The following is a 72,089-nucleotide window of genomic DNA, read 5'->3' as shown; positions in this document are numbered from 1 at the left end:
TGCCAATTCTAGTTAACCCTAGCTCGTAAGTCTGTAGATTGCCAACCAGCTTTGTCAAAGGAATCTTGTCAATATCCTTTGATTCCTCGATCGTTGTGATCTTTGCATGGAATCTCTCGGGTAGAGATCTGAACAGTTTCCTCATAATCTTGGGTTCAGGAATGGTTTCCCTAAGATTGAAGGCCGAGTTCACTATGTCCTTAAGCTTGGCATAGAACTCATTGAAAGATTCATCCTCCTCCACCTTGATTTCTTCGAAGCTTGTAGTGAGCCTCTGAAGTTTCGAATCCTTGACAGCCTTAGTTCCTTCATAGATTGCCTGGAGGATGGTCCATGCCTCCTTTGTAGTTTCAATGGAGGATATCTTTTTGAATTCCTCATTAGTGACTGCGCTGAACAAAGCATACAATGCCCTGCTGTTGAAGTTTGCAGCCTTGATCTTGGCATCATCCCAATCGGCCGACGCTTCCTTTGGCTTAGTCCAGCCAATCTTTACAGCTTGCTACACCTTATCTAGAGACTACAAGAAAGCTCTCATGCGTACTTTCCAGTATGCATAGTTAGTGCCATAAAATAAAGGAGGTATAATTAATGATTGTTCTCTATCCATGACAAACAGGGGTCAAAGGATCAACACAGCAAAGATTAACCCTAACCAGAGTGTGCCTGTTCTGATACCACTTGATAGGCCAAAAAACGAATTGTCCCCTTGTGATAAATTAACCAATTAATTTAGCCAAGTGAATTAATTAAGTTAATTAACATGCAAAGCGTTGTAGCATAAACAAATCACCAATTAAACTAAGTATGCAGCAGAAAATAAATTGGCACGGTGATTTGTTTACGAATGGGGAAAACCTATACGGCAAAAACCCTACTGGGTGATTTTAAGGTTACCACTCTTGAAATTCCACTATTATCCCAACAAGCGGTTACAAGTAAAGGAATCGCAGTACCTTATACCAACCTATAGTTGAACCTTTACTCCAATACCCAATTGGACTTGTTCTGTAGTGAGAATTTCTCCTTTCAATGCACAGCTCCCAGTACGTGACTAACCAATTGCGCGGATCCCAGTACGTGACTTCAATCACCAATTAGAGAAGGTTGTTAACTGCAAAGTTCTTCAGTTCATCCCAATGATGAAGATCAAGAAGATGCTTGGTCACAAAATCCTACAGTGCACAAACACAACAACTTCTTCACAAGAATGATGAATTAGGGTAAAACTGTGTCTCCAGTCACAAATTGCTTGAACAAACTTTGCTCAACACTTGTGCAACTTGTGAACTCTTTGACAGTCCTTAAAATATACTTTTATATGTCTAGGGTTGTGAGAAAGGAAATCCCAAACAATCACAGATTATAGTCAAAACAGAACTGAAATTCTGTTTTTCATAAACCTCAACAGATACCCTATCTGTCGAGCTGCTGTTGAGCCACGGGATTGAACAGCTCTTTAAGCTCGATAGATGGCTAGCTGTCGAGCTTTGATGACAGGAACTTTTCAACTTGAATCTTGGACAGACTTGTATGGCTTCAACACTTGATCTTGAAACAAAGTTTTTTGAAGTATTAAATACATCCTAGATCTGCCCAAATACAAGAAAAGTGCGTTTTGTCAAAAGATTAGCCAATTACATAAAATAGTGACTAAGACGTGAATCACATATGTCCTAACACAACTAAACAAAACAAAACCAAAAGATAGAAATCTATATACATCCCCCCCAAACCTAAACCAAACATTGTCCTCAATGTTAAAAATGATACTCTCAAATATATGTCTTGAATAAAAAGAGAGCAATATATTAATATGCAACATGAGAACCAAGTAGAAACAAGTAAGGTAAGGAGAAGGAGGAGACGTACCTTGATCAAGCTGATTGTTATAAATTTTAATTTCTATAAAATATTAGCTAGAACAAAAGAAAATAAAGCTAAACATGAAAATAAACACAAAGTCTAATCTAGAAGCAGAAAATAAACAAGAGAAAAAGAAAAGAAAAGAAAAAAAATGCAAACCTGATAATCACAACTGGGATCAATCCTGATAAACAGGATCATCCAAGAGGACTTCTTCAACTTCTGGAGGCTTAAGTTCTAAAAATGGTTTCAAACGTTGGCCATTAACTTTAAACATATCACCATTTTTAGGATTCTCAATCTCAACAGCACCATAGGGATAAATAGTGTGAACTATGAATGGACCTATCCATCGAGATCGTAACTTACCTTGGAAGAGATGCAAACGAGAATTATAAAGAACTTTCTGACTAGGTTCAAATGATTTTCTCAAGATGTTTTTATCATGAACCCTTTTCTTTCGATCCTTATATGATTTGGCACAATTGTATGCATCATTGTGAATTTCCTCTAACTCATTGAATTGGAGTTTCCTTTCAACACCTGCTTTGTCAAGATCAAAATTTAATTGCTTAATAGCCCAATAAACTCTATGGTCTAACTTAGCAGGGAGGTGACAAGCCTTTCCATACACAATTCGATAGGGAGACATTCCAATGGGAGTCTTAAATGCTGTACGGTATGCCTACAATGCATCATTAAGTCTTAAAGACCAATCTTTTCGAGTAGGGTTAACTGTTTTCTCCAATATTCTCTTGATTTTCCTATTAGATATCTCTACTGGACCACTTATCTGTGGGTGATAAGGTGTTGCAACCTTATGAGTGGTGCCATATTTCTTCATTAGTTGCTCAAAACCTTTATTGCAAAAGTGCTTTCCTCCATCACTAATAATGGCACGTGGTGTACCAAACCGTGCAAACACATTCTCTCTCAAAAACTTGACTACAACCTTGTGATCATTAGTTCTACATGCAATGGCCTCAACCCACTTAGAAACATAATCAACAACAACAAGGATGTATAAGTTACCAAAAGAATTAGGAAAAGGACCCATGAAATCAATACCCTAAACATCGAATACCTCAACAATCAAAATAGGGTTCAATGGCATCATATTTCTTTTTCCAATACTCCCCAACTTTTGGCATCTCTCACAGGCTGAACAATATGCATGGGAATCATGAAAAATGGAAGGCCAATAAAATCCACATTGCAAAATCTTGGCAGCAGTCTTTCTTAAACTAAAGTGGCCTCCACAAGCATGATCATGACAGAAGGATATAGCATTTTTTTGGTCACTCTCAGATATGCATCTCCTAATTATTTGATCAAAACAGTACTTAAACAAGTATGGATCATCCCAAAAGAAATACTTAACCTCAGCCAGAAATTTAGACCTATCTTTTTTAGTCCAATGCGAAGGCATTTGATTAGTGACAAGATAGTTTTCAATATTTGCATACCAAGGTCTTTGGGATACATGCAACAACTGTTCATCAGGGAAAGATTCAAGAATAGGTAAATTTTCATTAGTGTGCTCAGTGATTAATATAGACAAATGGTTAGCTACTACATTTTTGGTTCCCTTCTTGTCTCGAATCTCAAGATCAAATTCTTGTAACAATAAAATCCATCGGATAAGTCGAGCTTTAGCATCTTTTTTGGAGAAAAGATACTTCAGTGAAGCATGATTTGAATAAATTAAGACCTTAGACCCTAACAAATAGGACCTAAATTTGTCCAAGGCAAAAACAATTGCTAACAACTCCTTTTCTGCTGTAGAGTAGTTCATTTGAGCATCATTTAGAGTCTTACTAGCATAATAAATCACATGAGGAACCTTTCCAACCTGCTTTCCTAAAACAGTACCAATTGCATAATCAGAGGCATCACACATAATCTCAAAAGGCAATTTCCAATCAGGTGGTTGAATGACAGGTGCAGAAGTCAACTCAGTTTTTAGTCTCTTAAGTGCATGGAGACACTCATCATCAAAAACAAATGGGGCATCTTTGGCAAGTAAGTTGCATAAGGGCCTTGAGATTTTACTAAAATCCTTGGTGAACCTTCGATAGAATCCTGCATGACCGAAAAATGATCTAATTTCCTTAACAGATTGAGGAGGTGGAAGGTTAGAAATCAAATATATTTTGGCCTTATCAACCTCAATACCACTTTCTGATATGACATGCCCAAGAACAATTCCCTTTCTCCCAATTAAGAACAAGATTCTTCTCCTTACACGCACTAACACTAAGGATAGGTGGTGCAAACATTCTTCAAAAGTGGATCCAAATACTGAAAAGTCATCCATAAATACCTCCAAAAATTGTCCCACCATATCAGAAAAAATACTAATCATGCACCTTTGAAATGTACCAGGAGCATTACATAAACCAAATGGCATGCGACGGTAGGCAAATGTCCCAAAGGGGCATGTGAAGGTAGTTTTTTCTTGATCTTTTGATGCAATGGGAATTTGATTATATCCAGAATATCCATCAAGAAAAAAATAATAAGCATGACCAGCTAACCTTTCCAACATTTGGTCTATAAAAGGAAGAAGAAAATGATCTTTTCTTGTCATGACACATGAGTTGGAACTAACTGATCATCCTCATTCTTGACAACTGTTATGTCAAATTTCTTTGGTACAACTTGAACTGGACTCACCCAATTACTATCAGAAATTGGGTAAATAATACCCACATCCAAAAGCTTCAAAACTTCAGCTCTCCCTACCTCTTGCACAATAGGGTTTAGACATCTCTAGGGTTCACGTGAAGTTTTAGCATTCTCTGACAAGTGAATTCTATGCATAACCACAGATGGACTAATACCTTTGATATCAGCAATTGACCAACCTATAACTTCCTTATGCTCTTGAAGTACACTTATCAATTGGCATTCCCTAAGGTCATCCAAATCTGAAGCTATAATGATGGGTAAGGTCTCAAAAGAACCTAAAAAGGCATACTTAAGTGTGTCAGGTAATGGTTTCAACTCCAACTTTGGTGGTTCCACAGTAGATGGGGGTGGGGATGAAGAAAGTGGAAAAGGGATCACTTTTGGTTGCCAACTATCAGTACTTAAGAGAGGAACAAAATCTAACACTGCATTGACCTCTTCGATTGAGTGTTCAATATCAAAATTGCAACCAAAAAGATTTAAGCAAGCCTCTAGAGGATCCTCATAACTCGATCATAGGAAAGTATCATGGACCAGACTCTCTATCATGTCAACCTCACAGATATCCTCATTGTCTAGCACTTGTTTACTTATATGGAAGATATTAAGCTCAATAGTTATATTTCCAAAAGAAATCTTCATTACACCACTCTAATAATTGATTAAAGCATTGGATATGGCTAAGAAAGGGCGACCCAAAATGACATGGATTTGTGTATTGGCAATTAGAGCAAGCTCAGTGTCTAACACAACAAAATCAACAGGAAAATAGAATGCGTCCACCTTAAACAGCACATCCTCAACAATATCTCTAGGGATTTTCATAGACCTATCAACTAATTGAAGTGTCATGGTTGTTGGTTTTAACTCTCCCAAACCTAGCTATAAGTATACTGAATATGGCAATAAGTTTACACTTGCCCCCAAATCTAGCAAAGCTCGCTCAATGAGATGATCCCTAATCTTGCATGAAATTGTAGGGGATCCTGGGTCCTTACATTTCACTGGATATTTATTCTAAATGAATGAATTGACTTGCTCAGTCAAAAATGCCTTTTTAGGGACATTTTTCTTTCTCTTCATTGTCACAAGATCTTTTAAAAACCTGGCATAAGTAGGAACTTGCTGAATTGCATCAAGAAATGGAATGTTTATTTGCACTTGCTTAAAACCCGCTAAAATGTCTCCTAATTATGCACTTTTCTATGGACTGATTAACCTTTGAGAAAATGGAGCTTTAGGAACAAACCTCTTATCAAGGGGGGAACTAAGATCCTGAATTGGAGTGAATGGTGGGTTGTCCTTCTTTTCTCCATGATCATCATGTGAACTATGAGTTCTTTTTTCCTTTAACACAATATTTTCATCATCCTCCACTTCTGTCATTTTCACTTGATTATCAACTTGCTTACCAGACCTAAGGGTAGTAATAGACTGAAGATGTTCTTGTCCATGAGTAGAACTAGAAGAACCATTGATGGCATACTGTCCTTTTGGGTTAGGTATAGGTTGACTAGGAAACTTTCCTTTTTCCCTCTCTCCAACTTGGGTTGCTAACTGGCCAACTTGATTTTCCAACTTTGAAATAGCTTGAGTATTCAAATGGGTGGAACTTTTCATCTCTTGAATGGCTTGGCTAGTTGAATGCATGAAAGTTTTGAGAGACTCCTCCAAAGATGGTTGTTGTCTTGGTGGTGCCACAAATCGAGGTGTTGATTGAGGAATGGGAGGATATGCTTGAGTAAGTGGACGAAATTGACTTTGTTGATGAACTTGTTGTCCACCGACATTTGTGGGAGGTTGATTTTGCCTCCATGAGAAATTAGGATGGTTCCTCCAATTTGGATTGTATGTCTCTGAAAATGGGCTAGCAAATGGTTTTACATAATTATTCAATGCATTTGCTTGCTCAGTATAAAAATCAGGGTACCCAACTACAAAAGGACACATTTTTGTTGTATGCATAGGACTTGCACAAATAGAACATGTTTCACTTTGAACTTGATTGACAGAATTCATCCCTTTACCTAAAGCTAAAGCCTCAACCTTACGAGTGAGATTGTCCAACCTAGCTTTTATGTCTAAATCTTCACTGACTTCATACAATCCTCCTTTCTTAATTGTAGGGGTAGATCTTTCTTTACGGTTGGAAAAATCCCATTGTTGTGAACTTTCAGAAAAATTCTCAAGAAATTTTTATGCCTCATCATCTACAAGACTTAAAAATCCACCACCATTCATAGACTCAATTATGTTATGATTTGTTTGAGTCAAACCATTATAAAAATATTGTACTAGTCTTCATGTTTCGAAACCATGATGAGGACACTTTAAGATCAAGTCCTTAAATCTCTCCCAACTCTCATAAAATTTCTCTTGTTCATCCTGATAAAAATCTACAATTTCTCTCCTCAAAGCATTAGTCTTGGCCATTGGAAAGAATTTAGAGAGGAATTTTGTGACTAACAGTTCCCATGAAGTGATAGATCTAGGTGACAGAGAATTAACCAATGCTTTTGCCTTATCCTTCAAGGAAAAAGGGAATAAACGTAAGCGAACAGAATCATCAATGAAATTCTGGAACTTACAAGTAGCATAAACCTCAAGAAAATCCTTTACATGCATATAAGGGTCTTCTCTATCCAATCCATAAAAAAGTAGGAAGAAGGTGGATTATCTGTGGCTTCAACTCAAAATGTGCAACAGTGGTTGCAGGCAATACTATGCAAGATGGAGGGTTGGTGGTTATGGGTGAGAACAACTCCCTAAGAGTTTTTGAATCATCTCCTATTTCTCCCATTGTGGATGAATAATCAAAACTAACAAGACGATTTTCTTTATCACGTATCCAATTACACCAAGCACAAAGAAATAAATATATTTTTTTTGTTTTTTTTTTTCTATTTAAAAAAATAAATTTAAACTGCAACCAGTAGAAGGAAAAATTCAATTAAGACCTAATTTATTTTCCTAACCAAGTCCCTGGCAATGGCGCCAAAAACTTGTTGTGAAATTTTAAAGTACTTGCAAGTGTACGAACTGTACCGAATTATAGCTTGACAAGAACAAGGTCGAACCCACAAGGACTTGAATGAATGTAGGAAAATTAATTAAACCTTAACCAAATTAATCCTAATCTAGTTTAATAAAAATTGGTTGTTTTGAAATTAAATAAAATAAGCAAATAATTAAACTAAGCAAAAGATATAAAGCAATAAAAAGATGTAAACAATCAAGAGAAAGGAATTAAGATTTTGGAATCCACCTTGTAAGTCATATTAGTAGATATTTATGATCATTAATTTTTCCCAACCACTACATGATAATCTAGGAATCAATCTTGCTGCCATGGAAAATATTATCATTAAAACTTCTATTTAAATATCTAAAGCATGTTCTTCTTCGCTTCTTAAGTATAAAATCAAATCATCAATTGTATCTGTAGCCAAACAAATCACAAGAGATATCCAATTTTATAATCAAGAAATAATAAACCAAGCATTCAATTAATTAAGATAAATCCTAAATCATGAGAAAAACATGATTGAACTCATATCTAGAATCTCATCTTAGTCAATTGATATGAAGCAAGAACAATTTAAATCATTAAAGAACAACTATTGTGGGAAAAATCAAATCATATAAATATTAGTAATAATCCTTAACAAAGTTTAATCCTCAACCCTAATTATAAATTTAGCTACTCATAGTAATTGAAATAAAACACAAGAATAAAATACTAAACATTAAACTAGACAAATAAAATAGAGAAAGAAATAGTCACAGTGCAAGAGAAAAGCCATAGAAAAAAAACATGTTCTGCTGCCTACACTCCAGTCCTAGCTGTCCCCTTAAACAATCTAACCTAGAGGCTTTATATATGAAAATAGCCGCCTTACACTATTCTATATTCATAATACAATCAGAATAAGGAATTCAAAAGCCATGCACATGCGAGGGACTCTGTGGCCTTGCTTTACGCCAAGACTTCAAGATTTCACATGCAATATTCGAATGGCCCAACAAGTGGAGGGTGAAGATGATCCAGAGGAGGATATATAAGGTAAAAGACTCTTCATGGAGAAGGGATCGGAAAAAGGAGAAAGAGAACACTGTAGTAATCAAAATTGTCTCTGTATTTAACTTTGATCAATATACATAATTATGGCCTCCTCGGATTGAAAGTCTATTGATATCAATACATTTTTTTGTGCCTGATTGTCATTTAATTCCATATTAGCCGTTGTTCAATTCATTAGGGCCTAGTTCTTTGACCCACTCTCTACAAATTTATTGTATTGGGCTTATTCGGCCGAGATCCCATATACTTTGGGTTTGGGCCACAAATCGGGACTCTACAATTGGCGCCGTCTGTGGGAAGAACTTGTGTGATAGTGAAAACAACAGTTAAATATGGCAAATTCAAGCTCACATCAAGTAGAATCCATGGCATCTCAACGTGAAAATCCTTTTGCCAATCTTGAACGTAGGAGAGATAGGGAGGGCAGCGCACACGTTACGCACACAAGCAAAAGCCACTCTTTAGTTGGGAGTCACGTCTCTCAAGAATAACACAATAAAGCCATGCAAAGGGAAATTGACCAGCTTAAGAAGAAGTTACGCCATGCACAACGAAAACGAACTCCCGCCCCGTTTGATTCCTCCTCTGATGATGAGAAGGATAGTAGTTATCGACATAGATCAAGGACTCCCCCTAGCAAATCCTTCTCATATGAAGAAGAGCATCATAGTGAATGCCGATGCAAAAGCCCTGTTAATAGAGGATTGGGAAATGTTGCTATGAGCAAAGCTTTGAACCAGATTGCCAAGTCGCCGTTCACTCGTAGAATCGAAAGAGTAGCTCCTCCTCGGCATTTTCATCAGCCAACATTCACCATTTATAATGGGTGAACAGACCCAGTAGAGCATGTGAGCCATTTTCATTAGAGAATGGCTGTCTATTCTAAGGACGAAGCCTTGATGTGCAAAGTGTTCCCATCTAGTTTGGGACTCGTGGCAATGAGATGGTTTGACAGCTTGAAGATGGGTTTTATAAATTCCTTCAAGGAGCTCACTCGGGCGTTTGGCTCCCGTTTTATCACATGTACTAGGGTCCTTCGGCCCTTAAACTCCCTACTGTCTTTGTCCATGCGAGAAGTGAAAACCTTGAAAGCATACTCGGACAAGTACTGGGAGATGTACAATAAGATAGAGGGTGACTTTGAAGATGTCGCCATCAGTACTTTCAAGAGCGGCCTCCCAGCCGAGCATGGTTTAAGGAAGTCCTTAATAGGAAAACCAATCACCAGCCTGGGCCAACTTATGGACCGTATTGATAAGTATAAAAGGTTTGAGGAAGATCAACAACTAGGTAAAGGAAAGGCTAAGGTTATCCCTCAAGAGAGGAGGGATTTCAGGTTGGACTGATTCAATAATAACCGGCCCCGGAGAGATTTTGCTAGACAATCAGGGTCTACCAACACTCAGACCTTTAATGCAGTATTTTGAGAACCGGTGCATAATGGTTCTAGAGAAGATTAAGAACGAGCCATTCTTCAAATGGCCAAACAAGATGGCCGAAAACCCCTTGAGACGCAATCAAAGCCTTTATTGCCAATATCATCAGGATCAGGGGCACACCACGGAAGACTGCAGGAATCTATGGGATCATTTGGACCAGCTGGTCCATTTTAGTGGCCAAGCGGGGCAAACAAGTTCGGATCCACGAAGAGATTCTTCTTCAAGACCTCCTCTGGGAACGATCACTGTCATCTTCGTTGCCCCCGGTAGGACCAGTTCCTGTCCCTTCAGAGTAATTTCGGTGGCTTGGTTATCAACCGAAGGCAGTAATTCAGAACCAAAAAGAGCTAGAATAGAGGCCCCGTTAGTCTTGGGCTTCTCAGCCGATGATAAGATCGAAACTATCCAACCCCATGACGATGTTTAGGTGGTCACACTCAGGATAGAGGGTACGATGTGAGAAGAGTGTTGGTAGATCAAGGAAGTGTTGTCGAGATAATGTACCCCGACCTGTACAAGGGGCTAAATTTGAAACCTCGGGACCTGACAGCGTACGATTCCCCACTAGTAAGTTCCGAGGGGAAGACAATTACTCCAAGAGGTCAGATTAGACTGCCAATACAAACCGATTCGGATGTAGTGGAAGTGGACTTCATTGTGGTGGATGCTTATTCATCTTATACAGCTATTGTAGCCATGCCTTGGCTTCATGCTTTAGAAGCCGTTTCTTCTACCCTCCACCAGAAGGTGAAATATCTGTCCAACGGCAAAGTTAAAGAAATTGTAGGGAATCAATCCATGGCTAAACAGTGCATGGTGGCTGCCATCTTGCATAGGCCCGATGCGGAGTCCTCGGCCTCTGCTGAAAGGAACTCATAACAATTAAGAACCCCGGTACTGTCCAACAATGAATCAACTGAGGAAGTGAAGTGCGAAGATCTAGAAAAGGTTACTGTTGGTGATGATCCGGAGAAGTTCTTTTAGGTTAGCTCCCAGCTACCTCCCCAAGAAAGACAAAAGCTAATCGAATTCCTGAGAAAAAACGTGGATGTATTTGCATGGAATGCTGATGAAGCCCCAGGTGTGGACCCAAGTTTCATTTGTCACCACCTGAATGTTAATCCATTTGTTACCCCCAAAAAACAACCTCCTCGGCGCTCATCCAGAGAACATTCTGATGCTGTCAAAGATAAGGTGATGAAGCTTAAGCAGGCGGCGGCTATCAAAGAGGTTTTCTATCCTAAATGGCTGGCCAATACTGTGGTAGTAAGGAAAAAGAATGGAAAATGGCGAGTCTGCGTGGATTTCACGGATTTAAATAGGGCTTGCCCGAAAGATCCCTTTCCTCTGCCTCGGATAGACCAGCTGGTAGATGCTACTGTAGGCCATTTTCAGATGAGCTTTTTAGATGCCTTTCAAGGATACCATCAAATACCGCTAGTATTAGAGGACCAGGAAAAGACAGCTTTTGTTACTCCCATTGGAAACTACCACTACAAGGTAATGCCCCTCGGCTTGAAAAATGTAGGATCCACCTATCAAAGGATGATGACTAAGATGTTTGAACCTCAGTTGGGCAAGAATATTGAAGTCTATATAGGCGACATGGTAGTAAAGAGCAAAGTGGTGTCCGAGCATGTGGGAGACCTCGGAAGCATTTTTGAAATACTGAGAGAACACAAGTTGCGCCTTAATGCCTCCAAATGTTCTTTTGGTGTGAGATCAAGAAAATTCCTAGGCTACATGGTAACCCATTGGGGAATTGAAGTTAATCCCGACCAAGTTAAGGCGATAAACGATCTACAGCCACCTCGGAATCCCAAAGAAGTTCAAAAACTAACTGGAATGACTGTTGCTTTAAACCGGTTTATTTCTCGATCCGCAGATAGATGCAGACCTTTCTTCCTATTGATGAATAAATGGAAAGGATTTGAATGGACTGAAGAATGTGCTTTGGCATTTTAGCACCTTAAAGAATACCTATCTCAGCCGCCTATTATGTCTAGTCCTGAGACGGACGAAGTCTTGTTTTCTTATATTGTAGTGGCCCCCACGTTGTGAGTTTGGTGTTGATACGGGTTGATAATGGAGTAAAACGGCTAGTCTATTATGTGAACAAATCAATACAAGAGGCCGAGATTCGCTATCTACCGTTGGAGAAGGCTATCCTAGTAGTGGTGCATGGTACAAGAAACCTTCCCCACTATTTCCAAGCACATACAATCGTCATCCTAACTCAACTTCCACTGAAGGCCATACTTCAAAGTGCTGATTACACGGGGAGGATTACAAAGTGGGGCATAGTTCTAGGGGCTTTTGACATCAAATACATGCAAGAAATATCAACAATACATAACATGGATGGAAAATCGATTGGCATAATATCCCTGCAAGAACCTTCATACTGGAAGGTATATGTTGATGGTGCGGTAAACTAAAGGGGCTCTGAAGTGGGGCTAGTTCTGATCTCGCCCGAGAAGCTCACCATAGAAAAGTCACTAAGATTGGGCTTCTCGACCACGAATAATGAAGCTGAATACGAAGCCTTGTTGGAGGGAATGTCTATGGTTCAATGAATGGGAGGAAAGGCGGTAAAGATGTTCTTAGACTTGAGGTTGATCGTCGGCTAGGTGAAGGGCGAGCTAGAAGCAAGAGATGAGAGGATGCAAGGGTATTTAAGTCAAGTTAGACATCTGTAATCAGGATTTGAATCCTTCACTCTTTTGCATGTCCCTAGGGGTGGAAACACACACGCCGATTCTCTATCCACACTGGCAACCTCCTTGGGTTATCCTTATAGAAGACTTGTGTAAACCCACGGAGGTCAAGGGACCAGTGGTTCATGTTCACCAAATCAGGGTAGGGCCCAATCTGAGATAAGACATCTTGCCAGAAGACAAATCAGAGGCTAAAAAGATAAGGAGAAAAGCGCCTCGTTTGGTTATCCAAGGACCAAAAATTGTACAAACGCTTTTTTTCTGAGCCATATCTACTCTGTGTTCACCCCGAAGCAATAGAGCTACTCCTTGAGGAGTTGCATGAAGGAATTTGTGGAAGCCACACAGGAGGCAGATCTTTGTCTCACAGAGCCATCACTCAAGACTACTAGTGGCCAAATATACAGAAAGAAGCACAAGAGTATGTGAAGAAGTGTGATCAGTGTCAGAGATTTGCACCAAACATACATCAGCCAGGAGGAGTTCTAAACCCCTTGTCTAGCCTCTGATTTGTCTAAACATACATCAGCCAGGGCCTTTTGCTCAATGGGGCGTAGATATAGTTGGCCTTTTCCCTAAAGCAGCAGGGGACAAAAGGTATTTGTTGGTCGGCACTGACTATTTTACTAAATAGGTTGAAGCTGAATCGCTAGCAAATATTAGAGATATGGATGCTAAAAAGTTTATTTGGAAAAATATTGTTACTCGATTTAGGGTCCCTCATTCCCTCATCTCGGATAATGGTCTTCAGTTTGGCAGTAAGTCTTTCAGGGACACTGCTGTGAATTGGGAATTACAAACAGATATTCTACTCCGGCTTATCCTCAGGGAAATGGGCAAGTCGAGGCTATTAATAAGGTCATAGTTAGTGGACTCAAGAAAAGGTTAGATGATGGGAAGGGAAAATGGGTAAAAGAATTGCCACATGTCTTGTGGACGTATTGAACTACGCCCTGCAGGTCAACAGGGGAGACCCCCTTTTCGATGACTTATGGAGCCGAGGTTGTTATTCCCTTAGGGACAGGCTTCCTAACACTAAAAACCAACTCATTCAATCCAAGTAGTAACAATAACTTGCTAGAAAGGAGCTTGGATCTTATCGAAGAAAGAAGAGAAAATGCGATGGTCCAATTGGCGTACTACCAACACAAACTCAAGCAAGGTTATGATGCCAAGGTAAAGCTAAGGCCACTAGTACCTGGTGATTTGGTATTGAGGAAAGTTCTGGGTATTGCAAAGAACCCAGCATGGGGAAAGCTAGGACCCAATTAGGAAGGACCATACCGCATCGCCTCTATGGCTGGTATAGGGGCCTATTTCCTTGAAGACTTAGATGAACGTGTAATACCACGCCCTTGGAATGTAAAGAACCTGAAAAGGTATTATTATTAATAAAATTTTCTTTTATCAAATAAATTCTCTTGTTGTGTAAAAGCATTGTGTTCCATATTACTCAATCAAGTATTAAACAGAACCTAAGTCCTGCATGGCTCCTCAGACCACAGGTTTAGGGGAAATTAATTACTTTTTGACATTTGTTCAAGTATTAAACAGAACCTAAGTCCCGCATGGCTCTTCGGACCATAAGTTTAGGGGAAATTAATTACTTTTTGACATTTGTTCAAGTATTAAATAGAACCTAAGTCCTGCATGGCTCCTCGGACCACAAACTTAGGGGAAATTAATTACTTTTGACATCTGCTCAAGTATTAAACAGAACCTAAGTCCCGCATGGCTCCTCGGACCACAGGCTTAGGGGAAATTAATTATTTTTGACATCTGTTCAAGTATTAAACAGAACCTAAGTTCTGCATGGCTCCTCGGACCACAGGCCTAGGAGAAATTAACTACTTTTGACAACTGTTCAAATATTAAACAAATCTTAAGATATGTCAAGTCTCTCGAACCATATATTGGGGTGAAATTAATACTCAAAGGCAGGTACATAAGTGTTTAAACAAAACCTAAAGCCAAAATAGATCCAAGGCAAATTTAAACTTATATTTATGAGCAATATACATATTGTCTGCCTCTTTTATTTTCTTTCACATGATATAAGTCTATGAATATCAACCTTCATTACCTAAGATTCAATTCATAATATACACACTTAATTCACAACTTTACTCTTGACACTTAATCAGATTATTAAGCAACGTATTATTATTGGCTTTAATTGAAGGAACAGTAACATCAATTCAATGCTATGTATAAAAATAATAAAATTCAAATTACATGAGGCAAAAGAACAAAGGATGAAATGAAGAACATTCTCATTAAGTGATAAAGAAAATACATTGAACACATTGACATAATGTCAATAAAAAAAAAATTAAACTACTACAAAAAGGAATCCTAAGGGCTAAGCTTTAACAAGAGGATCTTTCTTCTAGCTTGGCTGAGTAGCAGGAGCATCCTTGGCCTTGGGGTCAGCTTCTTGAGTCTCGGCTTCTGCTTCCTTTGCCTTAGCTGCATCTTTGGCCTTGGCAGAGGGCTTTTTCGCTTTGTCTTTGCCCTTGCCTTTCTCCCCTTCAACCCTCTGGCCTTGGTCACCAGCCTGGCTAATCCCTTTGAAATTTCATGAAGAGGGAGGGCATCTGGGATGGCCAATGGCTGCTTGGAAGATTCTGGGGCAAGGGCAGGAGGAGAGGAGTCAATCGGGACCTCGCGGATCTCTGGATGATAGTAGATATTTTCGGGCAGCCTCCAAACAGAGTCAGCAGGGACTCCTGCAACAGTCAAGGCCTTATCCCATGTTATGTTGTAGTAATCCCTGCACACCTGTGAAAGCTCCTCGGCAAGCCTTACTTGCGTCTCCTCTACACCAAGCTGATACGCAGCCTTCTTCTCAGCCTCAACTGCTTCCCTGGCCAGTTAAGCTTCTTCCTTGGCCTTCTACAACTCAGCCTTAAGATCTATGACCAATTGCTTTTGTGTGGCCAGATCTATTTCGGTCAAGTGCAGTTTTTGGCTCTGATCCTCAGCCTGCCTTTCAGCTGTTTTCAAGCCAGCCTCAGAACTTGAACGAGCTTGGTTCGCCACTTTGAGTTTCTTGGACAGCTCTATTTGCTCCTGCCTAGCAGCCCCCAACAATTTCTTAACATCGGCATGAGTGAGGGCCTCAGCAACGGCTTGTTTACGAGCGTCACGGTACCACTTCTCGGCCACAAAAAACTTGTTGAGTAATCTGCCCAAAGACCACAAAAATAATATGAGTTAAAAACTAAAATACAATTTAGCGTCTAAGTTCATAAATGGATAAATTGTTTACCATAGCAAGGTCCCTCTTTAGGGACAGAAAGAGATCATTTTGTGAAAAGCGCCTGTAAGCATCCATATCCTTGGGAAGGAGTAGAGGCTGCTCCAGGGCTTCAACTATATATCCAGCTCGACCCCTTTGAAACTCCCGAACCAAGGCATTCTAAGGAATGGGAGCCCCGTCCACTTCTAGCCGAGGACTCCATGTGCGTGGTGTTATATGCACATCAACCCTGTTTTGTTCTTCTCGGCTTTCCACAGGCTGTGGGATCTCCTATCCCGGGCATCTGGGATCACCTTCTATTGCTTTGTCCCCTTGCAAGGACCCACCTCACCTTTTTCAAGCGTCTTGAGTGGCCTTTTCTTCTTAAGATCAGGATTAGGCTTTAGGTCGAGATCGGTGGGGATCTGTGGAAGAGGAGGGGGAAGATTGGAGGGAACTTGAGACTTAGAGGTTACCTTCGATGTTGACTCCTTGCCCCTGGAAGCCAGGAGCTCCTTTAAACTCTTATTGCCCTTGTTTATCACCATGCTATCTTCCTCTTCTTTAGAGGAATTGTTTGGGCTGGCAATTACTAGAATTGGGGTGAGAACACCAGAATTCTTGTCTAACTCACCCTCGGCGTCCAAGATGTTGATTAGAGGAGCCCTCGGATTATTTTCTTCTTTAAAATGGAATTTTCCTGTCTCCTCCTCTAACGATAAACAAGATGAGGCAATCTCCTTTTTAGGTATCGTTACTACTTAAGACAACTGGGGGAAGATCCCTCCGAGCCAAAAATCCTGGCTTGGAGACGTCAATCCGAGCCAACCTTAAACTTCCGACCCTTATTGCTTGGCCTACGTCCTGGAAGATGCGAGACAGAGGCTCATAGTCCAAGATTAGATAAGCGGCTCGCAATTGCCCGTCTTCGCTCACAAAAATCTCTGACCTCAGAAGGTAATTGAGGGCCTGAACGTCAGTAAAACTGAGCCTCAGAGCAACGTGGTTTTTATCTGCAGAAACATCTAAGAAGAAGATCATGGTCAGATTGGCAAAAAATTATCACCAAAAGAAGATGAAATGTCAAGTAAAAAGAATAAAGCTAAAAAGGCTAAATCCCTTTCCAAAGGGACTGATTCTAAAGGTACCACACCTGGATCTCTTGCTCGAGTTAGACAATGAAGATCGTCGCTCCACTCCCCTGAGACAATTAGGTAGTCAACCTTCATACCCTTATTAGGCTTGGGGAGACAGGATATCAGCCTGACGACCTCGGACTGGGATTTGAGGTAGTATCTCGCACCGGCGAGCTTGTGGCACTCGTACATGTGAACCACATCGTGCCACGTGAGCCCTAAGCCCAGCTGCTCATTCAAAACGACTACGCAGCCTAAGACCCTAAATAGGTTAGGGGCGCACTGATAAGGGGTTAATTTATGGTTAATCAAATAGTCTCTGGTTATCCTATCCATGGGAAGCGTCATTCCTCCCTCTATGAAAGCAATCATGGGAATGACGACTTGACCCACGTCCCTATCAGTAAGTACTTGGTTTGAGGAACAATATTCTAAACCCACGCCTTGTGGGATGTGGTACTTAGCCCTAAAACCCTCCATGTCGGCTGGTGAGTCTACTAAATGCTTAAACCTACCCATCTAAATAAACAAAAAGGCCGAGGAGAAAGGCCGAGATGAGAAAGGAGAGTGCAAAGAAATAAAGACTTACGGGAACACGTATATTAATCTCTGAAACTTTCAGAGATTATTCAAAGACTTCTTGCAGGAAATAGCTATGAAGACTTAAGAGTTTTGAAGCGTTTTGAAAGATAGGGCGCTGGAATTTTCTGAAGCTCTTGAAGATTTGTGAAGAAAAGAGAAAAATGGGTTCCCTCAAGACTTTATATAGAGGGAGAAGATGAGTGGGAATACTCCCATTCAAAATACTAGGAAAAATTTCAGCCATTAGATTGGCGTTTCACCATTGGATGCGGGGGACATAAAGCTACCTGCAGTAATTAATAACGCCTCATAGACTATGAAACGTCAGTAACAATTATGAGGCATGTAAAACCTCATTCTCACATGTGTAAATCAAAAAATTAGTTGATCTTATCTCTTAAAAATCAAAACCCCACTTTTTCTTCTCGGATAGGATGGAAAAACCGGAGTTTTAAGGGGCTATTGTAGGGACAAGGACCCAAAATAGTATATTGGGCCTTGGGCCTTGTCCGAGGACGTTGATAGGTCCGAAGAGAAGCAAGTAGTTGTTAAACATTCCCAATTAAAGTCTCAAAGATGAGGAACAAATGAGAGGTTGTTCGAGGAGGAAATCCTCCTCGGATATGATGAATACGGTTCACAATATGTACTCCATTTGTTAGCGTAATCCTCCAAGAAGCTCCAATGATAGAGACACGTTTCAGGAACATACGAGAAGGAAGGAAACCTAAAAATATCTAAGGGAAAGCTGCCACCACCGCATTAAATGAATTGCAGCTACTTCTATGGCCGTATTTATGTGAAGAAGACCTCTAAACAGTACTACCTTGGCTACCACAACTCACAGAAAACCAAAAAGGGTGTCAGATGGGATAGGTACTCAAGTAAGGGTTCGGATGATCCAAAGGAGGATATATAAGGTGAAAGACTCTTCATGGAAAAGGGATCGGAAAAAGGAGAAAGAGAACACTGTAGTAATCAAAATTGTCTCTATATTTAACTGTGATCAATATACATAATTATGGCCTCCTCAGACTGAAAGTCTATTGATATCAATACATTTTGTTTGTGCCTAATTGTCATTTAATTCCATATTAGCCGTTGTTCAATTTATTAGGGCCTAGTTCTTTGACCCATTCTCTACAAATTTATTGTATTGGGCTCATTGGGTCGAGATCCCATATACTTTGGGTTTGGACCACAAATCGGGACTCTACAGAGGTGTTGCCATGTTAGGAAAAAATGCCACTTAAAATGCTACCATGTTTACAATTTATACTTTAAAATACCGTACGATGTGTTCGGAGAGGCTCACTTTCATCAAACGTGTATCTATAAAGTGAGCGTTTGGGGTGGGCGTCTGCGTTTTTTCAGTTTGCGTTTATAGATTTCTTTTTTTCCCCTGTGCATGAATAGTAACATCACATGGGTTCACTGTGCAAGGGACAAAAATCACTGTTCACACACTGTTCATCATTGTAGCAGCACTGTTCATGCATTAAAAAATATTAAAAATGGGTCTCATGGCACTATTCACATATTTAAAATTATTTTGCTACAGTGTTTTCAATTTTCAGTTTTCAGTTTCAGTAACAATAAGTTCAATCCAAACGGACCCAAAAACATCAAGCCACCTATCAAAAAAAAAAAAAAAAACACAAACCCTAAAACGCAAACTCCATATTTCCCAATCGAAAGTTCACACTCACTCTGACTTCCTCCTCTTTGCTGCAACTCCATAGACACACAGATCATAATACCGTGTTCCAGATCAACAAGCATTTGAAAAAAGAAAACCCAAAAGGAAGCGAAAAAAAAAATAAATAAATAAATTTATTCGTCTTCTGCAACAGTGAAAGCTGAAAAACTTCGTTCGTCCTCTGCAATAATAGGCAATTCAAAAGCGATTTAGAAGATAATTCAGAAGGTAGGCATGTTTTTTTTCCCTCTTTTGGTTTTCTATTCAATTACCGTTTCTAGGGTTTTGAAAATTACTATAGAGTGTAGATTTATTGATGATTTCTCTCAAACTGAAATCGATTTGGTGTTGAAGAACATAGATTTATGTGTTGCCAAAAAAATAAAGTTCTGTCATTTCATTTATGTTGTTTTTAATTTTTTGTTGAAATTTTTTCCCCTTTTTATATTTTCGTTTCCCATGTCTCTTCTCTACCATTGTTGTTAAGGTTTTTACAGTAGATATTTAAAGTTTTTCGTTTGTAGTTGCTCTCATTTTAAAAAATGAAACCCTGGAACATAGAGAATAAGAAGGTATTGAACATTAAAATACCTTTCTGCCTCCACTGATGCCAATCTGCTACCTTTTTCCTTAATTTCCGATTTATTTTTACAATTTCTTGAGTTCTGTTTGTTCGATTGTTGTATTGATTAAATTTTGTTTTTGTTCAATTCAATATATTCGTTTTTGTTATTATTATGTTCCATTTTTGTTTTAGGCCCTTTTGATGTCGTTTTTCCTATGATGAATGTGTTGTTCATTCTGTTATGCATGTTCAGTTTTTGGTTTTTTTTGTTAGTTCTGTTATTTTTTCATGGTGAGATTTAAGTTTTGTTGTAGTTGTTTTTTTTTTTTTTTTTTTAAATGGTTTTATGTGTTGTTAAACCCATAAATTAGATTAATAAGACTTTGGTTCTATGCCCTCTGATTTGCAAATGTTGGGTTCTATTGCATATGACTAATTGCAGTAGTTAACAACATTCTACGCAATTTTTATATTTTTAGATTATTGCATCAATCTTGATGCTTGAGTTTAAATTGGTGAATGATCATTGCTTAATACTGCCAAGTAAAATAGATTTTGCACTTAAGTTTTTGCTATAGTAAATTTCAGACTTTGGTCTATGTTATTTAACCTGACTTATGGTCATCTTTTTTCCATATCTCACAAATGGCATATTTTTCTTTGAAGTGATTGGCATTATTAAAACAAAGGCCTTGATAAAAGAAAGTTAGTTGTTGTACATCATGCTGAGTGTCTCACATATTATTAGCATCTTTTGGAACTTCAGGAAAATTGGGAACATGTTAGAAAATTTTCCTGCCTATTTTAGTTATGCATTTTCATACTTTAATATTTACACTCATTTTTAGGCATTGTATTTCATAATCTTCACTTGATTATTTGTTGTCTTAGTGTACTGTTCAATCAAAATGCAGAATTTAAGTTTTGGGGCCATCAAAGCTGTTGGTCAACATTCTATACTCAAGGGTATATTTATGGAATTTATTAATTTGGTTATAATAGCAAATGTTCTTTTGGTTTTACATTATATATGTTCAATGAAATTCCATTAAAATTTGATATGTAATCTTCTCATTAGATTTTTTCCCTCATCATGATAAAAAACTGAGAAGTTATACTATGGTTGTTTAAAATCAAATTTTAATGGAAATGAATAGTTTGGTTATAAATATGGAGATTAACCTGAATACTTAAAAGAAAACTAATTTTAGACAGAACATAAGAAGAGGAAGAAGATTAAACCAATTCTAGGCAGAACATAATTTTGTTTAGGGTTGTTTGGTTTGGTAGTAGAGATTGAAATAGTGTCACCTCGCAATAAACTCTTCATCTTCTCCTACACAATAACCGATTCTTTACAAATACAATTTCTTTGTTATAGTCAACAAAAATATTTGAATTGCTGAATTTTTTATGCCAAAGTAAGAGATTATATTAAGTTTCTAGAGTTAGTGCATCAAATTAAATATATACTATAATTATTTTAGTAAAATAATATGGAGATTAACCTGAATACTTAAAAGAAAACTAATTTTAGACAGAACATAAGAAGAGGAAGAAGATTAAACCAATTCTAGGCAGAACATAATTTTGTTTAGGGTTGTTTGTTTTGGTAGTAGAGATTGAAATAGTGTCACCTCACAATAAACTCTTCATCTTCTCCTACACAATAACCGATTCTTTACAAATACAATTTCTTTGTTATAGTCAACAAAGATATTTGAATTGCTGAATTTTTTATGCCAAAGTAAGAGATTATATTAAGTTTCTAGAGTTAGTGCATCAAATTAAATATATACTGTAATTTTTTGTAAAATAATTTGTAAATGGCTGGTGTAGCAATTTAAAATGTGAATATTTGATGTGAGATTCAATTTAATGTATATTTTTGTTGTTAGTTCTATTATGTGTGTTTAATTTTTGGTCTTTTGGTTATGTAAAGGACTCGGTGTTGAGATTTACCTTTCTTATTGTCAGCTCTTTTATGGTTTTGTATGGAGCTTTAATTTTTGTTGTTTTTGGTTCTATAAATCAGATTCAGAAAACTTTGGTTTTGTGCCTCTTGATTTGAATGCATTGTTAGAGTTTTGATCTCATGATGGGTTAAAGTTATATGAAAAACTTAGCCAGTGTTCTTAGAAGTTCTAGGATGTGAACTACTCAAATGTATTTTTTTTTTATTGAGATCCATGGAAGAATGTATCAACTGTAGGTTTCACAATAGTAACTCTTTGAAATACAATTTCTAGAATTTTGAATCCTACCTAAATTTTAATGGATGGTTATCTTTTAAACTTAATAATATCATTATAATTTTTGGGTTTTTTGTTTTCTCTCTTACTTGTTCTGTTATTTGTAAGGGGGAGTGAAATTGTGGAATTTTGAATATTTGCTCAAGGTTATTTTCTTTTTCCATGAAGAGTTTGTTAATGACCATATTTATGAGACAAACTCTTTAAGTGACATGCATGGTTTATGTGAAGGGATTATTTTCCTGCAATTGCATTCTTCATATCTGTTTGGTTCTTTAATCTGCTTCTTCAACTGTTTTTTTTTAAATTATAATTATATTTAGGGATTCTAATCATAGTATACTTTTGACAGTTCTGTTATTGTTATAAACTTTATTATGTGTGTAACAAACTTAATCCTAATTTTTGGTTCCTAAGTTATTTGGTCTCATTTTTATTTTCTTTTTAAAAATTTAAATATTTAGTATAGCTCCTATCCTACTTCTTTACATTTATTTTCCTCAACTTTCTATTCCAAAATTCAATAATCAAATATTTTCTTTTATCCCCTTCTAAGTCTAAATGGCCTTTTGTACTAAAAAGAAGGCAGCTTCCAGTGTTTGTTTTCTTTTTTGAATCTATAATTTTTTTTATGTCTTTGTTTCTCCATTACTTTCTTTGGGGCTTGATTTAATTTTTATTTGATTTAAAGTTTGGTTGAGTGGGCTGTTAGGATATGAGTTGCATTACAACATAATGCTTATCAAGTTAAACTCTGCTCCTGCAATATGCCTTAATGGCTATTCTTTTTCTTTTCTTTTTTTAATAGTAGAATTACTTCATGCTTCCTAAATCTCTTACGAAGAAATTTATTGACTAATTGATATTACTTGAAATTGATTTACTTAATATTAGATTTCTTCCTTTTAAAATTTGTATGGTTTTTATTTTAGACTTGCTTGAATTAGTGTAGGATATTTGTGGCTGTCAATACATGAGGTGAGATTAGCCAAATAGGCAGTTTGCTTGGCTACAGGTTATTTTATTAGTATGAACTTTAAGAAAATAGGAATGATCACTGTAATGGATGGCCATTTGCATGGGAAATTATAGGTGAGACATCATCAATACTTCAAAGCATAATAGAAATGATTATACATGAGGAATATTACTATAAAACTGGTAGAAGCATATGGTAGATTAGTGTTATGCTTTATTTCATTCTTCCTTTTTACTTATTTTTCTCATAAATTACTCTTTAAAATACCATTTAAAGGAAAGAAAAACAGAGTTCTCCTTCCATTAGAGACCAAGAGGGAAATTGAAGAAGTTTGATATTTTTAATTTGATTTTGATTATGAATTTTTCACTGCCACAATTATTTTTTCTTTATGTCTTATTGTTATTACCTTTTATATATGTTTTGATCTCATATTAGGTTAAAATTATAGGAAAAAATAATTTTGTTACCCATGTTCTTAAAATTTTCTATTGTATATGACTAATTGTTAACAATGTTCTATTCAATTTTTATCTATTTTAGATTAGTTTTATGACATTTTGTATGCTGTTTCTGAAATGATTTCAAATTGTAGAGTGAGTATATGTGGAGTAAATTCAAAATTATTTTCTAGGATGTTTAAATTCTCATTGTAATTCTATTTTTGAAAAATAATTTCCTTAAACAAATTTTCAAACAGAATAACAATTGAAAACATCTTCTTTTAAAATAACCTTTCATAATTTTTTGCACTATTTAACTGCACTTTCTTTAAAGAACAGAATAATTTTCTAATCTAATCTAATCTAATACTATATATAAAAGCAGAAGTCTTTCCTGCAATTAAGGAGGTGCTGCCATGTAGGAAAAGTGACTATCTGAAATTCAGCCACGTTTAAGTTAAAAAGCGATAAATTACATTGTTTGGTAATGCTACAACACTGTTTAAAATCCTCTCATTATAAATAACAAAAAATAACCGATTAAAATTAAAGAGTACCCGTAAATAGAAATAGAGAGGCAATCAAATTGAGAGAGAGGCTATGAAGACACAAAGAAAGAAACAGGAAGAGAGAGAGGCGATGAAGACACGGTGAAAGTAACAGAAAAAGAGAGAGGCGATCCTACCTTCGCCAGTCCCCTCACCGTACTACGACCACCAGAACTACAGACACATAGTCTCTTCCATTCTGATTCTCCTTTTCCTTTGACAAATTCAGCTGTCTCTCTATCTTTCTTAAAATCAAAAACCCTAACCATTGAGTTCTCCTTCCATCAGCCTAGCCTCCACCCATATACTGTCGGGAAAAAACCCACTTAAAACATCAAGCAGTTGGAAGTATAGCCTCAACCCCAATTAACCCAATTAAAAGGAAAAAAGATCAAAAACTTCCATTACCCATGTATCCATAGTTTGCAATCAGAGAACGTCTTTCAATTTCTCTACCGGTTAGTTTTCTCTTTACTTTTCAGTTTGTGTATTAATTATGATCATTTTTTTATAATTTGGCTGGATTCTTTTTTTATTTAAATTTTTGGGTTATATTTTTTATTAAGGTATTTGAGTTAGATTTGGTTTTGTTTTAGGTATTTGGTTAAATTGATGTGTGGGTATCTATTTATGGTGTCCGGTTAAAAATAGAGCAATAGATTATTCTACAAAAAAATATAAGCCACACGAACAAGGTAGGAATAAAAAATGGCAATTGGGCTTTTTCCTTATCTAGGTATTTTAGAAGCATTAATGTGGACCTCTTTGAGGGATGCTTTATGATCTAGGTTTTTTTATTAGGAGTAGTTTTGTTTAATTAGTTTAAACAAATGGGTTAGATTTGGGTTTGAGGGATTTTGGTTAGAAGTTGTTTTGTTTAGGGTATCTAACTTGGCTTAAATTGGTTTTAAGTATCTAGAATCAATTTTGCCCATTTAGGTCACTTATTTTGAATTTGCTTTCCCATTCAGATTACAATGAAGATTTGTTTTGTCACTCAAAACACAATTCTTTTATAATCAAAACCACACCAAAGTTTTATTTTAAAATTTTATTTTTTTGGGTTTGTTTTTTTTGAATGGTCACTTTATAAAAGCCAGTGTGAATTTGCGAAGAAATTTTATATTGGATGTCTCCTCTGCTCGATCACTTTAGAAATGTAATATGTTTAATTGTCTCTATCCAACTTCACTGCTGACTCTTTTGTTTTTTATTTTTTATTTTTATAGTAGTTATCTTCAAATTTGACACTTGGTATCTTTTCTTTTCATTCATGATTCCTTAATGTGATATCTTATAATTAGAACTGTTTTTGACTTTAACACAGGAGAAAGTTTTAAGATTCAAATAATAGAAAAATTTCCAAATCATTTTTCTCAGACTTTGTAAATTATGTTTAGAATACTTCAATTTCATATTAATTTGATAAGATTTTTTAATGTTCTTGCTGCCTATATCTTAGCTTATGTATTATGTCTTTATATTAACTAATGAAATATTTCCACAATTCATGTTATGGATCATGTTATTGTCACTTGGATATCCCCACAAATATATATATATATATATATATATATATATATATATATATATATATATATATATATATATCGGTGTATGTTCTATTAGTGCTCTCAATCATGTTATGATATTAGAATTTTAATTAGATTGGTCCATAAAAGAATCATCCTTCAATTGTGTTCTTTGTGGACATCATTATAAAAAAAAACATGTATCATTTGTGTATGGTATGTTAATGCTCACAATTATGTTATTAAACTAGAATCATTACAAATTGCAATACAGAAAACCAGAAAACCATAATTTCACTTAGAAAACATTATAAATTGGAACTGCTATACACTCTAAACTTTCAAATTTTACAAAATAATGTTGCAGAGAAGAGATGTGTCAGAGTAGCAAATCGTATGGCAGTTGCAGTGACTATTGAAAGGATGGAGGGAAGGTGTAAAAAAAAAATGGTGAACTGTTTATTGTTGATTACCATTGTGTCTTATGTATGTGTTAAGAAATATTAGATTGAAGATCAAGTTATTCACTTATTTGTACACAGTTATAATTAAAAAAAGAAGAAGTTATATGCAGTTTTGCACACAACTTTTATTTCCATGACTTTGGTCTATGGTACTATAAACCTTAGTAACTTTTCCACTATATTTCTGTTTTGTATGAGAAGGCGCTTTTTTGAAATTATATTTAAATTAATATATATATATATATATATATATATATATATATTAATTCCAATTACTTGGGACTTGCTCTCTACAATATTCAATTCTGTTTGACCTTTCTATTCCTTTAGCAAATGTAAATGTTTATGTTTTTATTCTTTTTCTTTTCAATGCTAGGCTTCTTAATTCAGTGCATTTGTAATTAATAAACCTAAAAATTAATATCAATGACTGTGTACAATTTAGTATGGAAGAAGATGGCAACTCATTTTCAATGCCTGATTACAGAAATCAAGCCCGCGTACATCTTACACCTGTTTCCTTTGTTATATGTGAATAAATTGAGTCTTGTAGGAATTAGGATATGTATCATAGATGTGTATATATTGTGCATTGTAAAACTGAGAAGTATGTTGATTTTTTTCCCTATCTTTAGGAAAAGTTATTTAGATCTAATTTTAAGTTGCTGGCTCTATTTTTCTTTTACTTTTTACTTCTTTTGTGTGTGTGTGTGGGGGGGGGGGAGTGTGTGTGTGTACGTGTGTGTGGTGGTGATGGTATGTTTATCCACTCTACTTTTAAGTTCAAATCATGTTGCAAGTTATATGCTCAACTTTGAACTTGGATTTCGACCTAATGTAGTTTGCAATTAGCATGCTTTTTCTTTTAGGGTTTGTATTATTCTCACACTACATAGATGCCCCTGATGCCAATAAGCTAATACTGTGGGAGAAACATTTTATGAATAACATCAACATTTTAGCCGAGGATCCATGTGGTGTGAGTGAACTAGGCTTTAGTTACATGGTGATGGATGACATTATCCCTGGGTTCTATAAAATTGTCATATCCATGTTGGCAAGGTGATATTTCATTTTTCCGTTATGGAATTCGATGCTGCTTGAGAATTGATTAGCTATGATCAAATCCAATTTAGCTTCGCTACAACATCAAGTATTTGTAATCTATAACAACTTTGGTTTTGATTCCATGTTCATTTCCTTTTTCTGATGCCATCTCCCTTTAATTCTTACATTGTGTCATTTAGTTTGGTAGGAATTCCTTAAAAAATAAATAATAATATAGCACATGTCTGCATTTGATTAGACTAAGGAAAGGTTTAAGCAGGTCTTGCTTTTTCTTTTTACGTTGGTATTCTTTTATGAATATAGCACATGTCTGCATTTGATTATTTTGTGCTTTTTTATCAAAAGGAAGTTATTGTAGATTTAGATGGTGATTGATATATATATATATATATATATATATATATATATATATATATATATATATATATATAGGCCCATTAAATATCCTATGGGTTTGAATTTAATGGTAGAGTGAATTATGTCCATGGAAATAATAGTGATTTTAATGATTCAATGTGTGTGTGTGTATATCTATATATTTTATCCTTACTATGCTTGCTTAATCCATATAATCATTGTTAAAATTAGAGATATGCACATGTCTTGATTACCATCTTGATTTGTAGCTGATATTTCTGCTATAGTAGAAATGATTATACATGGGGGAATATTACTATAAAAATGGTAGAAGCATATGGTAGATTAATGTTATGCTTTTATTTTGAAGCAAATAGAAAGATGTGCTTAATAGGTTGGGTTTGAGGATAACAAATTTTTTTTTTTTTTTCAAATTTTGCTGGAAGGGTAAAGATTGTTGAGAATTTGTGCCGTTTTAAAAATAAATGGCAAATATAGTAGGCAAGATCACCATTGAGCAATTGTAGGCAATGAGAGTTTTAGTAGGGATGGCATTAACAGAATAAGATCCTTGGTCCCTTTGTAAGTGTTTGTTTCCTATTAATTTGTTTCTTCTCTTCTACTTATTTCATACTTCAATAACTATATTCTCTCGAATCCACAACCTTCAAAAAAGCTTTGAACCAATTAGTTAGAACTTTTGAGATTTTGATTATGTCTGTCTTTTAGAAGAACACCTGCACATTAACATCATTACCTGAACAACTAACCATCCACCCCCTTCCCTATTTTACCATCACATTAAGTATAATATATTAAGTTGATTGTTTTCTAATTCATAAAATGATCCCATGCATTGTGCGGGTTAAACACTAGTATATATTAATAAGTAAAGTTTAGAGAAAATCCAATTAGATTTTACAATTGAAGTCCAATTTTGCGCCATGTGTTGTAAATTATTTATTTTTAGAGAGAGTTTTTATTCTTAATTTTGGAATCAAATGTGAGAGCATATCATAAATATCCATTTAAATGAGTTATTGTGTACAAAAACCAAAGAGTCTAGAATTAATGAACATAAAAATAGCCAAAGGCCTTGTAGTTGAATTGGCACCTCCCCATGCACAAAGTGCTTGGGGGTCTAGGGGGAAAATGGTTCGAGCTGCGGGAATAGCAGCATGTTGTAATTATCTCTAAAAAAAAAATGAACATAAAATTTTTTAAAAATGGACAATTTACATTTTCTATCTAATAAATTTCTAACAAGACTTTTCAAAGAGTTAAAACAAATATAAGAATGACTATCAATAATATTTAAATTATATCTGTAAGATTATTATACTATGCATCTTAATGTGCATATGCATGAGGTTACAAGCTAGTTGAAATAAAATACGACGGTGAGTCCATAACTCACAAATTCCAAGAACTAGTTGATTTGTTAACAACACAATCTATTGATTTGATAGGAGTTGAGAAGTTTGATTTTATTTTCAAGATGTTGTTAAATTCATGTTGTAAATCAATTGAAAGACTATGGAAAGAAATCTTAAGCTACAATATATCAAGGATACAAGTTTCAACATCAGATATAGTTATTAAAATATTTGAAGTATTTGTTTATTTGGAGAAAAAAATTTAAAAAAAAAATTTAGACAAAAACTCAAGGTCAAGTTTCATTTAAGTGGAGGGTTTAATGAAAGACAAAATAGGGGGAAGTTTTTATAATTTTATAATTTTTTATATAATTTTCAGATTTAGGATTTAAAAAAAAATATTTTAGGTGTTCTTAAGGTTTTCCTAGTCAAATTGGAGTCCTTGCCATGCATCAATTAAGATCTGTGGGGGCCAGCCAATCAACAGGCCCATTAAGGTCAGGATCGTTGGGCCTGCGGCCCATCCGAGGATGGACATCCGTCCGAGGAGGCCAGGTCATGTCATAAGGTTAATTACCGAGGGAGGGTGATGGACAATATCACGAAAGTAGAGTTCCGTGTTCGTCCGAGGACACCATACTCCTCGGCATTATGCGTCCGAGGACGATTAGGACGCGGTCTTATTACAACCGGACCTAGGAATTACGTCACCACTAAAGATGGGATAACAGACCAAGGGTAAGAAAGAAAGAGCGAACAAATATCTATAACTACAGCTGCCTCCGCATTAATTATCTCTCAACCAACTCTCTGGACGCATTAATGTGGAGGTGATACCTGAACAGTAAGGAGGCAGCCTTACAGCTGCCCATAAGAAGTTCCAGGAGGTGCTAGATGAGACAGAAAGAAATCCCCCGAACCCAACCTACACGTGTGTGGTGGGGATGGAACACAAAGGGTGGTATATAAACTGAAAGAAGAACATGCAAGGGGGGGGGGGATCGGAACAAAAAAGAAAAGAAAGAAAAGCATAGATTGAAGAAGGAGAACATAAAAAGCAAAAGAACTGTATCGATTACCAAAAGGAAACGATCGTTGTACCAGCTCTGAGCCTTCAATATACGTGAGGGTGAACCTTTTCATTCCAAAAAAGTTAATCTAGTTCTTAAACACTCACGCTCTACAAATTATATTGTTTGGGCCTATTTACGTGCGAACCCAGTATCGTTTTGGGTCGTTGCAAATCGAGTCCTTACAATTGGTGCCGTCTGTGGGAAGAGCTTGTGTTAACTTAAAGGACTTCCGGTGCAACGTTTCTGATGGAGGAAGTGGGTCCACATCACCCCGCGGCGGGACCGCAGCAGGAGGATGTCAACCTACACCAGGCAGAGTCAAGGGGCTCCCAGCATGGTGATCCTCGAAGGAGTCCCGAACGAAGAGAAGGCCATGAGGGGAGTGTACGTACAACTCATACCACCAGGAGCCACTCTCGGGGGAAGAGTCACGTCTCCCACGCGAAGCATGATGGGAATCTGCAACGTAAGATTGCAGATTTGAAGAGAGAGTTGCGCCATGCACGGCGGGAACGCTCCCCACCTTACTCCAAACCATCATCTGAGGAGTTGGATGGAGCTAGTTATAGGCGGAGATCGAGAACTCCGCCAAGCGAGACTTTCTCCTATGAAGAGGAGCACCGCCCTCGACGTAAGCGTAGAAGTCCACCTAGCAAGGGCTTGGGAAACGATGCCATGAACAAAGCCTTGAGTCAAATTTCCAAGTCGCCCTTTACGAGAAACATAGATGATGCGATTCATCCTCGGCGATTCCATCAGCTTACGTTCTCTCTATATGATGGCCATTCAGATCCAGTGGAACATGTAAGCTATTTCAACCAGAAGATGGCTATCTATTCCAGAAACGAGGCTTTGATGTGCAAAGTTTTTCCATCGAGCTTGGGTCCGACGGCGATGAGGTGGTTCAACGGCTTAAGGGCCAATTCTGTTGGATTTTTCAAAACACTAACTCGGGCTTTTGGTGCTCGCTTTATTACATGCAGTAGGACTCCTCGGCCCTTGGGATCTTTGCTGACTCTGTCTATGCGAGAGGGCGAGACTCTCAAGAACTACTCGGATAGGTACTGGGAAATGTTTAATGAAATAGAGGGAAAGAATGATGTTGTCACTATAACCACTTTCAAAGCTGGCTTCCCAGCTGATCACGATTTAAGGAAATCCATGACGGGTAAACCTGTCACCAGTGCGCGCCAACTGATGGACAGAATAGATAAGTACAGAAGAGTAGAGGAAGATCAACTTCAGGGAAAAGGAAAGGCCAAGGTGATCCCTCAGGAGAGGAGGGATCTCAGGTCGGACCGTTATAATAGCACCCGACCCCGGAGGGATTTTGTTGGGCAGTCGGGTTCGGCGGACGCCCAGGTGGTTAATGCAATATTTCGAGAGCCAGTGCAGCAGGTTTTGGAGAAGATAAAGAACGAGCCATTCTTCAAATGGCCGAACAAGATGGCGGGAGAGCCTAGGAAATGCAACCCGAACTTATACTGCCACTATCATCAGGATCATGGGCAAACGACGGATAATTGCAGGAACTTATGGGATCACTTGGAACAATTGGTCCGTGAAGGGAAATTAAAACAACTTTTGCATCACTCCAGTGGAAGGGCGAGTCAAGCAGGTTCAGAGGTATGTGGGGACGCTTCATCAAGACTCCCTCTGGGTACGATTAACGTTATCTTTGCGGCCCCGGGAAGGACTGGATCTTGCCCCTCCAGAGTATTGTCGGTGTCCCGATCCCCAACCGAGGATCATTCCCAAGCATTGAAGAGAGCCAAGGTGCGTGTCCCACTGATTCTAGGCTTTTCAGATGAGGATATGGTTGGGACCATACAGCCCCATGAGGATGCTTTGGTGGTAACGTTGAGAATTGGCGGGTACGATGTCAGAAGAGTGATGGTTGATCAGGGTAGCGCTGTGGATGTGATGTATCCAGACTTGTACAAGGGGCTAGGTTTGAAGCCAGGGTACTTAACAACCTATAACTCTTCTCTAATACGTTTTGAGGGAAGGTTGGTGTCACGACCCAAACCTGTATTTCAGAGTTTAGAGCATGACCGGCATGTTAATATCAAGTTTACCTCAATATTAACACGAACCAACCTAAACTGAAGGTACATATCAAGAATTGTTTCTTGAATTCCTGCTTATTGTCTTGCATAAAAGCCAATATATACAAAAATGATGGCAACCCTGACATTTCATTTCCTTCAAACTTGGAAACAAATACCACCTGTCTGAAACTTAAGGTATTCAAGTAAAAATTTACATAGCTAAACGTTTAGCAAAACTCTTATTACAAACCTAACCCCAAAGACATACAACTGGGGTTCAAAACAAACTACAGTACCGAATTACATCTGTGCTCAAAGGATCAAGTACAACTTGATTCCTTCTATACAACAAAAGAGCTAACTGCTATACAACAAAACTCTACATTCTAACAAAACGAGAAAACACAGAATCCTTGCCACCTCTAATACTCTCGCTGCTTCCAGGAAGAACCTGTGCACTGAAATATAATAGGGTGAGCTGCGAAGCCCAGTAAGGTTTTAAAGCTCCATGGGCCTTTAATAAGAATGCATGTAAATCAAATAGTTTATGGATATGCCAAATTTGATAAAATAGCCTTCATACTGTTCATATTGTTCTTAAAAGTAACTTAAGAACTTTCAGATGAGAATGCTTCATTTTTCTTTCATATAATAAATAAAATGACATAACAAGGAACTTAAATATAAGTCAGTAATCTTATCTTTGAATGGATCATCAAATACTTTATCATAACTTCTCATCAGATTTATAACACATTCAATATACCTTTTACATAATTTCTAAATAGCTTTATACCTCATTTATAATACAGATTAGTTAATCCAATTGTAAGTCTGTCACTACTTTGGGAGGCTTCCAGCACAGAGTGCCGGGCATCCAACATTCCCCACAATGCCAAGTAATTCCGGAATCATATCATAATACATACTTTCAACCATGGGGGTAGGTTGACATCCTCCACAAGTTGGTTGTTACCAACAAGGGCGGGTACAGCAGAGCCAGTCCCACTTTTAATGGCCAATCAGAATTTCCATGGAAATGCCAGTACTATAACCCCTACTGGCTGAGTTCAGAACATAACAATGGAATAACCCGAAACTACATTTTTCTGATAACTTTGCTTTTACATAAATGTTTCACAAAGTAGCATATCCACTTCGTTTTTAAATAATATGTTCGTGATATATATCATAGCATCAATATGCTAAAACTATTATGTATGTAACATTGAATAACTCACGAACACGTATTTTACTTAAATCATGCATATACGTAATATCTCTAATTAAGAGCTTTAATACATAATATTTTTCTAAATAAATTTTTATGCTTATCAAAAGCACATGTCACAAGTCCCTTACCTGAAAACAGATGGCGCGAGAGATTGTACACGAGGAGCTCAGGTGTCCGTGTTCTCGTTCTCGCCACCTAAATGAAAAGAACCAAAACTTATTATGGACCAACTCTTCCTAATATATAAACTTATACCTCAATCACAACCTAACTCTCAAACTCTAGAAAATCCTAATTCCCATCACATAAAGTTTCCCCAAAACATATATTACAATCATCAAACATATATTGCAGCCAAACCATAGAAAAACCAATCCATAAAATTTATATATGCTTCAAACATACCAAAGGATGAGCGTATTAAATTATAGCTCAAAGCATACACCCTAACTTGAGAATTAAATCCACAAAGTTAGGTGTAGCATATATTGTTCACTGCTCATTACAGCCACGTATGCTCCATTTGTAAAATACAAACGGGCTGTCCACAGACCTCCAATTGTCATGAAATTTTACAGGACTACTCCCCTGTATGTCCAGTATAAACCATAAAAATTTCGGAGTCAAAACATTAACCCATGATTTACTAAAAATCACACAAGACAGTAAACTCAAATCTGTCCTGACAGAATTTCTTGCAACTTTCAAATTAAACCACTAATTTTATGTTCATCCAAATACTGTGAGACCACTTCTATAACAATCATCTGTGTCTTAGAATTCATAAAAACTACTCCTTGCATCCTAACTCACAAAATACAATTTAATACAGAATTTTCTTGTAGTGAACATCAAATCTGTCACAGAGTCAGCTTCAGTACATATTCTTACAAAATCATCAACAAATAGCAATAGGTCTTAATTTCGTTTGGATATTTTTATACCTATAGTATACATATTAAAATACCCTAATAAGCATTCAATAGACCACAATATCATCAATATTTCAAGTAACTAAAACAGAATCACCCATTCAACTTCCAGAAACAGAGTAGAGAACAAAGAGGGAAAATAAGCAAACAAATTTTACTATCCAAATACACAAAATCAGATGAGGTTTAACTTACTTACCCACACACTTTGAAGATAAAATCTTAGGGTTAATTGTCTAATTTCTTCTTCAAAGAAACTAGAATTTTTGGTGAGAAAGGAAGGGAGAGATGTTGCCGTGTAAGGAAGGAAGAAGAAAGAAGAACAAAGAAAGGGGAAATAGAGAAAGAAGAAAAGCAGCTGCTGGACTTCAGAAGCAGCCAAGAAAATCAGAAAAGCAAGAAGACTTTTGGGGCTTGGGTACGTGTATGGCTAGGGAGAAACAAATATCACAAACACCTTTTCCCATTTTTCTTGCATTCACACACACACATATAAATATATATATATATATATATATATATATATATATATATATATATATATATAAACTTTGCATTCACACTTACTACAAAGAATAAATAACACATTACCCACACACACATATATATATCCTTAATTTTATAAAGTTATATCTAACACATTAAAATGGCATATATGTTCTATAATATAACAAAATCAAAGTTTCATGCACTTAAAAGTAATTAAAATAATGACATGCATATAAACTCATAAAATTAATTAGGCAATTAGGTTGGGGTGTTACATCCTTCCCTCCTTAAAAAATTTTCGTCCTCGAAAATTGTACACATACCATCAACAAAGAGATTCGGATACTTTTGCCTCATTTCCTCCTCTGCCTCCCAAGTTGCCTCTTCTGTAGAGTGATTTCTCCACAACACCTTGACTATAGGAATTGTCTTGGTGCGAAGAACTTGCTCCTTACGATCTAAAATTCTAATTGGGATCTCTTCATATGACAAGTTCTCTTGGATTTGAAGTGGTTCATACTCTATCACATGCTTTGAATCAGGAATATATTTTCTGAGATTAGAGATATGAAATACATTGTGTATCTTGGATAATGCAGGAGGTAAGGCAATTCGATATGCAGCTGATCCAATCTTGTCAAGTATCTCAAATGGTCCAACAAATCTAGGACTTAGCTTATTTGTCTTCCCAAATCTCATCACTCCCTTCAATGGTGAAACTTTGATAAATACATGATCTCCCACATCGAATTCAATGTCTCGTCGTTTCTTATCAGCATGGCTTTTCTGCCTACTCTGAGTAGCCTTTAGTCGTTCACGAATCAACCGGATTTTATCAACTGTAATCTGCACAATCTCGGGTCCTATCAACTTCCTTTCTCCAACTTCATCCCAACAAATCGGTGACCGACATCGTCGTCCATATAAAGACTCAAAAGGAGCCATCCCAATGCTAGAATGATAGCTATTGTTGTAGGCAAACTCAATTAAGGGTAAATGACTATCCCATCTGCCTCCTAAATCCAAAACACAAGCCCGCAACATGTCTTCAAAGGTCTGAATAGTACGTTCAGATTGTCCATCTGTCTCAGGATGATAAGCTGTGCTGAATGTTAGTTTAGTACCCAAAGCTGTCTGTAAGCTCTCCCAAAAATGTGAAGTAAACTTAGGATCTCTATCAGACACAATAGATAAAGGAACCCCATGTAATCTCACAATTTCTTGTATATATAACTCAGCAAGCTTATTTAAAGGATAGTTAACCTTCACACGAAGAAAATGAGCTGACTTGGTTACACGATCTACAATCACCCAAACCGAATCATAACCTTGAAGTGATTTTGGGAGTCCCACAACAAAATCCATAGAAATATGCTCCCACTTCCACTCAGGAATAGGGAGAGGCTGTAATAGTCCTCCAGGTCGTTGATGTTCAGCTTTTATTTGTTGACAAGTCAAGCAACGACTTACAAATTCAGCAATATCTTTCTTCATACCACTCCACCAGAAATTTCCTCTCAAGTCCTGATACATTTTGGTACTACCTGGATGTACAGTATAGGGAGTACAATGAGCTTCTTCCATAATCTGTCTTTTCAACTCATTATCTGCTGGAACACACAATTTGGAACCATGCATTAAAACACCATCCTTACTAATGAGAAAACCAGGCATATTGCCATTAGCTGCTCTATCACGGATCTTAGCTAATTCTGGATCATTAAATTGAGAGGCCTTAATTTTATCCAATAGGGTAGGCTTCACAACCAGAGTGGAAAAACATGTACCTGAACCCCTGATCATAAACTCAATTCCCATCCGTTGTAAATCTGCCAAAATCTCTTTTTCAGTATTTAACAAGCAAGCTAAATGTCCCGAAGACTTTCTACTCAAAGCATCTGCCACCACATTTGCTTTGCCAGGATGATATTCAATGGAGCAATCATAGTCATTTATCAACTCCAACCATCTTCTTTGCCTAAGATTCAACTCTTTTTGTGTAAACAAATATTTGAGACTCTTGTGATCTGTGTATATCATACAAGGTTCACCATACAAATGGTGTCTCCAAATTTTAAGAGCAAAGACCACTGCTGCTAATTCTAAGTCATGAGTAGGATAATTCTGTTCATATGACTTTAGTTGTCTAGAGGCATAAGCTATTACCTTCCCTTGTTGCATGAGAACACATCCCAAACCTTTCTTAGAAGCATCACTGTATATCACAAAGCCTCCTGAACTTGAAGGTAAAGTAAGTACCGGAGCTGTAACTAGTCTCTGTTTTAACTCTTTAAAACTCTGCTCACATTTATCAGTCCATTCAAACTTCATTGCTTTCTTGGTTAAATTGGTTAGAGGCCCGGAAATCTTGGAGAAACCTTCTATAAATCTCCGATAATAACCAGCCAAGCCCAAGAAACTGCGAACCTCTAAGACAGTCTTTGGTCTTTCCCAACTCACTATAGCTTCAATCTTCTTTGGATCAACAGAAATTCCATCCTTTGATATCACATGTCCTAAGAAAGAAATCTGTGCCAGCCAAAATTCACACTTCTTTAGTTTGGCATAAAGTTGCTTATCCCTTAAAGTTTGCAATACAATCCGCAAATGCTTCTCATGATCTTCCTGACTTTTAGAGTATACTAAAATGTCATCAATGAATATCACCACAAACTGATCTAAGTAAGGCTAAAATACTCTATTCATTAAATCCATAAAAGCAGCTGGTGCATTTGTCAATCCAAAAGGCATCACAAGAAATTCATAATGACCATATCGGGTTCGAAAGGCAGTTTTCAGTATATCATCCTTCTTCACCTTCAGTTGATGATAGCCAGAACGCAAATCAATTTTTGAGAAAACTGATGCTCCTTGTAATTGATCGAATAAATCATCTATTCGGGGAAGGGGATATTTGTTCTTCACCGTTACCTTATTCAATTCCCGATAATCAATACAAAGTCTCAAACTCCCATCCTTCTTTTTAACAAACAGAATTGGTGCACCCCATGGCGAAACACTTGGCCTGATAAAACCCTTATCCAGCAGATCTTGTAGTTGCAATTTTAACTCTCTAAGTTCAGCTGGGGCCATTCTATAAGGAGCCTTAGATATAGGACCAATACCAGGCAAAAGTTCAATAGAGAATTCAACCTCTCTATCTGGAGGTAGGCCAGGTAACTCTTCTAGAAAAACATCAGGAAATTCCTTTACAATAGGAATATCTTCTAACTTCTCAGTTGTAGCTTCAGAGTTAATCATATATGCCAAAAAGCCACTACACCCCTTTTTAAGCATATTACTAGCTTGAAGAGCAGAAATTATACTCAATGGTTTAACCTTTCTATCTCCCTCAAAATAAAATTCAGATTGGCCAGGTATATGAAAAATCACACATTTCTCAAAACATTCTACAACTGCATGGTGAGTCGACAACCAATCCATACCCAAAATGGCATCAAAGTCATGCATATCTAACAATATTAAATCTGCAACTAACTCCCTACCGGCAATATTTATAACACAACTTCGATATACCCATTGAGCACACAAAATTACACCCGAAGGAGTAGACACCCATAGTTCACAATCCAGCAACTCAGGACTCATGTGTAACATATCAGCAAAGACAGGGGATACAAAAGAGTGTGAAGAGCCAGAATCAAATAAAACATGAGCAGCTTTAGAGCAAACATCGAGAGTACCTGATACCACATCCGGTGCTGCTTGTGCATCTTGTTCAGTGAGGGCAAAAACTCTTCCCTAGACCATTGGCCTCTTTTGTCCACTTCCAGCATTGGAGTTTCCCTTGCTAGGATTATTTGGGCAATCCCTAATAAAATGCCCAGGTTTGCCACAACGAAAACATGTATTGTTGGCAGCACGGCACTCCCCAAAATGAGGCCTTCCGCAATGGGCACATTTTTGTACAGCTCTTGGCGGGTACTTAGTGGTGTTCTTCTTAGAGGAGTTATGGGAAGATTTTCCTTTCCAGGGCTGATTAAATTTCACTGTCTTACCTTTATCTTGTTCCATTACTGCTTTCATTTTATTAGATTCTTGAATGTCTTCTTCTACAACTTCAGCAAGTGTAACCAAAGTCTTGTAGTCCTCAACTCGAGAAGTAGTTAAACGTTGTTTGATTTTGAAATTCAGCCCTTTGCGAAACTTCTTAACCCTTAAAGCCTCAGTAGAAACAAGGTGAGGAGCAAAACGAGACAACTCAGCAAACTTTGCTTCATATTGAGCAACCCCCATACTCCCTTGGACCAGTTCATTGAAATTTTCAGCTTGTTTATCTCTAAAGCGTTCTGTAAAATATTTCTCATAAAATTTCTTCACAAACTCTGCCCAACTAATCTGAGCATTATCATCCTTTCCTTCCAAGAGAAGTCTCTCTGCTGACTTCCACCATATTTCAGCAGGACCTTCAAACATGTATGTAGCATAATTCACCTTCTGAGAATTTGTGCATCCAAGGAATTTAAAGATCTTTTCCATTTTAAAAACCCAGCTTTCAGCTTCTAATGGATTTGTAGTCCCACTAAAAGAAGGAGGCCTTTGCTTAAGAAAAGCCTCTTGGGTAGAACCTTGGCTAGCTCCAGCTGGAGGATGGATATTAGCTGCCCTTTGGGCAATCTCCTCCAACACTTGGTTGCACACATTACTTATATCTGAAGCTTGCATCCTATTAAGAAACGACATCATACATGCTAGGATACCATTTTTATTATTAACATATTCATAATCATGAACATTATAATTTAAACTCAACATGTATGTGTGGTAAATTAGGCATGCAATCATACAAACATAGAGCACAAAAGAATTCACAAAACAAAATTTAAATGTCTCCGAAGAGATATGCATTTACTAATCTACCCAAGCTACCCTTTCTGACTTCTAACAACACTTACATCTATCTAAAAGTCTACAAAATCATAACCTATGCTCTGATACCACAACTGTCACGACCCAAACCTGTATTTCAGAGTTTAGAGCATGACCGGCATGTTAATATCAAGTTTACCTCAATATTAACACGAACCAACCTAAACTGAAGGTACATATCAAGAATTGTTTCTTGAATTCCTGCTTATTGTCTTGCATAAAAGCCAATATATACAAAAATGATGGCAACCCTGACATTTCATTTCCTTCAAACTTGGAAACAAATACCACCTGTCTGAAACTTAAGGTATTCAAGTAAAAATTTACATAGCTAAACGTTTAGCAAAACTCTTATTACAAACCTAACCCCAAAGACATACAACTGGGGTTCAAAACAAACTACAGTACCGAATTACATCTGTGCTCAAAGGATCAAGTACAACTTGATTCCTTCTGTACAACAAAAGAGCTAACTGCTATACAACAAAACTCTACATTCTAACAAAACGAGAAAACACAGAATCCTTGCCACCTCTAATACTCTCGCTGCTTCCAGGAAGAACCTGTGCACTGAAATATAATAGGGTGAGCTGCGAAGCCCAGTAAGGTTTTAAAGCTCCATGGGCCTTTAATAAGAATGCATGTAAATCAAATAGTTTATGGATATGCCAAATTTGATAAAATAGCCTTCATACTGTTCATATTGTTCTTAAAAGTAACTTAAGAACTTTCAGATGAGAATGCTTCATTTTTCTTTCATATAATAAATAAAATGACATAACAAGGAACTTAAATATAAGTCAGTAATCTTATCTTTGAATGGATCATCAAATACTTTATCATAACTTCTCATCAGATTTATAACACATTCAATATACCTTTTACATAATTTCTAAATAGCTTTATACCTCATTTATAATACAGATTAGTTAATCCAATTGTAAGTCTGTCACTACTTTGGGAGGCTTCCAGCACAGAGTGCCGGGCATCCAACATTCCCCACAATGCCAGGTAATTCCGGAATCATATCATAATACATACTTTCAACCATGGGGGTAGGTTGACATCCTCCACAAGTTGGTTGTTACCAACAAGGGCGGGTACAGCAGAGCCAGTCCCACTTTTAATGGCCAATCAGAATTTCCATGGAAATGCCAGTACTATAACCCCTACTGGCTGAGTTCAGAACATAACAATGGAATAACCCGAAACTACATTTTTCTGATAACTTTGCTTTTACATAAATGTTTCACAAAGTAGCATATCCACTTCGTTTTTAAATAATATGTTCGTGATATATATCATAGCATCAATATGCTAAAACTATTATGTATGTAACATTGAATAACTCACGAACACGTATTTTACTTAAATCATGCATATACGTAATATCTCTAATTAAGAGCTTTAATACATAATATTTTTCTAAATAAATTTTTATGCTTATCAAAAGCACATGTCACAAGTCCCTTACCTGAAAACAGATGGCGCGAGAGATTGTACACGAGGAGCTCAGGTGTCCGTGTTCTCGTTCTCGCCACCTAAATGAAAAGAACCAAAACTTATTATGGACCAACTCTTCCTAATATATAAACTTATACCTCAATCACAACCTAACTCTCAAACTCTAGAAAATCCTAATTCCCATCACATAAAGTTTCCCCAAAACATATATTACAATCATCAAACATATATTGCAGCCAAACCATAGAAAAACCAATCCATAAAATTTATATATGCTTCAAACATACCAAAGGATGAGCGTATTAAATTATAGCTCAAAGCATACACCCTAACTTGAGAATTAAATCCACAAAGTTAGGTGTAGCATATATTGTTCACTGCTCATTACAGCCACGTATGCTCCATTTGTAAAATACAAACGGGCTGTCCACAGACCTCCAATTGTCATGAAATTTTACAGGACTACTCCCCTGTATGTCCAGTATAAATCATAAAAATTTCGGAGTCAAAACATTAACCCATGATTTACTAAAAATCACACAAGACAGTAAACTCAAATCTGTCCTGACAGAATTTCTTGCAACTTTCAAATTAAACCACTAATTTTATGTTCATCCAAATACTGTGAGACCACTTCTATAACAATCATCTGTGTCTTAGAATTCATAAAAACTACTCCTTGCATCCTAACTCACAAAATACAATTTAATACAGAATTTTCTTGTAGTGAACATCAAATCTGTCACAGAGTCAGTTTCAGTACATATTCTTACAAAATCATCAACAAATAGCAATAGGTCTTAATTTCGTTTGGATATTTTTATACCTATAGTATACATATTAAAATACCCTAATAAGCATTCAATAGACCACAATATCATCAATATTTCAAGTAACTAAAACAGAATCACCCATTCAACTTCCAGAAACAGAGTAGAGAACAAAGAGGGAAAATAAGCAAACAAATTTTACTATCCAAATACACAAAATCAGATGAGGTTTAACTTACTTACCCACACACTTTGAAGATAAAATCTTAGGGTTAATTGTCTAATTTCTTCTTCAAAGAAACTAGAATTTTTGGTGAGAAAGGAAGGGAGAGATGTTGCCGTGTAAGGAAGGAAGAAGAAAGAAGAACAAAGAAAGGGGAAATAGAGAAAGAAGAAAAGCAGCTGCTGGACTTCAGAAGCAGCCAAGAAAATCAGAAAAGCAAGAAGACTTTTGGGGCTTGGGTACGTGTATGGCTAGGGAGAAACAAATATCACAAACACCTTTTCCCATTTTTCTTGCATTCACACACACACATATAAATATATATATATATATATATATATATATATATATATATATATATATATATATATATAAACTTTGCATTCACACTTACTACAAAGAATAAATAACACATTACCCACACACACATATATATATCCTTAATTTTATAAAGTTATATCTAACACATTAAAATGGCATATATGTTCTATAATATAACAAAATCAAAGTTTCATGCACTTAAAAGTAATTAAAATAATGACATGCATATAAACTCATAAAATTAATTAGGCAATTAGGTTGGGGTGTTACAGTTGGTCACCCCCAAAGGACTGATCAGGCTGCCCGTGTAGTCAGGTACAGATGTGGTGGAGGTGGACTTTATTTTCGTAGATGTTTTTTCTCCGTATACGACTATTGTGGGCAGACCTTGGCTTCACACCCTTAAAGCGGTCTCGTCCACTCTGCATTAGAAGGTGAAGTACCCATCCGGAGACCAAGTGTTGGAAATAGTAGGGAATCAGGCGGCTGCTCGGCAATGCCTAGTAGCGGCTATACAGCATCGGCCAGAAGCAGAAACCTCGGCTACGGCCGACAATGAGTTATAGCAGTTAAAGTCTCCAGTATCAGGCTTAGACGTACCAGCGAATGGGGTAGAGTACGAAGATCTGGAGAAGGTAGTTGTTGCTGGCGATCCGGAAAAATTCTTCCAGGTTGGGGCCAAATTGCCTTTGCCCGAGAAGGCGAGGTTGCTGGAATTCCTCTGAGCCAATGTGGACATTTTTGCATGGAACCCGTATGAGGCCCCAGGGGTGGACCCGAATTTCATTTGTCATCGACTCAATGTGAATCTCGTCGTTATGCCCAGGAGGCAACCTCCTCGGCGACCATTGAAGGAACACGTCGAGGTGGTCAGATGTGAAGATGCCAAGCTCAAATAGGTTGGGACTATCAACGAAGTTTTCTATCCTCAATGGTTGGCCAATACGGTGGTAGTAAAAAAGAAGACGGGAAAATGGCGGGTGTGCGTCGACTTCACGGATCTCAATAAGGCTTGCCCCAAGGATCCATTTCCCATGCCGAAGATCGACCAGTTGGTGGACGCAACCGTGGGACACCCTAGGATGAGTTTCTTGGATGCCTTCCACAAGTATTACCAAATACCGCTGGCCGCCGACGATCAGGAAAAGACTGCTTTTGTGACCCCGATTGGGGATTACCATTACAAGGTGATGCCCTTCGGCTTGAAAAATGCTGGATCTACCTACCAACGCATGATGATGAAGATGTTTGAGCCGCAACTGGGTAGAAATATTGAAGTTTACATCGATGATATGGTTGTGAAAAGTAAAGTGGCGTCCGAACATGTGGAAGACCTCACGAGTATCTTCGGGATACTGAGAAAACATAAGTTACGCTTGAATGCTTCAAAGTGCTCATTTGGTGTCGGTTCCAGGAAGTTCTTGGGGTACATGGTGACCCATAAAGGAATTGAGGTGAACCCAGACCAGATTAAGGCCATTAAGGATTTGCAAGCACCTCGGAATCCAAAAGAAATGCAGAAACTGACTGGGATGACTGCTGCATTGAATCGATTCATCTCCAGGTCGGCTGAGAGGTGTCGTCCTTTTTTCCGCCTATTACATAAGTAGCAAGGATTTGAATGGACCGAGGAGTGTGCGGTAGCGTTCCGGCAGTTGAAAGAATACCTGTCCAGGCCATCTATGATGTCTAGCCCTAAGGTGGATGAGGTGTTGTTTGCTTATCTGGCGGTTGCCCCTCATGCAGTTAGTTTCGTCTTGATACGAGAAGACAATGGCGTCCAAAGGCCAGTTTATTATGTAAGTAAATCCCTCCATGAGGCCGAGGTGAGGTATTTGTCATTAGAAAAAGCCATATTAGCGGTGGTCCATGCAACACGCAAACTTCCGCACTACTTTCAAGCCCATACTGTGGTTATCTTGACCCAACTGCCTCTTAAGTCCATACTCCGAAGTGCTGACTACACTGGGAGAATTGCTAAGTGAGGCACGATTCTGGGTGCTTTCGATATTAAATACATGCCTCGCACCTCTGTGAAAGGTCAAGTCCTTGCCAATCTGGTGGCTGAGTTCGCCGAATGCCCAGAAGAAGTTAATATGAAACAAGGTCACATGGATGAAAAATCGGTTGGCCTAATATCCGCACACGGGGGGTCATTTTGGAGGGTGTACGTGGATGGGGCCGCAAACCAACAGGGAGCAGGATTGGGATTGGTGTTGATATCCCCTGGGGACGTCATCATCGAGAAGTCGTTAAGATTGGGGTTCTCGGCTACTAACAATGAATCAGAATACGAAGCTTTGATAATGGGAATGAGTATGGTCCAAAAAATGGGTGGAAAGGCAGTGAAATTATTCTCAGACTCCAGATTGGTAGTCGGCCAGGTGAGAAGGGAGTTGGAGGCTTGGGATCCAAGGATGCAAGGGTATCTCGACCGAGTTAAGCGTCTGCAGGCGAAGTTTGAGTCTTTCGACTTATTGCATATTCCACGAGGTGAAAATACACACGCTGATTCCTTGGCAACCCTCGCCACCTCCTCAGTGCCGAATTTTCCTCGGGTGATTATCGTTGAAGACCTGTGTACCCCCACCTCACCAGAAAAGGAGGTTTGCCAAATCAATCAAGCTAGTCTGTCGCCAAACTGGATGGATCCCATATTAAAATTTCTTGAAAGTGACATATTGCCCGAAGATAAGGTGGAGGCTGAGAAAATACGAAGGAACGCTCCTCGGTACTGGTTATCTGCAGATAAAAAGTTATACAAACGGTCCTTTTCGGGGCCATACCTGCTCTGTGTGTCTCCTGAGACAGCAGAGTCAATCCTGGAAGAATTATATGAGGGCATTTGTGGAAGCCATACAGGAGGAAGGTCTCTATCATGTCGAGCCATCACACAAGGATATTGGTGGCCAAAAATGCGGAAGGAAGCGCAGGAGTACGTTAGGAAATGCGATCAGTGTCAAAGGTATGCTCCAAATATCCATCAGCCGGGAGGAGTTCTTAATCCTCTCTCTAGCCCTTGGCCCTTTGCCCAATGGGGGCTGGACATTGTCGGCCCTTTTCCCAAAGCCATAGGAAATAATAAGTACCTGCTGGTCGGCACAGACTACTTCACTAAATGGGTCGAAGCTGAGCCCTTGGCGAATATCAGAGACGTAGACGTGAAGAAGTTTATTTGGAGGAACATTGTTACGCGATTTGGAGTTCCCCGTACTCTTGTCTCAGATAATGGACTCCAATTTGATAGCAATGCCTTTAGGGAATATTGTTCAGAACTGGGTATAAGAAACAGATATTCCACTCCGGCTTATCCACAAGGCAATGGGCAGGCTGAAGCTGTTAACAAAGTAATATTCAATGGGCTTAAGAAGAGACTGGATGACGCGAAAGGGAAGTGGATGGAAGAGCTGCCACATGTGCTTTGGACGTATCGGACAACACCCCGACGTTCAACAGGGGAAACTCCCTTTTCCATGACCTATGGGGCAGAGGCCGTTATTCCCCTAGAAACTGGATTCCCAACGTTAAGGACCAGTACATTCTCTTCGGATACTAATGATGCGATGTTGGAGAAAAGTTTGGACCTGATTGAAGAACGGAGGGAGAGCGCGATGGTTCAACTGGCTTACTACCAACATAAACTCAAGTAGGGCTATGATAGTAATGTGAAGATGAGGCCATTGACTGTAGGAGATTTGGTGCTGAGGAAAGTTCTGGGGGCCACCAAGAATCCAAATTGGGGAAAATTGAGACCTAATTGGGAGGGGCCATATTGAATCACTTCTGTAGCGGGAATAGGAGCCTATTATCTGGAAGACGTAGATGAAAAAGTCGTACTTCACCCTTGGAATGTAAATAATCTCAAGATGTATTATTATTAATAAAAGTATTTCAATTCAAATACTTCTTTTAATTTACGTCAACCATACATCTTGTACTCCTACGTCGTATGATGTATATTGAAATGTTAAACAGAAACTAAGTTATGCCAGGTCCTCGAATCACAAACTTGGTGGAAATTAACGTCCTATGATGTATATTGAAATGTTAAATAGAAACTAAGTTATGCCAGGTCCTTGGATCGCAAACTTGGTGGAAATTAACATCCTATGATGTATATTGAAATGTTAAACAGAAACTAGGTTATGCCAGGTCCTCGGATCGCAAACTTGGTGGAAATTAACGTCCTATGATGTATATTGAAATGTTAAACAGAAACTAGGTTATGCCAGGTCCTCAAATCGCAAACTTGGTGGAAATTAACGTCCTATGATGTATATTGAAATGTTAAACAGAAACTAAGTTATGCTAGGTCCTCGGATCGCAAACTTGGTGGAAATTAACGTCCTATGATGTTTATTGAAATGTTAAACAGAAACTAGGTTATGCCAGGTCCTCAGATCGCAAACTTGGTGGAAATTAACGTCCTATGATGTATATTGAAATGTTAAACAGAAACTAAGTTATGCCAGGTCCTCAGATCGCAAACTTGGTGGAAATTAACGTCCTATGATGTATATTGAAATGTTAAACAGAAACTAAGTTATGCCAGGTCCTCAGATCGCAAACTTGGTGGAAATTAATGTCCTATGATGTATATTGAAATGTTAAACAGAAACTAAGTTATGCCAGGTCCTCGGATCGCAAACTTGGTGGAAATTAACATCCTATGATGTATATTGAAATGTTAAACAAAAACTAGGTTATGCTAGGTCCTCGGATCACAAACTTGGTGGAAATTAACGTCCTATGATGTATATTGAAATGTTAAACAGAGACTAAGTTATGCCAGGTCCTCGGATCGCAAACTTGGTGGAAATTAACGTCCTATGATGTATATTGAAATGTTAAACAGAAACTAAGTTATGTCAGGTCCTCGGATCGCAAACTTGGTGGAGATTAACGTCCTATGATGTATATTGAAATGTTAAACAGAAACTAGGTTATGCCAGGTCCTCGGATCGCAAACTTGGTGGAAATTAACATCCTATGATGTATGTTGAAATGTTAAATAGAAACTAAGTTATGCCAGGTCCTCGGATCGCAAACTTGGTGGAAATTAACGTCCTATGTTATGTATTGAAGTGTTAAGCAGTAACTAAGTTGTGATAGATCTTCTAATCACAAACTTAACGGGAAATAACGCCCTGTAACACTCATTGGGGAATCAAAGAGAGATCTTAGGACGTAAGTCGGCGTACAATCAAGGTACTAAATTGCAATTGATTAGAAAGAATACGCGCATATCAAAAACGTCTCCCTAAGACCCTGTTGTATTAATGTTTATTGCCTATTGCTGATTATCGATTGACGATGTGTGTTAGTAAAATTGTCCTATACAAGCAAAAAGTAGTTGAAATAAACCTATCCAAATTACAATAACAAAGTGAACGAGTACAAAAATAACATAAAGTAGTAAAAGTGGTAGGAAAATGAGCAAGGAAGTTCCCTACTAAATGTCTAGTTAAGCTACAAAACAAGTTCTACTTTTTCAATTTCAATTGGATCTTTGGGTTCTGGCTAGCGGGTATGTCTGCCTCCGAAGGGGTGATTCCCTCTTTGGCTTTGGTAATGCCCCCGGTTGGTAGAACTATGGAGTCCAAATCCCGTTGAAAACCTTGGAAGGCCGTCTCTACCTCCGAAGCGGTGGTGGTCTTGTCTGGGGAAGCTCCTGGAGGGGAGAGTCCCTCTTTAGCTAATTCCGGCTGACTACGGGGAGGAAAACTGTGAGGCGAAACCTCTTCGTTGAGGTTAATAACTAAAGAGGGAGTATCAGCCTGATGGGGTAGAAGAACTGAGGGGCGGATCGCCTCGGGATAGAATACGTTCTCTGGCTTACGTAACTTAGATGAGGCTTCAACCCCAACACCGTTAAGAGCCTCGCTCCAAGTTCTTGCGCAGTAGATACGGCATACCTCCGGAACCTCAGCTCTCAAAGCCTTCTCAGTTTCAGCTATCCCAATCTCGTAGCCTCTCTGCTCAGCTTCGTTCATTGCCTGTTCGGCATCAATCTTTGCTTTCTTCGCTTGCTCCTTGGACTCTTCAGCTTGCTCCCTTAGCTTCTGAGTTTCCTCTAGGTGCTTCCTAAGAACTAGGACTTGCTCTTGAGTCTTCTTTAGCTCGGCATTCGCCTCCTGCAGAAGTTTCCCTTAGTTCTCGGCCTGCTTTTGGTAGCCTTCTAATGCCGACTCGGCGCTCTTGCGAGCTTGCTCTTCGGCCTGTAACTTTTTCTTTGCATCGGCTAAGTCCTGTTCGAATTTGGACAAGGTTTGTACAGCCGTTGTCCGTCTTTTTCTCTCATCGTCTAGCTGATCGGAACAAGCGTTGAGCATCTCATCTAGCTTGAAAGTATTTTGGATGATCTGTAGGAAAAATGTTAACACTATAGTCAATAAAAAGTGCATATTGATGAGTAACAGTCACAGAATGAGAAAGATAAAAGTTAGCTCCTTACCATGCCCAAATATCGTTTGTTGTCGAGGACAAGTTCATTCTTCCTCATGTTCTTTATTTCGGCCATATCTTTTGGGAGCAATAAGGCTTCCTCTATGGCCGAGGCTACATGACACCCTATGCAGACTGTTAAAGTCCCTTATAGATGCATCATCTCGCAAGAGCTCCCCACCGTGCATAGGTGCTGGCAACCATGCTTGCGATTCAGGATGTTGGGAGTCAGATTTCTCCTGGCCCCGCGCGGCTTGGTGCTTGGTTTTCTGTTGCTTTGCAGCTCGATGGGCATCCTCCTCTCGAGTTGGATGAGACTTGCTCGTGTCTGCCACATCTTTGCCCTTCTGTTCCCTGCGCCTTTTCTGCTCGGCAGCGTTAGAAAGCGCTGGTTGTGGTGATGGCCGAGGAGGTTGGCGAGGAGCAGGAGGAGGAGACCTAGCTGGAAGAGATGAAGCCTGGGATGGTATTGTTTTTGCAGGCGCACTCTTTCCCGGCTGACCTTCCATCAGCTCCAGCAAGCTTTTCTGGGGTTTTCTTTGTATCCCCATCTCGTCAGGATCTTCCTCGGGGCTTGTGGGTTGATCAAAAATCCCGAAATCGTTCGAGGACTCAGGTACTGCTACAACCATTTCCTCGCCTTTCTCCTTTTTCTTTCTCCCTTTTATTTCCTTTTCCCTAAGGGAAGGTAAGGATGAAGAAGTTCCCGCCGAGACGCTGGCTACGAAAAGAGGCTCTATGCGAGGTATGTACTGGGGAAGCGGAATACCCTCTGGAACAATGAACCCTTCGTAGGCAACACTGATACGGTGAAGCCAAGGATCGCATGCTCTAATCACGCACTTCGGCGCCTGAAAAGCAAAAGAAAGGGGTTTATAGCCGAGAATTAAGTGTGCTGCTCGGAGCTGACCATCAGCCTCATTCACGTATATTTCGGCCTTCAATAACTTATCCAGGCTCGCCTTATTGACTAACCTAAGATTGGGCTTTATGTAGCGTCTATCTGCAAAACCGTTGAGTCGAGGGTGAAAATTGTAGGAGACAAAAATAATGAAAAAGAAAAAAGTAAACGAAATGTGTTCGCGAACTAAATAGTATAGATCTATGACTACGCACCCACCTGGTGTTCCCTCTACTGTCGGGCAAGGCAAACCATCGTGCCATTCCCCAGAGAGAATAAGGAAATCCTCCTTTAGGTTTTTGTTTGAAGTGGGAAGGCACTGAATTAGCCTTACCTCAGGATATCTCGACTTGAGATAATATCCCTGGCCAGTTAAGTGATGGAGGTTGTACACCCAATTCACATCATGATGGGTTAGCTTTAAGTCCATTCTCTTATTCAGAGCGTCTATACTTCCCAGGACCCTAAACATGTTTGGAGCACACTGGGTGGGGGATAGCCTAAAGAAATTGAGGTAACTCCTAGTAATACTACCCATGGGGATAGTCATCCCGCCCTCTATAAAGGCAATCATGGGAATAACTACTTCTCCAGTTTGTCTGGCATCAACCCATTCCCATTGGGCTGCGTACCTCATCCTTACCGTTGAGGGGATTTTATACTTAGAGCGAAAGTTTCTAATACCTTCCTCGGATTCAACGAGACATCAAAATGGATTCTTTTGTTTCCCCATTTTTCTAAAAGACTTAGCAGAGAAGACTGTTGGGTTTGAAATAAAAGTGGTAAAAACTTCGAGAAAACTTATAGGTTCAAAGGGAGGACCTCGGACAAAGTACGATTATTTGTAGTCGCCAGGAAAATAACGAAAATAGGGAAAGGCAGGTTCAATGTATGAACTCTGGAACCACGTAATCATCAAAGGTAAGGTACAGGGTTAATTTGAGAACGCTTTTGTAGTCGTATGAGGATTGTGAGCGGTAAAAGTTCCCACTCACAAAATAAGGGAGGCCCTCTGCCGTTTGATTTAAATCTCACCATCGAACGTGGGAGACAAGGGCATTGCCAAAATTTAATGCTGCCAAAATCGGGATGCTGAAGCGTCAGGGGCATGCCCCAAAACATGCATAGGTACGGGCTTATGACGTCAAAATCCACCTTCTCTCCCGAAGGGTCTAAAAGTAGGATTTTGAAGGGCTATTGTGGGGGCCAGCCAATCAACAGGCCCATTAAGGTCAGGATCGTTGGGCCTGCGGCCTATCCAAGGATGGACATCCGTCCGAGGAGGCCAGGTCAGGTCATAAGGTTAATTACCGAAGGAGGGTGATGGACAATATCACGAAAGTAGAGTTTCGTGTTCGTCCGAGGACGCCATACTCCTCGGCATTATGCGTCCGAGGACGATCAGGACGCGGTCTTATTACAACCAGACCTAGGAATTACGTCACCACTAAAGATGGGATAACAGACCAAGGGTAAGAAAGAAAAGGCGAACAAATATCTATAACTACAGCTGCCTCCGCATTAATTATCTCTCAACTAACTCTCTGGCCGTATTAATGTGGAGGTGATACTTGAACAGTAAGGAGGCAACCTTACAGCTGCCCATAGGAAGTTCCAGGAGGTGCTAGATGGGACAGAAAGAAATCCCCCAAACCCAACCTACACGTGTGTGGTGAGGATGGAACACAGAAGGTGGTATATAAACTGAAAGAAGAACATGCAAGGGGGGGATCAGAACAAAAAAGAAAAGAAAGAAAAGCATAGACTGAAGAAGGAGAACGTAAAAAGCAAAAGAACTTTATCGATTACCAAAAGGAAACGATCGTTGTACCAGCTCTGAGCCTTCAATATACGTGAGGGTGAACCTTTTCATTCCAAAAAAGTTAATCTAGTTCTTAAACACCCACGCTTTACAAATTATACTGTTTGGGCCTATTTACGTGCGAACCCAATATCGTTTTGGGTCGTTACAAATCGAGTCCTTACAAGATCTATATTTGAATTTTTTTACTTTGATATGAATTTAGGTGAGAAATACTATGTGCACAATGTTTTCACAACAATTTTCAAACAAATCTTATATGGTAAATTGTTATTGATTAACAAAAAAGTAATTTTATTAGTAGATCCAAATTAGAACAAGTAATGCTTTCTCAAAAAAAAAAAAAAATAGAACAAATAATGACTTATCATTTAGAATTTGTTGTGAAAATATTGTAGATATAAACATTTTTAATTGAAAAATAATTTTATTTTAATATTTTTATAAAGATATTTTAGAATGGACAATGTAACTAGAAAATAAAAAAACAACCTACGGAAGGAAAGAAAAACCAAACCGTAGAGTTGAAGGAAAAAGAAGGAAAGCAAGCAGTAAGGAGAGTCAACAGGTCTAACTTAAGGACCCCGCGGGTACAGCGTACAGGTTTTACCACCGTCTCATCTATCTATCTATCTATCTGTCTATCACAGACAACTCACTCCTAGTAATTATAGAAGAAGTAGTCAATTCAATTCTAAACTTTCTCTCTCTTTGTCTCTGGGTTGGGTTGCCAATTTGGACCTTAAGCATAGAATACTCAATATTCAATAGTCCCTCCCGGAAAGGATGGACGGAGCTCCAACGACTAGTGGAAGCGGAGGAGGTGGTGGTGGTCCGGCGCCGTTTCTGATAAAGACGTACGAGATGGTGGATGACTCGACGACGGATGAGATCGTGTCGTGGAGCTCCAACAAGAATAGCTTTGTCGTTTGGAATCCTCCTGAGTTCGCCCGTCTCCTCCTCCCTACCTATTTCAAGCACAACAACTTCTCCAGCTTCATCCGCCAACTCAATACCTATGTAACTCTCTTTCTCTCTCTCCTCTTTTTTTTTTTTTTTTTTTTTTTTAATTATTTAAATTATTGAATTTAGATCTTCCTCATGTATGGATTTTGTGCTGGCTTTGCAGCTCAATTGCTCCTTTTATTTATTTATTTATTGTTTGGCTTATCACAACTTTATAATAGCAATATCCCATCTTTCTTTTCAACTATTGATTCTCTTACATGTATTAATTTGATAAGAAACCTTCGGAATATGTTTCGTTGTTTTGTTGGATTAATTTGATAAGATAGTCTTCCAATCAAGTTACATGAGATGGGTTTTTTTCTTTTTTCTTTTTTTCCCTTGGGGAGATAGGGTGGAGGCGTTCTTCAAACCTTGGTGCACTTAATTTGTAAGGGCTTTACAGGAGTGGGAGCAATAGGTCCCTTTTGGCTTTTTTGGGTCTTCCAGGAGGGGAAAAAGTTACAAGGTTTTTGGGACTATAGGATAGGATGCTATGGAGTTGTGGAGAGCCTTTGAAGTTTGAAGTGAATTCCTACTACTACAAGTTTCTCAAGGGACGAGAATGCTAGTGCTTTTGTTGAAAGAAAATTTGTTTTACTCAAAAACCGTTATGCTCTAATTGGACATTAAAGTTGGAGAAAGAAATTTATTGAGGGGATTGGAAGAGGGCCTCCTTTTTTGAATTAGTTATTTGGTTAGGGCTTGACTGTAACTCTCGACCACTTGATTGTTCTTCTTGATTGAATGCTCTTTTCTCAACCATTTTTTTCTTTTTCTTTTTCTTCTTTATTTTTTTATTTTTTTATTTTTTTATTTTTAATTTTTTTTTTGTAAACTGCAATCTTCCTAAAAGCTTAAATAGTTACAAAATGGTGAACTTTTTTACAAATTTGCAAAACTTTTTGGCAAAGAATTTTTGAGGTTTTACATGGAAAATGAGAGGTAATTAGGAATATTTCATTGTGATTTTGTGACCAGGGATTTCGAAAGATTGATCCTGAGAAATGGGAGTTTGCTAATGAAGATTTCATGAAAGATCAAAAGCATCTTCTTAAAAATATCCACCGCAGAAAACCTATTCACAGTCATAGTCACCCACAAGGTTCTATGATGGATCCAGAGAGAGCAGCTTTTGAAGAAGAGATAGAGAGGCTTGCACGTGAGAAAGCTTCACTCGAGGCAAATATTTTAAGGTCAAAACAGCAGCGGTCAGCTGCAAAGCTTCAGTTTGAAGACCTAAAGCAACGAGTGGATAGTATGGAGCAGAGGCAGGAGAGTTTGCTGACCTTCTTAGACAAGGCTCTTCAAGATCCTACTTTTGCTGAAATTCTCGCTCGGAAGATTGAGTCTATGGATTTCTCAGCATACAATAAGAAAAGGCGACTGCCTCAAGTTGATCAGTCACCACCTGTTATGGAAAATAGTTTTGTGGATAACAATAGCAGTTCTAGACCAGAGTTTGGGAATGTGTTTCACCAAGACTTCTCAAGTAAGCTGAGATTGGAATTATCACCCTCTGTTTCAGACATTAACTTGGTTTCACATAGTACACAGAGTTCCAATGAAGATGGAGATAGTCCACAGAGGAAAATATCTGGAGAACCAAAAGGTGTGCAGATGAGAACTGAAGGATTTGTATTTCCACCTGAAACATTAGACCTTTCAGATACAGGTGCATCGTTTACTCTTAAAATGGATTCTACCTTCTCACGAAAATTGCCAACCAATGAAAACCCAAGGCTGCAGCACCCATTGCAGCCAAGTTTGACATCTAATGAAGAAGGTGATGGTCATATTTCCTGCCATTTAAATCTAACTCTGGCATCTTCTCCATTGCAAATCAACAAAAGTCCTTATTCAGCTAGGATGCCCCAAGTAGCTGAGGAAACTGGCAAATCTCCAAATTCAAAGTCTAATACCAATAGTAAAGAATCTGATACTACAGATTTTCCAAAGAGCATAAATCTTGCTGGTGACACAACTTTGTCATCCTCTCAACGGGCTTCAAATAACAATCAAGTGCCTGCAGCTGCTCCAGTTAGAGTAAATGACGTATTTTGGGAGCAGTTCCTAACTGAAAGACCAGGTTGTTTGGACAATGAAGAGGCAAGTTCTACATATAGGGCAAACCCATATGATGAGCAAGATGATGGAAGATCAAGCCTTGGAATGTCTAGAAACGCTAAGAACATGGAGCAGCTCACCCTTTGAGCATTGATCTTGTCATATGCCCGGTGAAAGGTTACTGAAGGCTTCTCCATTCTTCCATGCTTTGTAAGATTCACAATTGATAAGTTACATGGTAACTTGACCCGTTGTTGGTTTGAATAAGTTCATACCAAACTGCTAAATGTTCTTGATACATGCTGGTTATCATCTATGGCAGTGCCATCGTCATGAAAGGACTTCATTTATAGTGTGGCATTGACACATAAAATGTAAAGACAAAATATATGGTTGTATAATATAGATCTTAATACTTTTTTTTTTTTTTTTTTTAGTTATAACAATGGAAAAGTAAGAATTTGAACCCTAGTTTACCTAATAAAGGATAGCAGACAACCTACTGAGCTACAACATTCATGGGCATATAAATTTTCTACTTTTTATTTAGAAAAATTATATTCATTTTTTTTTTCAAGCATTAGTCATATATTGCAGCTTTATATTGGCTGTGTCAAACTTATTTTAATTATTTTTTTCGTAGGTGTATCCAAACGTAACTTATAAATTATAATCATAATCATAAATTTACAAAGTTCATATGACTGAGAAAAGAACTGCAGACTGTGTCAAACTTATAATCATAATCTGCTCTATCGGACATAGGAAATTAACATTTTTTTTTAATGGCATTCCAATGATGGTGTGGTAGGGACCAGTAGTCTTTACCCACCATTCTCTCTCTCTCTCCCCATCTAATCTTTTGTTTTTCTTTGAAGAGCAACAAAACCGCAAATTACTGAAAATGAGTAAAAATCTTACTTCTATTGGTAAAATAGTAATAAGACTTTCCCTGGATTTTTCTCGTCATACTCATTTCAAACAGATCGAAATCCACAAGCCTAGGAGATGAACTCCTTCCATTGTGTTCTCTTACAAATTGGGGTAAATAACCATCTTTTAAATCTTATCTTCGCTCATTTCTAGACAAACTATCTAAATATGATTTCCACTCTCTCAAGACTTCCATTTCTCGAAGACCAACGGTGGTATCAAAGCAATATCTCTCTATAACAAAATATTTTCAACAAGAACTTGGTGAATCATGGTGTCATGTTGTTTGAAGGGTTGTCTCTAGAATCAGAGTAACATGAAAGAACAACTCGTGCACAATGGATAGGTTGCCTTGTTGGCAAAGTGCAGCATGGTAGTACCATTCGTTAAAGAATGAATACGTGTGTACAAAAGAAAGTATAAAATATGTCAAAACAATTGCTATAAAGTTCATATAACTTGCCCACATTGCTTAAGATTAAGAGTGTGTTTTGTATAGTATAACTTACCCTAGCATCCCTTAAAAGCTACCATGACTTTAAATCGAGTTTGTGGTGTGCATTTTGTGGGCGCAAGCACCCGTAACGAGTGGTTTCCTCGTGGGAAGTATGCCTCAGCTTGGAGTGGACCGGGTGGAGGGCAAAAATGGAGTCGTCACCTAGTTTAGGTCCAGGAACCAAATTGAGCCTTTTGGGTCACTTACTTACATGATGCATACCAAATTATGGATTTGGAATTTGGGTATGGTTTAGGAAGGTGTTAAGCAACCAAGACTACCTGGCTTGTGAGCCGGCCTCCATTATATATTGTTAGGCCATATTTAATTAAAGAGTTTATTAAGAGAGCCATAATCCTCGCTTGCGATGAGTGGTTTTCTCGTGGGAAGTACACCTCAGCTTGGAGTGAACCGAGCGGAGGGTGAAAATGGAGTCGCCACTTGGTTTAGGTCCAAGAACCAAAATGAGCATTTTGGACCACTTACTTACATGCATAGGTTTGCATACCATATTATGGGTCTTGAGTTTAAGTACAGTTTGGGAAGGTGTTAGGCCCTTAAGACCGCCCGGCTTATGGGCCAGCCTCCATTATGTGTTGCTAGGCCATATTTCATTAAAGAGTTTATTAAGAGAACCCTAATTCTTAACCTAAACAAGCAACATGCACCTAAATAAAATAATACACACAACATGCTAAATATCACATCACAACTTATAAGGAAACACATTAAGACCAAAACAAACAGACACTAAAAAGGAAAAGATAACAGTTAAATAAACATAAAAGGAAAAATATTACAAATAAACCAAAAATGGCAAAAATACTAAAACAAACACTGAAAACAAATAAACATGATTAATTAACCTAAAACATGATCAAACAGAGTCAAAGAACACATGGAAAATTATTAAAATATATAAAAACAAAATTTTGTTTAAATCTGGGTTCAGGGTGCATACGCATACTTAACCATGCATACGCATGTTTGAAAACATGCGTGCATATAGTCGAGTATTATGGACAGAATAGGGAGTTGTCACCTACTTTTTGCAATGGTCTAGGAACCATATATATAACAACCTTTTGAGGAATGACTTTTTGATCTTACTACCAGAGATATGAGTTTGGAGTTAAGGTACGGTCTTGGGAAGGTGTTAGGCACCCAAAACCGCCCAACCCCAAGGTTGGATTCCCCTCATTGTGTTTTATGTCTTAACCCTATTAAAGTCACACTCAATATTGCTTCTATGCTCACACACATGCTAGCATTCATCTAACAATCAACATGGCATCAAACATCCCTAACCATACATCTATCATGCTTATCATCACATTACAAACCCTAGCATACATCTATCATGACATCTCCTAACATTCATCTAGCATACATGTCATAACATCATGGCAACTCATCACACCACAAACCCTAATCATGCTCCTATCTCACATCATAAGCCCTAACATACATCTAGCATACATGTCAAACCAACCTAGCATTCATCTAACATGGTATAACATAAACCCTAGCATACATCTAGTATCAAGTCATCTCATCCACAGCAAAAGCATATGAATATTAAAAAACAAAGTAGAAACAAAGCCAACAAATCATGTCATCATCCAAGACATTAAGAACACAATTTTGTCATCAAACCTAAACGAGACCATGCCTATACATTGTAAATGCATGACTTACCTTTACTTACCTTGCAACAACTCAACACCTATGGCATCATGCATGAACATGTGAATGAATGGCATAATATCAAAGCAAGAAACTTTAAGAGAAAACCCTAATCTAACATACAATAACAAATAAATATGTGAATAGAGAAATAGAAAACTTAAAGGCATGCAAGAAGGTTAAAACAGAGGCATATGATGTAAAATAAAAGAAGGAATAAAAGCAGAAAACTTGAATTAGGGTTTCTGGGCACAAGTATGCGTGTGCATATATAGGCCTGTGTACACAAATCAGTTGTATGCATATGCATACTTCGAGCCTGCATACGCATGCAAGAAGCATGCGCACACAGACACACCCTAAACCCTAACCTAGAAACAGAAAAGTAGAAAATGACTTAAAAACTTAAATCTAACATCCTATCATGCTTAAAACAAAGAGAAAGCAAAACCCTAATCTAAACAAGCATGTTATAACACAAACAAAGCAAAAAACAAGATTAAAAGCAAAATTGAAACCATAAATGAAAGAGAAAGCTTAAAAATAATACCTTAAATCAAAATCTCCTAGGCTTAATTTTTTACCATTCTCCTCAGTCAAATCTATTCTCAAATCAATAAAAATGCACTTAGTAATCTTAAAAATCAAAGATCAAGGCTAGAAAAAGGCCCCAATCAGATAAAATTTACTTAAAGATGTTTTGTGAAAAACTCCCTCTTTGATTCACTATTTCTAGTGAATCTTAGTGTTATCTCGTGGGATTTCTGTGTTTTGAAAAAGTACCATGTATGGCTATTTATATTATGAAATGGGGGTTTGGAACGACCCCTAGATGATGTAGGATTCATTCCAAACCTCAGTCTTTAATGTAGAAAACTCGTCTTTCATAGGTTTTTGAAACCTTACCTACGTGCGCAAACTTGTGCCTGCATATGCAGGCTTTAAGGCTGAGAGTTTTCTTTGGTCTTTATTTTCCAAAAATAGATTTTTTGCTCATTAAAAAGTTATATTTTTCATTTTAACATCTCTCAAGTCAATTTGTAATCAGATTGGATCATAAACCAACCTTGGGTCTTAAAATTTCGGCATCATTGGGGAACGGGGGCCTGAGTTGTAAGGGGTACAAAATGCAGTGTCTATAGATGACCCTCTTTTGATTCGAGAGCTTCGCTCACGGAATCAAAAGAATTAGAGAAAAAACATTTTGTTTCGATGTATGGCTTAGGCCCAACCCACACACATGGCACACAACACGCATACATGGGGCGAGGTGCAATTCCATAGAGTCGCGTCGGATTCGTATATCTAAATTCTCACCTTTGTTGCTTGAGAAATGAGCAATGACAGGTTCACTATCCCAGAACTTGTTTTGCCAATTGCAAGCAAAAGGCTAGTGACTCACTATCCTAGAATCACTTAAAAAGAAAAACAAACAAATATACTCTTACAAGCTCAAACAACCAAACAAACAAGGGTGCTCTTGCGAGCTTAAAAGGATATATATATATATATATATATATGCGGTGTGCATCTAGAGCTCTTACCTCAAACTTCTCTGGGTGGCTTACGCCTTTTGTCTTCTTCATCTCTATCTCTACCTATTTTGGTGAGGCTCTTGCCTCGGGGTAACCTTGGTCTCTATCTCTTCTACTGTGGCTGCATATTCAATTCTCTTGGCATATGTGCACAAGTCTGTATGATGTGCCTGCATGTTCATTCCTTCGGGATATGTGCACAAGTTCTGTTTGTTTTAACCCACGAAGGAGTCTTGGGTGAATGATCCATTGGGGATGACAAAGGGGAACTTACTAGGGAGCATGATCTTCTTCAAGTTTTGGTGACCCTCAGGGGAGCCTCCTTATTGGGGAAAAAGAACTTGATGAGAAGTGTAGTGGTGATTCCAACCTACGAGGAAATCTTTGAAGATATGTGATCAACTGGGGAATATTTTATTTTTCTTCATGGCTCACTGGGGAACTTGTATTGACTCTACCCACGAGGGGGTTTCATCAACTTTATGGGGATTATCTTTTTCACAACTCACGACGGGGTTATCATTATACCTTAGACCCAAGGGGGAGTCCCTTCATGGTATTGTACTTTACTGGGGATTTGTTTGAAAAATTGAACTCACAAGGGAGTTCTTTTGGTGACTTATGGTCCGTTGAGGGATACTCTTGATGCTTTCAATCTGTTGTGGATGCTTGTGTGGTCATTGTGTCTTTTACCCAACTGAGGGTATTTTGGTCATTTTAACATATTCTTGGATTTTTCTTTTGCATTTCCTACCTTCTGAGAACCCTCTAGGGATTTGAGGAATTTGTTTTTGGCTAAACTGTACGTAGTTTAGTGGTGGCCTAAACTACATGTAGTTTAGTCACCAAGTGTGTTTTCGCCCCTTCATTTTTCCTCAACGGCTGCCAACTATTTTTTTCTTCATCTTCCTCACCTCTTCATATTCTCTCTAACTCTTCAACTTCTTCTTTCTCTCTAAAAAAGCCTCTGTCCTCTCTTTCTCCCTTTCACAATCTAACTTCTCCCCTCTCACTCTATAAGACTCTCTCCCTCCCTAGACTTCCACATCTCCTCCATGGCACCCAAGTCCAAGAAGACCTCCTACGTGCTCTCAAGCGATGCTTTCAACCTTACTCGTTGGAGTAGGGTAGTGAGGCTGATGGAACCCCCTTCGCTAACATGCTGGCTGAAAGATCATCTTTCGGCAAATGCTTGGGCTAGATTGGTGAGTTTTTCATTTTTTTTCTCATTTTCAAGTTTTCCTCTGATCTTCCGTTTTAATGTTTTTTTGGACTTGTAAATGCTTGATTTTTGTTATGGGATAGGTTTAGATGAAAACCTAACACCTTAGGAGGGGTAGGAACATGCTTAGGATGAATTTTGGTTGAAATTTGTTTGAAAATGTCAAAGAACACTTCTCTGTGTTGGTTCATGTGTACGAGGACTCAAGCCTGTGTACACGGCTTATGTTCATATGTACGTAGCCTTTTTTCATGTGTATGCAGGCTTGTTCTTAAGAGTATGCATACATGGGCTTCAACCTACGTACGCGTGCTTAGTGTGTGTGTAGGCAAACTTAGGCTCATGCACACACATTGCCAGGTAGAAACCTTATCTTGACCATTTTGAACTCCCTTTTCATCTGTTTCTCATCTAATTGCAAATTTAACACTTTTCTTCATTGTTTTTGCATCTGAATGTGATTCTAGCACTACTTTGCACCTCATTGGAAATCTAAAACTCTCTTTTTTTTGTTCCTTGATCCAAATTATGAATCTAACATCACCATACTCCATTTTCTAGGCTATGTCCCTATACCCTGGTAGGGGCAGTACTAATCGCGTGGCTAAATGGTACAAGGACCTCATCGAGGCAACGAAGGCTCACATTTATGTTGCAAGCTTCGAGCCCATTATTCGTCTTCTGCCGGAGAGGTCGATGATTGCCATCTTGGTGCAATCTCCTATCGAGAGGTGGTGGGACACTACCCATACCTTCCATATTGTTGAGAGGGAGATGACTATGACTCCTCGTGATTTTCATCATATGATCGGCCTTAGGTGTGACAGTGCCATCATAAACTTAGAGGGCGAGTCGGCCACTCAATTGGCGATCAAGTGCTCGGGAGGATGTACTCTACAGACACAATTCACTACTTCGACATTGAGGCGGATTACCGGCCTCTTCCATAGGAGATGGCTAAGGACTGTGCTTAGATGACTAGGGCATTCTTGCTATACATTCTAGGGGCATATCTCTTTGCCAATGGAGGGCGAACAGTATACTTAAGGTGGTTAGCCCTCTTTTGTGACTTCGGGGATGCTAGGGGAGCTAACTAGGGGCAAGCGTGTCTTGCCTATCTGTACACGTGCCTGGATACACTCAACTGGGGAACCCTATGCTAGCTGGTGGGGCCTTGGAACGAAGGTTTTTTTTTTTTTTTTTTTTCTTTTCTTCTTTTTTCTTTTGTAGCTCTTGTACATGCTAAAGAAAACTGTAACCCATGTTCCTGCAAATTGTGTTCATACTCTCTTTTTTCTTGCAAACTATCATCTTGTAAACTATATTCATCTTGTAAATTGTATTCTTGCAAACTATATTCATCTTGTATACTGTGTACTAGCAAACTATATTCATGCCTCCCTTTTCTTTTTTACCGTTAGGCCGTTTGATATGGTATTATCGTTCAAAGGCTGAACCTAAAGTCTTAAAGATTCTATCGCAGTGAGAGCCCAACTCGAGGGGTTGTCTTCCAATGATGTGAGTTTGAATTTCAATGTATTTCATTGTGTTTTTCACATGCTTCTTATGTTTTCCTTCTAATATCGTGCATTTTTTTTCAGATTAACTAGAACCCATGGGTCGGTGTTCCTCCTGTTGCGAATTCTAACTTGGAGGCATCTACCATTGTCATCTTCGGGATCACCTATCCTTTCGAGGATGCGGGTTTAAGGGTGCTTTACTTGGCGGAGCGTGTGCGCTTCCAATTGGTGGGTAAGGATGCCCCCACAGGTACCTACGGATCCACCGGAGTTCATGCTTACCCTGCTCTCCATGATCGATACTAAGTATGCCATATGTAGTCCTGGTGTGGCCTATGTCAACCAATTTAGGGAGGAGTTGGACTATGAGGAGTTCAACCATACTTGCCTCATGCCCTCCCTTACTGTTAAGGTATGTACTACTTCTTCCCCATCTTCTTCCATTCCTACTCTCTTCTTTTGCATTCTTGTACATGGTGACATTCAATTGAAATACTTGTACCAGGATGCCCCTGCTCCTAGCATTCCTATTGATCCTCCTCATCTGCCTTGGATGGTCTAATGCATATGGCTTTGATGGTTTTGCAAGGGAGCATTCCTTGCTCTATAATACAAATGTCATGGGTTACCCTTTTTTGGATGGCACACAAGCGGTGAGTTCTCTTCCACTTCTTTCTCTATTTCTTCTTCTCTTGCATCTTTCAACTGCTCATTCTAATATGTTTTCCTTCAAATTCTAGCCCACTATTCAAGAGCATGAGGAGTTGGTTTGACTGGCTGGGAATCTCAAGCTAAAGGTGACTCAGTGTTCAAAGGACTTGTATGGCCTAAGAGGACTAGCTTATCCCGACAATGATGATGATGACGGTTGATGGGTTAAAATGAATAGACCCTTTGCAATTAAGTAATTAATTACCCCAGTTAGTTAATTAGATCAAATTTCATGCAATAGCATGGCAGAACAAACAAATCACCAAATTATCTAAATGCAGTGGAAAATAAATTTGACATAGGTGATTTGTTTACGAATGGGGAAAACCACTAAGGCAAAACCACACCGAGTGATTTTAAGGTCACCACTCCCAAGAATCCACTATTATCAATCACAAGTGGTTACAAGTGTAAGGAATCTTACCAAACCCTTTGGCCTATCCTGAAATACCAACCTACAATTGAACCCTTACCCCAACACCCAATTGGACTTGTATTGTAGTGGCAATCTTTTCCTTGATGCACGAATCCTAGTACGTGACTAACTCAATAGCTTCTTTCAGAGAGAACAATGAACTAGGTCACTTTCTGCATACGCGACAACCTTTAAAATAAGCCTTATATATGTTTAGGGTTGTGAGAAAAGAAACCCTATACAAATATTTCAACATGGGCCAAAAATCAGATCTAGAAGTTTTGATTTCATAAGTCTTGACAGAAATAGCTTATGTCGAGCTTCAACTATAAACCTTAATAGAAGTCTTTCTGTCAAGATTGTTGTCGAGATTTAATGAACAAATTTTCTTCACTTATTTCTTGGTCAGATCTTCATGGCTTTAACACTTGATTTGAACATGTTTCTTGAAGTCCTAAACCCATCCTAGATCTGCCCAATTACAAGTAAAATGAATTTTGTCAAAGGATTAGCTAATTACATAAAATATGTCTCTAACAATCTCCCCCTTTGGCAATTTGTGACAAAAGCACAAAAAAAATAATCATGAGAGAAGTCTTAAATCACTAAAATCATAACCACTTATTGGATTACAAAACAAATCTAACCCTAACATAAACTTTGAAAAACTTTGCAAGAAGAGAGTTCATAGCATGGTAGAATTTCACAACCTGTCTTTCTAAAACACTTAAACAAGACTCATCAAGGCATTATGTGTGAAACAGAAATAAAGATTACATACATAAAGAAACATGTGTATAAAGAGAAAAAAAGAAACAACACATGTAGAGGTACGTGAAGAAAACATACATCATCATCATGTATATAAGAATAAAGTACAATGTATCTAATAAAATGGTCACAAGACCGGTATATAAGAGGCTAATGTAAATAAAGAAGAAAAGAAAATACATAAGGTCCTCACTACATCCCTCAAAACTATATACACTCATCCTATCAAAAATGTCCTATACTAACTCTCCCTCTAAGTACAAGACTACTCTCAAACCCAAAACTACTTCCCCTTTTTGTCATGAATGACAAAGGGCAAGTCACTGAGAGGTCATCATCTCATCATCACTGGAAGAGTCAACATTATCCTTATCATCATCAACCTTATCATCAGGCGAGGCCTCTGGAGAAGGAGCAAGACCAGCCATGTGAGCCTATCGGCAGGCAATGTGGCCTACTCGAGTGTTCATCTAACACATCTCATCAGTGAGATAGTCTAGACGAACACCAAAGTCAGCCTGCATCCACTGAAGCTGCTCTATGATGGCCTTAAGGGTCACACCACCAGCCATGGAAGAGGAAGGAGCAGAAGAAGACAGAGCTAAAAAAGGTGGAGCCGCAGAAGCTGCAAGATCGATCGTCTCCACACGTGGCCGCTTCGATTAAAGCTAAGCCTCACTCTGCCGAATAGAGCCAGCGCTAATGGCACCCATGATGGTGAAGAGAGGAGAGAAAGGAATAGGAATGGAGAAGTGCATTAGGATCCGCGTGATAACTGAAGAAAAGATGAGCTTATCACGGGTAACAGTGTCTCTCTAGACATCTATAATAGATTGTATAAAGTGAGAGGGAAAGTCTATAGAAAGACCCTCCATAAGAGACAAAAGAAATCAAGCACGAGGCTCGGTGATAGAGTTATAGTATGACAGAGGAGTAAGATCAAATTTCATCACCATGTTCAGAAAGCGATGGTCTTTAGCAAAGCTCGAGCAAGGGGTGTTTAGAGCACCACCCCAAAGAGAGGGTTTCTCACAGTAGTGAGAAAGAAGGTCATCTCTAGACATGGTCTGGAGACTCTCACAACCAGGGCAATCAGGATGCGCTACCTTAGGGACGCGTAGTACCTCGAATATAAGATTCGAAGTAACTATGATATGTGTACCTCTAAATATAGTAATGAGGCACAGCAATATCGATGCCGTGTATGTTGGAGTAAAACTCCTAAATAAACACGACGGGACACCTCGTGGGTTTCTCAAGTAGAGATTCCCAATCCTGAGTTTGAATGACTTCGGGGAGAGGAGTATCGGCAAAATCCGACAGAATAACCTGGCGTTATGGATGAACACCACATTCCTAGAAGTTTTCAAAGAAGTCCGTCTTAACCTTCTCATCACGGAACCAGATATGAGATGGAACAAGAGGAAAAGCAGAAGAGGATGACCCGAAACCATGACAAGGGTTCCGAGCCAGAGTGGATTTCTTCTGTTTGGCTGCCATAAGGAGGTTTTATTTGAGAGAGAGAGAGAGAAAGAAAGAATAGAAACACAACACAAGTCTATTAGCATTCATAACAGAGATAATCAAGCACACAAGTCTATAACGCATAAAACATTGTTATAATGCATTTAGAGTGTGTAATGTGGTGGGCTGTGCTAGTAGTGTTGGGCTGCTTCCTGTTGCACTAGACCCAAGTTTTCTGGATAAGAGAGTTGGGACTGGTCCAGCTGCAACTCAATTTAGTCCAGCTTGTGCGCAAACTAAGCCTGGTTTGCCAGGAACGAGCTTGCGGCAAGCAGATCTGTTTCAGACAAGTTGTGGCAGACATACATAATAATAATAAAAAATAAAATATCTAGCTACTTAGTAGGAAATGACCAAATGACCCCCAAACACAATTACAGTAATAATAATCATTTTTACAGAAAGAAAAGAACGGAACGAAAGGGAACAAATAGTAATATGTATGGGTTAATCAGAAGATGAAGAAATCAACTAAAATCTGGTCCGCAGGAGTAAAACCAGCGAGGAAAGAGCGTTCCTTCTCAACGCAATTAATCTCTCAAGAAAAGTCCTGCCATGGAGATTAACTACCCTGAGAGAAACGGACCTGAATGGTTCATGCACAGAGGCCCCTTTTGGTTTTAACAGAGAGCAGGATTTCGTGAGGGAGAGAGGGAATCAATCTACTGGTGCATGCCTGCCATTCTAATTCTCACTTTATTTTCTTTTTGGTTGTTTTCTTTCTTTCCTTCCCACTTGTTTCTTTTCTATTTCTTGACATCTCTTTTCAAATTCCTATTTCTTAGTTATGATTCCCGTTGTTGCTCCATTTTTTGTTCATGGCAAGATCCTCTTTTTATAGTGCATGTCGTGACCGGCTTTTACTATTTAAGACCTTAACTTCCTTTTTCTGGTCTAGGTGTACTGGCCGACCACCACTGATCCATCTGTGTGCCACCCCTTTATCACCAGACAAAGAAAGGTATTTTGTTTGTTTGTCTGCCGTGGCACCCTTTCCTGCTACGGTCTAGGTTCTTTCTCTCTCCCTATCCCTCATGGCATGCATGTAGTGGTTCCAACTTAGCTTGCTTCTTTTGGGTAGTAAGTCATCCCAGCAGGACACTTCCATGAAAGAACCTGAGCTGGAACCTTAAAAATAGATTTTTCCCCTCTCCCCACCACCAAACCATGCCCTCTGAATCTCTGACCCCCGACCTCACCATGCCCTGTATTGGCTGGGTACAGGCTGGTGGTGCCTGGGCCTTGCGTGTGCCTTCCTTCCATATGTGTCCAAAATCTGCCCAATGCTTATTCATCTGCCGTGGTCTGGAGGCTTGCCTGCCGTCCATTTTCTTTGACCTTTTATGTGGGTTGCTTTTCGATTTCCGGCTCCTCTTTGGAGCTGGGCCTTATTTGATAATGGGCCTTATATTTCTTTGGCCCACTTCTTGATTGCCCTCATTTCCTGCCATATTATTCTGTTATTCTTGCTGTAATGACTCAATCCTGCTGGGCCTCTTTAGGCTAGTCATTTACTCTTTCCCCCAATGGCTTGGTATGGCCATTGGTTTTCCTACTTATGGGCTCCTATGCCCCTTTTGTCTTTCTCTTGGGCATTCTTGGCCCACTTGCTTTCTTTAGGCTTCCTTGGCCCTTTTATTAACTTTGCATTCCAATGGGCTTTTACTAAATTCATTGGGCTTCCCTGGCCCAATTACCTTATTCTCATCCTTGGGGTTCATGGGCCTGCCATTAACCCCTTACTTTCTTTGTTTGCATTACTTTGGGCTTGCGGCGGCCCTTTCTCACTTTTCTACATTATATACAGCCCATGGGTATGCTATTTCTCTCTTTTTGGGCTTCTTTAAGCCCACTTGCCTCTTTAAGGCCCATTTGTTTATTTCATGGGCCTGTGATCCATTATTCCTGCCGCTTGGGCCTAATGGTTTTGCCTTATGCTTGCCAATTCTTTGCTGCCCTTGTCGTTGGGCTTTTCTTCTTTTTATTTGGATTCTCACAAATGACCCTCAACAGAGTGCAATGCATGATCATATAACATCAATAACACAATATCCAACCCAACATATACATAACAATCTCAAAACCCTAAAAAAAAACTTTCAAAAACCCAAAACCTAGGTCTAAATGCATGAATGCATGAAAAGATAGTGAGAAGATGGGTTTGAGGATTGGGCCAAAAACTTGATGGGTTGAAGGATTTTAGTGAGGGAGAGGTGTTTGGATCGAGAGAGGAGAGAAATCTATCTAGAGAAAGAGAAAAGAATGAACTTTGAATCGTGTCTCATCCTTAAATAGAAAAAGCAGCTTGATGGATTGAGAATCTATCGAGCACTAAATCTCGACGGAAATAGAATCTATTGAGGATTTGTCTAGAATCTGTCGACAGCTAAAGGATGGTCTCGATTGATTGAGGATCTATCGAGTAGATAGAGAGCACAAGAATTTTGCTCAATGGATCAAGGAAACTGTCGAGAAGCTATCGAGAGATAACCCAAAAATCTCGATGGATGAAGAATTTGTCGAGAATCTGTCGAGAAGATAGAAAGCACAGGAAAAATTCTCAATGGATCGAGAAGCTGTCGAGACCTGTAGAAGAAAGCTCGATAAAAAGGAATTTGTTGAGAAGCTGTCGCGCTTGAAGAAAAAAGGTATTTCAAGAAGGGAAAAACACATAGAAATGAATACAACAAACAAGCTACTCAAACAAACATCCAAGCCACATATTAAGCTCTCAAATCTCATCTTAAACAAGATGCAAAGAATTCATAGATCCAATAATACACACACACATACTGAACAAGTCTAACCTATTTTATATATAAAAAACAATTCAAGATGGTTTAGTGAGTATATATCAACACATGTATCTCCTATGATGGTCAAATCACATTGTACCTGCACATGTATCAAAAGTAGCAAAGAGTTTACGTGTTGTGTGTGAAACATAGCAAAAGTGCATAAGTGTCTCATATTATGAAGATTTGAGACTAGAGAAAATCAATTATACTCACACACAATCATAACTGCTTGATGAGGACTATCACCTTTGAGGTACATCCTATAACTCCCACATTTCCTTGAAACACGCTTGCAATCATATTAAAAGCATTTTGATCCTTTTACTTTTATTCTTTGCACATTTTTCTTTTTGAGTTTAGCATGCATAGGCATATAAGAGAGAGAAAAGAAAATGCCCAATTATGTATGTTTAACATACCAATTTTGCTATGCCAAAGCACATAGATGTTTTAAATGATTGGCGGGTTTTAGTGGTGAGATGGTTATTTATGCCTTTCTCTTAGGATTTTCTAGTCTTTCCCGTCAAAAAGAGTGATATGAGTATCAGATATAAAAGACAATCTTAATCATACTCATCACAAACACAAGCCACAAAGTTCACTTGCTTAGTTGTGTGTTGAGATACTCATCTAAGTTACAAGAGATACAAAGTTTAGAAAACTTTGTTTCATTGGCCATCTAGGGTACATAAGTACCAATATACATAAACACACACTATTTTTGCATTTTTTCTGATTTTTCATTTTTTTTTATATAAAAAAAAATAAAACAAAACAAAAAACAAACAAATAAAAACATGTAAAAATACAAAGCATAAAACTAAACTGACTCAAAAACAAGAAAGAAAAACAAACAAGTAATGCAAAAACATACAGGGAGAGAGAGAAAAAGTGACTGAATCACTTTAACCCTTTCCAAACTTTGGTTTTGGAGGAAGATCCTTTCCTAGAATTGAACCTTTGTTTTGGAGGTGAGGGGGAAGAATTGAAACCGTTCATGTTCAAAAAGAACATGAGGGCCTTGAGAAGATCTCCAAGAGGACCCAAAAATGGTGGAATCTGACCTTGACCACCAAATGCTAGCACACTATTGCTATGTTGAGTGGTTAACCACTTATAGCAATTTGGACGAGTGTGTCCCAAAGCTCCACAGTGATGACAGAAATGCGACTTCTTAGGTTGAGACTTCTTATTTTTAGCCTTATTGCTCAGGGTTTCTAGTCTCTTTCTTCTCTATCTTAAGGGGTGCTTCTAGAATAGATTCGCCTTTGTCTAGATTGTTCTCACTAGCTATCTTAGTTTTAGTTTCATTTTTTTCAAGATTTTCATTATTAGTAGGTGAGACAAAAATAGTCTTACTAGAGGAGGCAATATGAGAAGAGTTAGAAAGTTCATATCCCAAGCCGATTCTGTTAGAAGCTGATTTCTAGAGGTTTAGCATTTCATCTAGCTTTGCATTGGAAGTCCTCTCCAACTGAGCTAGAACTTGGAACAATTCTGCTTCAAGCTTCCTAGTTCTTTTAGCCAAGAAGTTGTTCTTGAACCTTAGTGCTCCATTGGTTTGATTGGCTTCATCAACCTTTGTGGATAGCTCCTCTCGTTCCAACTCCACTTTACTAAGCTTCTTAGTAGACAGCCTATACAAATTCTCATGCTTTTCAGATACCTTGTGATAATGCTCAAAAAATCAATAGGTTGGATGTTTCAGGCTTCAATGATTTGGAGGGCCTGAAAAAGGAAAACAAAGAATCAAAGGAGACCGAGGTTAACAGGCCAAAATCCCTCCGATGATGAAGTTAGTTTCTCTCTTTAAAATTTGGAATTCCAAATTTCTAGGAATTATGTAAAAGGAAAAACTTGCTTTTATTTGTCTGGAAATGAGTGTTTATATAGTGCTATGGAAGCGGTTATTTGTCTTGTAACTTCCCCAACATTTATGGAGGTCAGAAGGTTTACACTTACTTCTCATAACCGCTATAGAAGTTAGGATATGTATTTTCATTTTCTGTAACTGTTAATGGAAGTTAAGTGCTTGATAGGAGATTGCAATGATGCATCAAGATCTCACCATGTGGTTTGGTGCTCAGGTAGATGATCCTTGCATTGATGGTCGTCCACATCTGGACGACCTTCCTAAGTTTAGACGAGCTCTCCTTAATAACTCATGAACAGTAGCTAAGCATTAGGCTTAGCTTCTATGGCACTTTACATCCTATGGACGACAACCCATAGACGAGCTTACATTCCATGGATGACTATGCAAGGACGAGCTATACATGCCTTTCCTATCACCTTGTATAACTTTGCATAGACTGTATGGATGTCATCCTGTTCATCCATCTTCTCGAACTTGGATTCCACCAAGTCCTCTTCTTCATCCACTTCTTCTACGATCCCCTTAGTAGGATCCACTGTGGCAGTGAAAGCACTCAAAATTCCTTCGTCATCACTATAATCTGACTTAGTCTCAGGCTCGATATCACTCAAGGTAGTAGCAAGAGCCTTGCTTTTCCCAATTGACTTGAGATATGTTGGAGATTCTTGTTTCATATGTCCAAAACCTTGACATCTGAAGCACTTTGGTCCGGAGGGAATAGTGTACTGACTGCCATCTATAGCATCCTTCTTCCCTATGTCTGGACTTTTGAATTAAGAAGAACTGGATTGCTTATGATCCTTGTCAAAACCTTTCATATTGGCATTCTTCATGAACTTCTTGAACTGCCTAATGATGTAGGACTTCATCTTGTAATCTTCATCATCTGAAGACTCATCAGCCTATTACTTTTGGCCTTCAGTTCCATATTCTTACTTTTGGTTCCTTTCCCAAGTCTAGTCAAACCCAATTCATAGGTTTGCAAGTTGCCAATCAGCTCCATCAAAGGAATGGTGTCAATGTCCTTTGATTCTTCAATCGCTGTTATCTTGTTATGAAATCTCTTAGGGAGAGATCTGAGCACCTTTCTCCCAATGCTGAGTTCACTATGTCCTTCAACTTGGCATAGAACTCATCAAACGTCTCATCCTCCTTCATCTTTATCTCCTCAAAGCTAGTCGCGAGCCTTTGGAGCTTTGAATCCTTGATAGCCTTAATCCCTTCATAGGTTGTCTGGAGGATGGTCCATGCTTTCTTTGCAGTTTTAGTTGAGGATATTTTCTTGAACTCCTCATTGATCACCGCAATGAATAGGGCATTCAATGCTTTGCAGTTGAAGTTTGCCACTTTGATCTTGACCTCATCCTAATTAGCCGACGCTTCCTTTAGCTTCACCCAGCCAATTTCCACAGCTTGCCAGACCTTCTCATCTAAAGACTGTAAGAAAGTTCTCATGTGTACTTTCCAGTATGCATATTTACTGCCATCAAATAAAAGAGGTATAATAAGAGACTGTCCTCTATCCATGACAAACAGGGGTCAATGGATCACACAACAAAGATTAAAACCTAATCAGAGTGTGCCTGCTCTGATACCACTTTTTGGGTTAAAACATACGAACATATAAACCTAAGCTAAATAAACACGTTAAAGCATAAAACAACAAAAAATAAAGCAAACAGAAAGATTAAAAAACAAAAAAGAAAGGAAAGGAAAAAGAAAAGTTTGAAACTAATACCTCAAAGAAAAGTTCTTCAAGCTTGATTTTTGACCGTTCCCCTCAGTCAAATCTATTCACAAACCAATAAAAGAGTGATTAGTAATCTTAAAATCAAAAGATCAAGGCTAGAAAAGACCCTAATCAAAAGAAAATTGACTTG

General features: G+C 38.3%; 3 protein-coding genes, 1 long non-coding RNA gene and 1 other non-coding gene across 8 annotated transcripts; 3 read left to right on the top strand and 2 right to left on the bottom strand.

The window, feature by feature from the left end:
* The first annotated feature begins 6,868 nt into the window (after positions 1–6,868).
* LOC126690694 (small nucleolar RNA R71) lies at positions 6,869–6,977 on the top strand. Its single transcript, XR_007644730.1, has one exon. It is a non-coding gene; the product is annotated as a small nucleolar RNA R71 (small nucleolar RNA).
* Positions 6,978–9,507: 2,530 nt separating this feature from the next.
* Positions 9,508–9,984, top strand: LOC126690075 (uncharacterized). The gene has a single exon (XM_050385209.1). The coding sequence runs from the start codon at positions 9,508–9,510 to the stop codon at positions 9,982–9,984; it is 477 nt and encodes a 158-aa protein (XP_050241166.1).
* A 22,360-nt stretch (positions 9,985–32,344) lies between these two features.
* On the bottom strand, positions 32,345–34,770 carry LOC126688411 (uncharacterized). Its single transcript, XR_007644256.1, has 3 exons — positions 34,526–34,770; positions 33,523–33,589; positions 32,345–32,618 (listed from the first exon to the last, which is right to left on the bottom strand). It is a non-coding gene; the product is annotated as an uncharacterized LOC126688411 (long non-coding RNA).
* Positions 34,771–38,576: 3,806 nt separating this feature from the next.
* Positions 38,577–42,465, bottom strand: LOC126688410 (uncharacterized). 4 transcript variants are annotated; one of them, XM_050383090.1, is made up of 3 exons: positions 42,179–42,465; positions 41,180–41,246; positions 38,577–40,295 (listed from the first exon to the last, which is right to left on the bottom strand). In XM_050383090.1, exon 3 carries the CDS (start codon positions 39,682–39,684, stop codon positions 38,578–38,580), a length of 1,107 nt encoding a protein of 368 aa, XP_050239047.1. In that variant the 5' UTR covers positions 39,685–40,295; positions 41,180–41,246; positions 42,179–42,465; the 3' UTR covers position 38,577. The 4 variants fall into 4 exon arrangements, with proteins under 4 accessions (XP_050239047.1, XP_050239046.1, XP_050239045.1 ...); XM_050383089.1 differs by having other exon boundaries at positions 38,577–40,275; positions 42,179–42,462; XM_050383088.1 differs by having other exon boundaries at positions 42,183–42,461.
* Positions 42,466–52,180: 9,715 nt separating this feature from the next.
* LOC126688409 (heat stress transcription factor A-5) lies at positions 52,181–55,148 on the top strand. The gene is made up of 2 exons (XM_050383086.1): positions 52,181–52,670; positions 53,637–55,148. Exons 1-2 carry the CDS (start codon positions 52,437–52,439, stop codon positions 54,867–54,869), a joined length of 1,467 nt encoding a protein of 488 aa, XP_050239043.1. The 5' UTR covers positions 52,181–52,436; the 3' UTR covers positions 54,870–55,148.
* The last annotated feature ends 16,941 nt before the right edge of the window (positions 55,149–72,089 follow it).

Source organism: Quercus robur, chromosome 6, assembly GCF_932294415.1.
Source record: "Quercus robur chromosome 6, dhQueRobu3.1, whole genome shotgun sequence".
Taxonomy (NCBI): domain Eukaryota; kingdom Viridiplantae; phylum Streptophyta; class Magnoliopsida; order Fagales; family Fagaceae; genus Quercus; species Quercus robur.
Note: the sequence above shows the minus strand (reverse complement) of the source record. Positions and strands in the feature narration are given on the sequence as shown.

What these genes read in the sequence shown, in the direction of transcription:
- LOC126690075 (XM_050385209.1), top strand. Translation starts at nt 9,508, where the DNA reads ATGGCTGTCTATTCTAAGGACGAAGCCTTGATGTGCAAAGTGTTCCCA.
- LOC126688410 (XM_050383090.1), bottom strand. Translation starts at nt 39,684, where the DNA reads ATGCATATCTCTTCGGAGACATTTAAATTTTGTTTTGTGAATTCTTTT.
- LOC126688409 (XM_050383086.1), top strand. Translation starts at nt 52,437, where the DNA reads ATGGACGGAGCTCCAACGACTAGTGGAAGCGGAGGAGGTGGTGGTGGT. An exon ending in TCCGCCAACTCAATACCTAT is followed by an intron (nt 52,671 to 53,636) that starts GTAACTCTCTTT and finishes TTTTGTGACCAG; the next exon opens with GGATTTCGAAAGATTGATCC.